We start from the raw sequence: 72,089 nt of genomic DNA, 5'->3' as shown, positions 1-72,089 counted from the left end.
ATCTCACAGCAGAAAAATGTGAAGCAGCCAGTGAACAAAAAAATAACGTGTATTTATCTAGCATCTTTAAATGGTAAAATGTTCCCCGGAAATGTCATCAAATGTGGGATTTTGAGGGGCAAGTTGATGATAACAGATTTGAAAGGGGAGAGACAGCAACTGAAGAGAGGGAACTGTTAACAATATCAGCTAACATAGAAGCTAGGCAGGGAATTTGGTGAGAATAGGGTTAAAGGAGCAGGAGGTGGGTCTTAAGGGCGAGATGAGCTCAGAGAGGATATGAGGGGAGATGGGAGAGAAAGTAAAGAAGTTTAAGGCAGGGCGAAATTTTAGAGGAAGTTTAGCTTGGTGGGCTAGGAGAAATATGAAGGAAAAGCAGGACATATAGGACTTCATTCAAATTCAAGGTTGTTCTGAAATAAGATCAATGAGTGCATTCTGTAAGTTTACTTTGTAAAAACATTCTACATTCTGATCCAAGCTTTCTAAATCGATGCCCATCTTACCCACAACTCCATTTTAAACCCTCCAATTTTGATTCCTGCACCATCGGTAGCTATGCCTTTAGCTGCCTAGGCACTAAACTCTAGCATTCTCTCTGATCCTAGCTTTAAGTAAATAAACTGATTTGACTTTACATTAACAGAAAATCCATCATGTGTCGCACTGTAATTTGAAAGAACTTGCACTTCTATAGCATCTTTAACACAGTTAAAAAGTCTCAAGGTACTTCACAGGAGCTTGATCAAACGAGATATGACATTCTGCATGCAAGGAGATATTAGGACAGGTGACAAAATTTTTTTGACAGAGGGTTAGGCTTAAGAAGCGACTTAAAAGAGGAGAGGGAGGTACAAATGGTGTTCTGGATCTATCAGATGCAACTCATATCCAAACAATACAATAAATGAGCTAAGGGATTGATTTTTTGAATCAGCCAGTTTTTGGATATTGCTCCATAGATTGACCAATCAGACTGCTTTCATTCACAATTGTAAACCAGATATTTGAGTGGTTCATTAATCAACATATATATGTTCAGCATATATATCAACATATATATGTATCCATTCTGAAGAAGTTATACAGACTCGAAACGTTAACTGTATCCCTCTCCGTAGATGCTGTCAGACCTGCTGAGTTTTTCCAGCATTTTTTGTTTTCGTTTCAGAATCCCAGCATCTGCAGTATTTTGCCTTTATATACAACAAAAACAAAATTACCAGGAAAAACTCAGCAAGTCTGACAGCATCTACGGAGAGGGATACAATTAACGTTTCGAGTCCGAATGACTCTTCATCAGATGAAGAGTCATTCGGACTCGAAACATTAACTGTATCCCTCTCCACAGATGCTGTCAGACCTGCTGAGTTTTTCCAGGTAGTTTTGTTTTTGTTCTAGATTTCCAGCATCCGCAGTATTTTGCTTTTATTTTGCCTTTATATACATGTTTCACCAGTATAATCTGTTTGCAAAAAAAATGTGTAATTGTTTAAAATGGAATTTTAAAAAAGAATAGGTTGTTTTCACAGTCTGGTGTTAACTCTGTTCTGATGAAGAGTCATATGAACTCAAAATGTTAACTCTGTCTTCCTCTCCACAGATGCTGTCAGACCTGCTGAGTTTTTCCAGCTATTTTTGTTTTTGTTTGATTTCCAGCATCCGCAGTATTTTGGTTTTATCTGATGTAAACTCTGTTTCTCTCTCCACGAAGGCTGCCTGAGCAGCTGACTCTTTTGAGTATTTTATGTTTTTCTTTCAGAGTTGCAGCAACCAAATTTGCTTTTCATTTAACTGTTTTACTCACTCACTCTTACTTGTGAGATTCTATATGGAAGAATGCATATATATTTTGGCTGGGATTTCCACACTAACTCTAGCCCTTTGAGAAAGGTATTGCTGAATCCTGTGGATCCTCGTCATCAGTTTGCTGTGAGTCGTGGCTGAGTTGGTACTATTGATAGAATTAATCAGCAGACACTTCTTAGGTGGACACTCTTAATTTATTTACAAAGGTACTCAGCAGCAACTAAACATGTGCTTTCACTTCAAACTCTATCTCTACACTACTAACTACTGTCTACCAACTACTGAGGCAGCCCACGCTGCTCTCCTATTGGATACCAAGATCATGAGATCTTCCTTAATAACATTCTTCTTAAAGGTATATTACACATCCAATAAAACCATAATTACCACAAGTGTCAAAGACGGGAGGCCGGCAAAATAGTATGTGAAGGCACAGGGAGTGCGCCCAACACCTTCCTGCCACTATGCTATTGTGTCATTGCCAGGTAAGGCGGCAGACAGCCCACCCAACCTGAGCCCACTTGAGCCACTTACCTGGCCGGTTAAGGGCCTCTTCCTGTCTCTGCTGGCATTTTATCTGCGGCTGGAGGACCTGCTGCCATATGGGGAGACTGCCTGGTAAACCCTGGCAGCCTCCCAGTGAGCTCAGAGTGGGACTCCCATCTTTTGGTCCAATCTTTAGCCCATGAAGAAACCCCCTAGGCAGCAGTGCCTGTGCTCACAGCATTAATGCTGCCTGCCTTCAGTGATACCTGCTCCTCACTTGGGCTTGCCTGACTGGCCCCAGCTTCCCCAGACCGCACTTACCTTACTCTGAGGGTCATCAATGCATCCTTGTCCTCCAGGTGCAGTCCCAGCAGTGGCCATTATTCCTGGTGGCGGTGCTGAGCTGTCGGCTCTCTGTTTGGGCCAGCAGTTCATGGGGACATGCCGCTGTCCTTAATTAGATGGCAGCCCAGGCACCAGCCATTTAATTTGCTGCCGCCCATAAAATGCAGCCCTTGGCCAGCCAACCACCAAAACGGGAACACCCTCCCCGCTTTTGGCCCCAGAGGCCCACTGCCTCTGAAAAATTCTGATCTTTGTGTCTCAAGTGGAAAATGTTTTCATTCGTTTGCACTGATGCTGTATAGAGGAATCTTGTATTTTTCCATGAGTTAGGGTCTCTGCTCATTTCTAGTCACCAAACTTGTCCTATTTTTGGACTCCATCCCATTGTTTTTCAATGTGTTTAACAGAGGGGTTTCCACAGCAATGTTGGTCTGGCCTCAGCTGCAAGGTGTGGTTTCATGGTTGTTCTAACTTGCCCTCTCTAAGCACATTCAGATGAAGTACCGGTTACATAATTGTCAAAACAAAGATCAGCCTAATGTATGTTGGGTGTACAGGTAATGCATACTGCAATTCCAAATATATATTCCACGTTCCCCAAACAAGTCTAGGCAGGCCCTACGATTCCTTGATGTTTGCAGAAGGTAATCTGATCAATTGTTTACTTCAAACACAGTGTATGACACGTTGCATCACATGTGCTTTACTTTGTTATATAAATCTTATGTTGTTTATTCTGTGATTAGCACTCAGAGTTTAAGGTGAATCTCAGACCTAAGTACCACCACACCCAGCTAACAGTAAGTCATTTGGGGGTCATTTCAACTTGTCATTGGGTGAAAAATGTGTGATAGCAAATAAGTCACCCTCACCCTCGCCCTCTCTCCACTGAAGAAAATCAAATTGGATTAGTCTGTCACTAGTCAGTCATTCACCATGCATTCACCTTGAAATAACAAAAGAAAGAAAGACTGAAAAGATTGAATTTACATATCATCTTTCACAACCTCTGGATGTCCCAGAATGTTTTACAGTCAATTAAGTACCACCCTTGAAGTTTAGTCACTTGTCTTATTTCCAAGAAATGAGGCAGCCAATTTGCACACATCAAGCTCCCACAAAAAGCAGTATGATATTAACCAGATAATCTGCTTTAGTTATGTTTGTTGAGGGACTAATTTTGGCCAGGATTCTCTTGCTCCACTTTGAGATAGAGCTGTGGAGTATTTTGCATCCACATGGGAGGGCAGGTATAGCCTCATTTTAGGATCCTGAGGGGTCTTAACAGGGTGGATGTGGAGAGGATGTTTCCTCCAATGGGAGCATCCAGAACTGGAGGTCACTGTTTAAAAATAAGGGGTCGTTCATTTAAGACAGAGATGAGATTTTTTTCTCTCAGAGGGTCATGGGTCTTTGGAACTCTCTTTCTCAAAAGGCAGTAGAAGCAGAGCCTTTGGATATTTTTAAGGCAGAGGTAGATAGATTCTTGACATCCTTTCATCCCCTTGTTTATTTGGGGTAGGCAGGAGGTTACAATCAGGTCAGCCATGAAGTTATTGAATGGTGAAGCAGGCTTGAGGGGCCAAGTGGCCCACTCCTTCTCCCAGTTCACATATGTTAACATCACATCCAAAGGATGGCACCTGCTTTCAGTGCATCAGCACTCCCTCAGTGCTGCACTGCAGCATCAACCCAGATTGAGTATTTTGGTCTCTAGTGTGGGATTTGAACCCACATCTTTCTGACTGATAGGCAAGAATGCTATCAACTGAGCCATATCTGACACCTATCAAATATCATAAAGGTATTGGTGTGAGAACTTGAACTGTCACACTGGTTTAGGCAAGTCTTCTTTTAAAGTTATAGCCAAGGCACATTCTGAAGATGCAGTGGTTTGGTGGGTGGCCATTACTTAATATCTGAGATAGTGGGAGAATATTCCAATTTTCTGATTTAACATACTCTACTCAATGTGGACAAAAGCTCACCATAATAGTCTTTTTATTAAAGGAGGCAATGAAGTAGCAGCAGCCACCTACTCAAGGATAAAGCTCTCTTGTCCCAATTCTCATTTCTTCAGCATCTGTCTTTAGTTTTGGATTGTCTGCATACAAAAGGGCAAAATTGAATCCTCTTCAGCCAGAAATGCCAAGTGGATAATCTATCGCTGCCTCCTCCTGAGGTCCCCATATCACAGATGCCAGTCTACTCTCTCTCTCTCTCTTCAGGTACCCTGCCCTCTAAAAGGGCATTGATGACCATGGACTCCATGTGTGGGTCGATGGCTATGCTTGGAAGGTGCTGCACTGGTTTTCCATTGTCCTCTACCAGGTCTGGCTGACCAGGAGATTCTTCTATTTTTATCACCTGCCATTGGCATATTGGAACGATTTACAGGTGGACAACTAACCTGATTGCCATGTTCTGAACACAACTCCCATGGTCATCAAGTCCTGGAGAAGCCCAGAGCTTCTGGTCAGGAAGCTACCATTACACCACAAGACATCACCAACCAACCCCGCCCCCCCCCAACCCCCTTGCCAGTCTTCAGCCAATTCAATTCACTTTACGTGATGTCAAGGAAAGACTGAAGGCTCTGCAGACAGCAAAGGCAATGAGCCACAATAACATCCTGGGTCTAATGCTTAAGACTTGTGCTCCTGAACTAGCTGCATCCCTAGTCAAGCTGTTCCAGCATAGTTCCATCATTGGAATCTAGCTGCCAAAGTGGAATATTGCCCAGGTATATCCTGATCACCAAAAGCAGGACAACTCCGTGCTGGCCGATTAGTGCCCTACCAGTCTACTCACAATTGTCAGCAAACTGATGGAAGGTGTCATTGACAGTGCTATCAAGCAGCACTTACTCACCAAAGTCCTGGTCACTGATGCTCAGTTTGGGTTCGATCAGGTCTATTTGGCTCCTGACATCATTACAATCTTGGCTCAAAGATAAACAAGAGAATTAAATTCCAGAGATGAGGGCAAAGTGACTGCCCTAGGCATGAAGACAGTATTTATCTGAGTGTGGCGTCAAGGAACCTTGGTAAACTTATATTCAATGGGAACAGGGAGAAAACTCTCCACTGATTGGAGTCATACATAGCAAAACGGAAGTTGGTTGTGGTTCTTGGAGACCAATCATCTCAGTCCCAGGACATCGCTGTAGGAGTTCCTTAAGGTAGTGTCCTAGGCTTAAACATCTTTAGCTGCTTTATCAGTGACCTTCCCTCCATCATAAGCCAGAAGTGATGATGTTCACTGATGATAGCACAGTGTTCAGTTCTACTTCAGATAGTGAAACAATCTGGAGCTTGCATGCTCCAGAACCTGAACAACAGTCAACCTTGGGCTGACAAGTGGCAAGTAACATTCATGCCACATAAGTTCCAGGCAATTACCATCTCCAACAAGAGAGAAACTAACGATCTCACCATGACATTCAATAGCATTACCATTACTGAATCTCCCTGAATCAAAATCCTGGGGATCACCATTGACCAGAAAATTAACTTGGCCAGCCATATACAAATACTGTGCTTGCAAGAGCAGGTCAGAGGCTAGGAATTCTGTGGCAAGTAACTCATCTTCTGACACACCAAAGCCTGTCTCCACCATCTCCAAGGAGAAAGTCAGGAGTATAACAAGATACTCTCTACTTGCCTGGATGAGTACAGCTCCAACAACACTCAAGAAGCTTGACACCATCCAGGACAAAGCAGCCTGCTTGATCAGCACCCCATTCACCACCTTAGCATTCACTTTCACTGCCACTGATGCACATTGGCAACGGTGTATACCATCTACAAGATGCACTGCAGCAACTTGCCAAGTCTCCCTCAACAGCACCTTCCAAATCTTCAACCTCTACTGCCTAGAAGGACAAGGGCAGCAGATACATGGGAACACCACCACATGCAAGTTCCCCTCCAAGTCACACACCATTTTAACTTGGAAATACATCACCATTCCTTCACTGTCACTGGGTCAAAATCCTGGAACGCCCTCCTGAACAGCACTATGCGTGTACCTACAATGCACTTACCACACCACTTCAAGAAGGTGGATCACCACCACCTTCTCAAGGACAATTAGGGACAACAATCAGTCCATGAATGAATAAAACAGAACAGATTATCAGTTATCAACATCAGTCCTCTCACCAAATCCAGTTCACTTGGACACTCCAAATCCCCAATGGACATTGTACCCCAGCAACTGTCCACATTTGCACATTGACACTCTCTTCTTCAACCTCCCACTTTATGTTGGCATTCTGCTCCCCCTCCAAAATAGTTAAGCTGGCCACTTCCAATGTACTCCATGCATGCTGGTACTCTTCCCATGCCACTATGTGCATAATGACTTGTTCCATCTCAGTTGTGCTCTCAGTTAACCTTAAGAGTTCTCCTTCCCCATCCTAAAGCACTTTCCCAGCTACTTTTCTCTTCTCCCAAAGTATTGCTGCTGCCAGCTTCTCTCCTCTTTGGCCAAGCTCTATCACCTCTTCTAATATATGTGGCTTGGTGCCTATTTTATTTCATAACCACCCCTCCAAAGTGCCTTGAAATATTTTTACCATTAAAAAGCTATATATAAATGCAAGTTGTTTGCTGTTGTCTCACTTTATGTCACATCAGCAGATTTCAGCGCATTGGGCAACTCAAGAGGTGCAGGTTAAACTGGGAGTTTCCCAGCTCTCAGTGATTGGATGAGAGTGGAGTATAAGAAGCTGCTATCTGGGTTGTTTGTTCCTTTTCACTGCTGGTGTCTCCCCTTCGAGGGGGATGATTCCTGCCATTCTATTTTCTTTCTAAGTTAAGAGCGCTGATCAACTGGGTCCTTATTACGGGAGTTTCTCTGACTCTCTCTCTCTTGTTCCTTGAGTCTCTTCCTTTATGGAGTACTTCCCATATAGTTTCCATGGGGAGGGGAGAAAGCTGATTATCAGGGTTCCAATTTCAACAAAAGCCCTGGAGAAATTGTGTCATTTATCTGGAGTTTGTGCTTCCTCTCTTTTTCCCAGTTTCCTCTCTCTCAGAGATTACAATAAAATCTAGTTGGAACAGGAATAGGCCGTTTAACACCTTGAGACTGTTCCACCATCCAGTTAGAATATTGCTGATCAGTACTCTCACTCCACTTATCCATCCTTGCCCCATATCCCTAGATACTCTTAACTCAACAAGTCTCTTCAAAGATTTTGTGTCTCACTCCCTTTCTCATCTCTCTGTCTCTTTCTCACCCTGTCTATGTCTCGCTCTCTCTCTGTGGCTCTCTGCCTCCCTCTTTTTTCTTTTTCTGACTTGGTTTCTCTCTCTCCTCTCTTTGTATCTCTCTGTTTTTCTTTTGTATCTAAGTGTTGCTAAATGTTTTAAGCAGTGTAGTCATCCTTAGCTGACCTGCTGAGTATTTCCATCATTTTCTGGTTTTATTTCAGATATCCAGCATCTACGACATTTTACTTCTGTACAGTAGTCCTCCTAGTTGTTTTGTGCCATGTTACTGAGTGTAAACAGAAATGGGACGACTGTTGTGATGATGTTATTGGCAAATTAATGATTGATCTGAAGTTCTAGTTTTACTTCTGCTCAAGCCTCCCCTTGCATCAGTGTTATGATATTTAAATAACCTGCTTCTGTGTGTGTGATGGGTGTGGCGTTTGTAGATTCATATCTCTTTATGTTGTAGACTAGTTTCCATGGCCAGGCTGTGGGTGGTAATTTATTGCAAAGTGTAGAAAGGTATCAAAGATCATCCTGGCTATACTTCCCAATTTGGAGATGTTTCATTAGTGACTGAAGGAAAGGATAAACTTTTGGATTCTTGCTCATTTCCAAAGTTGATCATATGAGCCAGAAGGTAGAATGAGAGGAGAAGCATAACAAATTGAAACGCTTTTGGATTGGAGAACTTGGGGTAATTGGGTTAGAGGTGAAGGAGCTGAAAATCCATCAAAGTTGCATTGTGTTGACCTGGGGTCTCTTAATCACCTTTACTATCCTGAGTGCCCAACCCACCAGGGAGACATCCAGGGCACCCACTGGTATAGGGTTGCCAACCCTCCAGGATTACCCTGGAGTTTCCAGAACATTTTCATTTACTTGCTATAAAACTTATTGGAGAAACGTTTTTAAAAAGAAACAAAAAGTTGTTTAATTGGGCTGGGCAGTTGGAAACTGTTGGTCATTTGGTAAAACCTCCAGGAATTTGTCGAAACCATTGGCGGGGTTGTTGGTTCCCAACTTCTGGAAACATCTTTATACGCCCCCCTTTATGGGAGAGTAAAAAAAAACTTAGGTAATTTTTTTTTTAATTTTCAGTGGTTGAGGTTGTATCCTTGGTTTGAACCCCAAGGTGGTCATGGTCATGTCAACATGTTGCATCAGGCATACCAGTCATCAATGACTTTCTGGGGACATGAGCTCCAGGCACTGAGGGGCTCTGGATTTATTAAAGGTAGGCAGTGCCTCCAGCCATTAAAAGACCTGCAGAAGTCTTGACATGAAGTCAGTGTAAGGGTTAATAAATAAACATGTACTCAGGGCTTAGCCATGTCTCAGTGGATAGCAATCTCATCTGTGTCAGGATATGGTTTCAAGTGTTAGACTTGGAATCGTTGTGCAGGTTGACCCTCCCAGTGCAGTATCAAGGGAGAACAGTGGTGTTAGGGATGCTGTATTCATGAAGGGGCTTTCATGGAATCATAGGATGGTTATAGCACAGAAGGCCATGACATGATGTCTGTGTTGGTTCTCCAAAGGAACAATTCACATTGTGCCATTCCTCTGCCTTCTCCCCATAGCCCTTCATGTTCTTCCTTTTCAGATAATAATCCAACTCCCTCTTAAATGCTTGGATTAAACCTGCCTCCACCACCTTCTCAGTGCATTCCAAATCCTAACAACTCACTGCACCGACAAAGCTTTTCTTCATGTTGCCATTGCTGCTTTTGTCAATTATCTTAAATCTGTGTCCTCTGGCTCTCAATTTTCCCACCAATGAGAATAGTTTCTCCCTATCAACTCTGTCCAGGGGGCCTCCCATGATTTTGAATACCTCCACCAAATCTCCTCTCCATGGAGAACAGTCCCAACTTCTCCAATCTATCTATGTAACTGATTATTCCTCATCCTGGAACCATTCTCGTGAATCTTTTCTGTATCCTTTCTAATTCCTTCACATCTTTCTAAAGTGTGATGCCTATAATTGAATGCAATACTTAATTTGAGGCCAAGCTAGTGTTTTATACAGGTTTAACATAACTTTATGCTTTTGTGCTCTATGCCCCTATTAATAAAGCCCAGGATACCGTATGCTTTATTACCCACTCTCTCAATCTGTCCTGCCACCTTCAATGATTTATGCACATATACACCTCTGTTTCTGCACCCCCTTAAGAATTGTACCCTTTATTTTATATTGTCACTCTGTGTTCTTCTTACCAAAATGAATCACTTCAACTTTGCTGCATTAAATTTCATCTGCCACTTGTCTGACCATTTCACCAACCTGTCTGTCCTTTTGAAGATCTACACTACTCTTCTCACGGTTCACAACACTTACCAAGTTTTGTATTGTCTATAAATTTTGAAATTGTGCCCTGTACATCAAAGTCTGGGTCACTAATATATATATCAGGAAGTGCAGTTGTCCTAATACTGACCCCTGGAGAACTCCACTATGTTTTAAATTGAGGCCCTGCCCATATGTCCTCTCAAGTGAATGTTAAAGATCCCATGGCATTATATTAAAGGAGAGCAGAAGCATTATCCCCAGTGTCCAGGCCAATATTTAACCCTCAGCCAACATCTCAAACTGGTTATCTCGCCATTTCTCTCCTTGCCGTTTGTAGGATCTTGCTGTGCACAGGTTAGCTGCTGTATTTCCTAGATAACAACAGTGACCATACTTTAAAACAATGATTCAGCATAATATCACCTAATTCATTGTAAAGTGCTTTGGGACAACCTGAGATTGTGAAAAGTATTATATAAATGCAAGTCTTTCTACTACTGACCAATTTTTTCTTACCTGGTCTTGTTTCTTCCCTTTTCCCAGGGATGCCAATCGGTGCCCCAGATGATCTTGCTTGCAGTAGTTAATTATTGTAACTCCAAGGTAAGTACTTTAATTACAACCTAGCTGGGTCTACAGTGCAATTAATAAATTATTCTAAGGGTTGGGGGAGTTATAAGCCATATAACTTTGTAATTTGGAATTGTTCCCAGATTTCCAGAAGTAATTCATTTTGGTAGGAGAATTGATGAGAGGCGATAAATACTAATTGGGGCAATTTTAAAGAGTATGGAGGAACAGGGTGTACATACATAAATCTCTGAAGGTGACAGAACAGTTGCAAAGGCTGTTAAAATGACATATGGAGTTATTGGCCTTTGTTATTTAACCTAAAATGCCAAAGGTGCTTTATCATAAGGGGTGAGAGACAGTGGGATGTTTGTGGTTAAATCACACATGGAGAGTTATTGATGATGAGTTCCATGTCCTCAGGAATTATACAACTATTTCAATACTTAAGGAATGCATGTTCTCTGTCATGTTGACATATCTCCCCATATTCCACTTAAGTCTGCTAGTAATTCAAAACCCAATCAACTCTGCATTCTTTCTTCAACTCTGTATTATTGTTTTGAGAAGTTCCATTAGTACCCGATAGAAAATTAGGTGAAAATCAAAGGTTTTGCAAGATGTTGCAATTTTTGTAGCTTGGGAAGGATGGGGCGGTAGGGTTGGGGCATGTGGACTGGAGGAGAGGGGTGTTGGGTTGACAACTGGGCATGTGGGAAATTTTCTTTGGTCTTTGTAGCTTATTAAATTCCTGACAGATGTGAGAACTATCTGATTAGAAATGAAATTAGACAATTGAGATTGTTCAGTAATGAAATTAGACTCTTCAAAGATTGGTTAGGAATGAGATTAGGATTGGTTAGGATTGAAATGGGAAACTATTGCAACTGGTTGGGTGTGAGTTGGACATTATAGGAATAGGTGCACACTAAAATGATCAAACACTCTGGAGGATACATTGGTGTCTTTGCTGACAGAGGCAGTGAACAAGTGTGGAAGGGAATAGGCCAGGTTTAAATTGTTGAGACGTAGGAATGAATGAATTATTGGCACTTTAGGCATCAGGAAGTATTAATGCAGAACTTGTTCTCATGATATCGTAGATTGTCCATGGTCTGTGGAAGGAACAAGATTAATGAGTTGAGAGGTATTTTCTCATTTCATGATATTGATGTGATTCTTTGGCAGGAGAAGAGAATTCCTGTCTAAGGCAGAGCCACTAGTGTGCCAGGGCACTTGTGTGATGAACAGATTGATCGGATATATCTGGAGAGTGAAAGTGTTGAAGCCAAGCATTTCAAGGCAATAAAAAGTTGCCTGATTATTTGGCTTTAGTGCAGCGAAGGAAAATAAGGACTGAAGGAGCAAGACTCAGTACTCAAGAGCAACACAGCTAACAACCATGCAACCAAAGCAAGGAACAAAAACAAAGAAGTTTACGTCTATGCAATTTGAAGCATAAACAAATGAAATGTATGAAATATTTTAAATTTTTTAAATTTGTTTTCTTCGCTTCAGGTTGTCTGTATTGCTTGGTTAGCTGAGATGGGGACTCAGCAGGGAAAAACTAATTCCCCCTTGCAATATTTTTACAAGGTTGTACGCATAATTTCTGTCTAACTAAAACTCAATAAAAATAGCAAAATCTTGAATAAATATCAATTGTTTTGTCCCTTTTGTGTTTCCAATATAATCATCTTCTAATAACACACATTAATCAAAAATACAATGTTCTAGTAACTTTTTCAACACCATCACCCCCATGTTAGCCCCCATGTCACTCATCACTCTGACGTAAACAGAAAATTGGCCATTCCCTCATCACTGATGGATCAAAATCTCTGAATAACCTATTTAACATCACTGTAGGTGTGCCTTCAACAGCCAAACTGAAAAGAAGCAAGGCATGAGATAGCACAGTTATACAGATATTTATCAAGTGACAAGGCCACTCAGTAGAGTGTATATCTCCATCGAGCTATGTTAACTCAATGTTATTACAATTACACAGCTCTTCCGTGAGGATTTTCCCTGCCTAGTAGATGCTCTCTAAATACAAAACAGAAAAAATAAGAATTTGGCTTCAGGCCAATCCACATCCAACGACCTGCTCTGAAAACCCCTGCTTGCATTTTGGCTGCTGTTATGATCCCAGCTGGTGTCACTACTGGACAAGTCAGATCCCTGAATGGAACCTGGCTTGATAGATCCAAACTTTTTTTTTTTGTTTAGAAACGTGGAGGGCAGCCACATGAGTCTGCTGATGAATTTTTAACAAAAGAATAAAACATTTATTAAGCAAGAAAAAAAACAATATTACACTACTCCTTCACCCAAAACCATACCTTTACAGATATGTACAGACTCGTAAGGATAACACATTATAAAATCTATCTTACACTAATGTTCACAGTAAGTATACAGTCCATGTAAACCAATAGATGGCCTGTGGTCAGACACCCCACAATATAGTGACTGATGCCACCCGAAGCAGATTCTTTGGATTCTTTAACAAAACCCCAAGGGACTCATTACACCATGGGCCAAACAATCTGACTGAACTCTGTCTTTCGCACAAAGATTTCCAATCTTCTAGCTTCTCGCAAGCCCATCTTGTTCCAAGTTTGCTCCCTGCATCTGTGTCTCTTTAATTCGGAGCGTTTTTCTCTGCTCCTCACTTAACAGGACCTTTTCCAGATTCTTATTCTTTTCCTTTGACTAGAAGGTCTTCTTGGGACCCCTTTCTGTCCCATTCCCCTGCTTTGGAACCTTTCTTCTTTGATCTGAGACCTTTCTGCCTTCATCCAGTGGTATCCACATACCAAACTGAACTAAAACTGCTTTCTGTTTTTCCCTGTGTCTCTGTGGATCTCTCCATCTGGACCGCTGTTAGTAGGCAACAGCACAGTTTTTTTACAATGTGTTTGTTTTAACCCCCTTCGGTATCCCAGCTCTTCACTTCAAGAGTCGTAAAACCTCATTAAAATGCAGGTATGCAAACAGGGCCTCAGATTTGCTCCATCTCACAGAGAAAAACTTTAAATGAAACTAGCCCCAGGTTTCACCTTTTAACACAAATTTTAAAAAGATATAAATTAAACTAAAATCTATATCTAGCTCCTAACACATCTGTGACAAATTCCAAGACAGCAACTGAGATGATCCACAACATGCTAAAACAACAATATTCTAAATAAAATGATCCACAACATTCTTAAAAAAAAAAGTCAATTCACCCCATCTCCCAATGTTAATGGATCCTTTAAAAAATTCTAGGATCAGGATCTACATTTTTACCAAAAACGAATCAGTTCTTCCTTGGGCAAAATTGGCCATATCGTATTTGTGTACCAGGTTTCATTGAAATCCGTTCGCTAGGTTTAGAGATATATTGTTTACAGAGTAATAAGGACAAAATCATTAACTCTGCACACCTTCAGTGGCTGAGATAATAACCAGAACTTTCTGGCCCTGTTGGCATCAGGTGTCATGGCGGGTGGCGGCGGGGGAGACAATATGGCAAGAAGGTCAAAAATTGGTTTCCTGCCATCATGAAACCAGTTTGCGATCATCTGCTCCACCTGTCAATGGTGGCAATGGTGGACTGTGTTTCCCGCTGCCACACATCGGGAGCCTATTTTCAATACTTTAGCATCTCATTATAAGCCCTGCTTGCCAAAATCATCCCTCCACACTAGATCATCCGGACACATTGGCATGATTGTACTTTGATATGTCCCACAATTGTACATAAGCGACCTACACCTGGCAAGCTGCACTCCACTTGGGATTTCGAGGCTTGTTTACCTTCCTTGCTTCAGGCAGTACCTGTGGTCATCAGCACCAAGTTTTTTAGGCAGCACCATATCACTTTTAGAGGGGCTCATGGAAAGGTTCTGCCTACTACACCAGCCATAAGGCAGGGGGTGGCTTTACAATGGATGCAGAGCTAGGGCTTGCTCGGAGAACTGGGAGAAGTGGCCTCAGGCAAGGGAGGAGGCTGCAGGGTGAGGGCCATACTGGGAAAGTGGGGTATCCCAGGGTGTGTGCAAAGGTACATGTTGATCTGTACAAGTGGCCTCAAGATGGTGAGGAGGCAGTCTCCAGAGGAAATGAAGCCAGATAGAAATGTCACGGTGTGTGTGAGAGAGTGAGTGGTGATGTCCCTTGAGCTGGCTGTGAGTGAGATGCCAATGAATGTGAGATGGCCTTGTGAGTATGTGAGTTTAGACTGATAAGATGGTTGCCTTACCCTGGTGGCACAGCTGAGATCATTCATCTGTCTTCTGCATTGGATGGCTGACCACTTGTGTGCAACATTGGCATCTGACCACTTCTCACCGCCTCCCAAGCCAGAGTGGTGAGGCTGATGGAACTCCTTCGACCACAACGGGGGTAGAGGACATCATGGTGGGTCTCTGCGGCATCCAGAAGAGATCCGTCACTGAATCAGGGGACTGCACTCTTCTTGGCTCATGAGGCCATATCTTCACCGGAGCAGTCCTGAGCTGCAAGCATTGATAAGAATGCGCGCGGCAGCAGTTTAAATATGATGCCCTGTGTGAGGAAGTAGCGAGGCACCGGCATGGCAGACAAATCGGAGGCCGCCTGCCAGCAAGATGGCGTGTTTCCTGTGGTCGCATAACTAATGAGGCAGAAATGGGATGATACTACGTGAAAACTCGCCATTGAGGCCGGAGGATAAAACGAATTATTTCCTGCCCGCTAACGTACTTTGTGCAAATCTGGGACGATTCTGCCCACTATTTCATTTGAAAATGGAATTGTGCAACACAACTGGCAGACAGCTAATGGGATTCCTGTGTTTAAGAAGGGTGATAGAGCAAGTCCATGAACTATAGACCAGATAGCTTAAAATCAATGTTAGGAAAGATAAAGGAAACCTTACTCAAAAATGAAATTGAGAAGCATCTAGAAACCAGAAGTATAATAAAAATGGAAAGTTCATGATCAACCTCATTGAATTCTTTGAAATAACAGAAAAAGTAGTCAAGGATGATGTAGTATATGTAGTAAGTTTAAATTTACAAAAGGTCTTCAATAAGGTACCTTTTGAAGAAAATTACTAAGATCAGAACATGGGGAGTCAGGATAGATAAGAAAATGGATAAGGAGCTGGCTAAAAAAACTGATAACAGATTTAGGAAAAAGTGGGTAATGGCATTCCACAGGGAACAGTCCTGGGACCACCATTATTCACAATTTAGATTAATGATTTGTTGGGAGTTGGAAATACAACTCAAAATTTGTAGGGGCATCAAATTTGGAGGGTTTTTAACACAAAGGAATAATACATCAAAATACAAGAGGACATTAATAATTGGCAAATTAATTTTCAATGAAGGCAAGTGTAAAGTGTTGCATTTTGGTATGAAATATAAAGAGGCCACATACTGCTTGAATAATAAGAGTAAACAGGGTAAACGAACGAAGGGATCTCAAGGTGCACATTCACAAATCACCTAAAGTAGTGCCACAAGCTATTACAACCATAAAAAAGGGGGAAGCAGGCACAGGGATTAAGTTCTAGCGGGACGGAATTGAAAAGCAGCAAAGTTATGTTCAACTAGTATCAAATCTTGGTTAGATCACACTGAAAATACTGTGAGCAGTTCTAGTCTCCATATTATAATAAGGGATACAGAGGCACTGGCAAACGTGCAGAAAAGGTCTACAAAGTTTGTACCAGAACTGAGAGCATATACCTGTCAGGACTTGGTGAACAAGCTGGGGTATTTTCTCAAGAAAAGAGAAAGCTAAGAGGTGGCTTGACAAAGATCTTTAAGGTAATGGAAGGGTTTGATAGGTTAAGCATAGAGAACATGTTTCCAAAGTGAGAGGTCATAAATATAAAATAGTCATTATTTAATCCAATAGGAATTCAGGAGAACTTTCTTTCTTCAGGGAGTGATTACAATGTGGATGCACTACAACAATAACTTATGCTTATAAAGCACCTTTAACATACCAAATAGAAGTGATCAAGGCAAATAATGCAGTTGCATTTTAGGGGAAGCTGAATAAGTGCATGTAGGGAAAAGGGTTAGATAAAGACGGGTGGGAGGTGGTTCTCTTGAACTCCCTCCTCCATCCCCACCCCCTTTCTGTTTCTTCCCCCTTCCTTTTGTTTTTTCCAATAATTTATATAGATTTTTCTTTTGTCACCTATTTCCATTATTTTTAAATCTTTTATGCCCCCCCACCCCCACTAGAGCTATACCTTGAGTGCCCTATCATCCATTCTTAATTAGCACATTTGTTTAGATAATATCACCACCTTCAACACCTCTGTGCTTTTGTTCTTTTGTCTGTGACATCTTTTGATTATCTGTTCCTATCACTGCTTGCTTGTCCCTACAACCACACCCCCCCCTTCCACTTCTCTCCCCCCACCCAACACCCGCCCCCCCAACCCCCACCTTAAACCAGCTTATATTTCACCCCTCTCCTTGGATTCACCTAGTTCTGTTGAAGGGTCATGAGGACTCGAAACGTAAACTCTTTTCTTCTCAGCCAATGCTGCCAGACCTGCTGAGTTTTTCCAGGTAATTCTGTTTTTGTTTTGGATTTCCAGCATCCGCAGTTTTTAGCTTTTTGCTTTTATCCGCAGTTTTTTTTATCTTCTCCGCCGATGCTACCAAACCTGCTGAGTTTTACCAGGTAATTCTGTTTTTGTTTTGGATTTCCAGCATCCGCAGTTTTTTGTTTTTATTTATATATATATATGGGAGGTGGTTCATGTCCAACGTAAGCACAGGCATCAGCTCGTTGGGCCAAATGGTCTTTTTATGTGCTGTAGAGCAGACATAATTGCAGTGGTTCAAGAAGATCCACCACCACTTTCAAAGGATAATGTGGATCTGCAATACCAGCCTTGATACCCATATCTTGAGGAATTAAAATTTAAAAATTAATCACCCTTCTCCTGAAGTTGCTGTTATGTCCTGTTCACAAGTCTGCTGTTGGGATCTGATCACATGGCTGCTTTCTAGTATTTCATTTGCCAGTGGTTCTCCCAATGGAGACAGTGGCCAGAATTTTCCAGCCTCCCCGCGGCTGGCTCCCCCACAGTAGGGTCGGTGAGCCATTGAAATCTCCATTCACATCGGCGGGACCAGAAGATCCTGCTGACGTAAGGGGCTGAAAAAATCCAGCCATGAGTGCATTGCTCCCCCACCACAACACCTTACATCAGTTGTAGTGACTTTAATGCAGAAAAACCTGCAAAGGTGATTCAAACAAAAATCAATGATGATCCAAAGGAGGGACTATTATGTGGGTTTGAGGCTCAGAGATGCATTTTAAGTAGGTCTGTAATGAGGAAAGGAAGGAAGAGATTCAGTGGGGTTTTACGTAGAGAGTTAGGATCTGGAATAGGCTGCATGAAAGGATGGCAGAAGCACATTTAATAACAACTTTCAAAAGCAAAGTTTATAGATGCTTGACGGAAGGAAATTACAGGGTTAGAAGGTAAGAGCAGGCGAGTGAAACTAATTGGACAGCTTCTTCAAAGAACAGGCTCATGCCTGATGGCCAAATGGCCTCCTTCTGTGCTGTATCTTTCTATCATTCTTTCCTCTTTTTGACAATAAACTTGGCTTGTCCCCAAATTATCTCCACTATCTCTGCCATTGTTCATAATTTTCTTGACCAATCTTTGCCAGTTCACTTGTGCTGAATCCCTTCTCAAACCACTGAAATTGGCTTTCTTCCAGTGGGTTATTTTCACTTTCAACATTTCTTTGTCTTTTTCCCTAACTGCCATATACACTTCTGTAAAAGTTAATCTCTTAGCAAAAGTCAACCCCAAGAGTTTTGGCATTATAGACCGTAATTTTTCATATACCTCGTGTAAAAGTCAACCCTAGTGTTTCAGGGATCAAAGCCCAAAAATTTGAGAACCAAGGTATAATGCTGGAGATGTTAATGATTCAATTTCATTCTAAATGTATAAAGACTAATGAAAATGAGAACTGGTAAGTAAATGCCTAAGTCATTTATACATTTAAGTTTTGTTTTTAGTTATTCAAATGGTTAAAGTGATCAAATTATGGATAATAATTACTGTGAATTCTTTAGTGTTGTCGCTTTTCCCTTTATTCCATTGCGGTGGTCTGTTTTGGATTTGACTTGGGCCAAATCAAACACCCATATCAATACCTTGAAAACATTACCCATGTAAACGTCAACCTCTTGACTTTTGGACAAAAGGTTGGCATCAAAAATTTGACTTTTAAATGAGTTGTTTGCAAAGCAGTGGAGTCTGTAATATGAACGGAAGTTTGCAGGCAATCCAGAACTATTGACAGATGCAGAAGGAAGAGGAGGTGAGACAAAATTAGCTTCATTAGTGAGTCTGTGTCAGCTGGTATTTCATTGCTCTCTTTAAATTAAAAAAATTGTATGGTGAGGTTTTGTGCTCATAGAGTAAAATATGTCCAGTCAGGAGACTGGAGTATTCTTCAGGGATGATATACTAGACTCGAGGGTTCAAAGGCTGAAGCTAATTGGTTAGAATTAAGAAACAGAAAAGGAGCTGTTACATTGCTAGGCTTTTGCTAAAGACCCCCAAATAATGAGGGACAAATCTGTAGGCAAATTGATCTGTGCAGATCTCTGGTTTTCCACAGGTGCAGCACGCCATTGATTGCACTCACATGGCATTTAGATCTCCAAGGCAGCAAGCAGTCAACTATGTCAACGGCAAGGGGCTCCCACTCGCTGAATGTTCAGCTGGCCTGAAACCACCACAAACACAACCTGCAGGTCTGCACACAATTCCCTGGGAGTATTCACAACTCCTACATTCTCAGTAGGTCTCAGATCCCTGATGTCATCCTGAGACCACAGAGGCTGCAGGGTTGGCTACTCAGGGACAGGGGCTACCCACAGAGGATGTGGCTGATGATAGCGATGCAGTGGCCTCAGAAAGCAACAGAGAAGGTGCAACGAGGCTCATGCTGCAACTCGCACTTTGGTGGAGCAAAGCATTGGGATGTTTGGAACGTTCCGGTGCCTGGACCAGTCTGGTGGATCCCTGCAATTGAGTGTCCACAGAGGGTGTCACACATCATCGTCGCCTGCTGCGCCCTTCACAATGGAGGGAGGAGCTGACTGAGGAGGAGGTGGAGGAGCTTCACTTCTCCTCCAAAGTGGAGTATGTCAACCGGGATCAGGGTGAGGAGGTCCTCAAAGGTGAGGATGACGGTGCTCAGACCATCGCATTGACTAGACGAGGCAGGCGTGCACAGGAGGCCCTCATAGCTGCTAGGTTCATGGAGAATGATGAAGGCATAGATCCTCACGTGCATCTGTGACTCCTATGTGGCTGGTGGCAATGCATATACCCTCTGTGATAAGGCTCCTGTCATGGAGAAGCAACAGATGCCCATAGTCTCTATATTCCGGAAGAATGGTGACAACATGCGCTGGGGACACTCCATAGATCTTCACATACCTTATTTGAATGTCTGACTCCTGCCTGGCTGATGGCAGATCACTTGCACTCTCCGAACAGGGTCATATAATGGAGATGCAGTGTGGAAATTAACTTTTCTTGATTCAATGTTATCCTTCATGAGCTGCACCCTTCAGAACCACACTGTCACCGAACATAGGTGCTGATGAGATGAAGGGCCAGCCGCATCTCGAAGGTTGCTGAGGGCACACAGAGAAGATAATGGAACTCTGTGCCATCGACCGAAGACACCCTGGCAGCAATAATAAGCCCCATTGAGGTACAGGCATGACTGATGTGTCCAGTGATTGTGAAGGCGCACCATCAGTGTGCTGGGAAGGTTCCACAAAGCACAGGAGTGAGGCCCTGGACTGAGACACCTGCCTTTATCTTGTGCAGGGACCAAGCTTTCACTTCAGACTAACACAAACATTGTTCATCATAACAAGGAGCCATATACAAGGTTACAGTGTTGGGAGTTTATTTACAATAGTCAACATTAAGCACAAGTGATTAATGGCCATACCCACATTGTAAAACTACATTTTCTTAACCTTCCGAACCCGGCCACTAGGTCTTGGTGCTCCCCGGCGTCCATAATGAAGGTAGAGGCAGCCTGCTGACTGCTACATGACTGTCTCTGGTGACCTTGAAGGGCATCCTCTGGAGGGCCAAGGCCTGGAGGGCCCCGGCTTGCTTTCAGGGTCCTGCTGGATGGCAATGGTACCCTCGTCGGCCTGTGGAGCTGGAGCTGCTGGGGTCACAAGAACAGGGGGTTCAGATGGGCTGGACACTCCCGGAGTCACCTGGGTGGGTGGCCCCGGGATGTGCACCTGCTGATCATCCTCCCTGTGGTGCCCAAGAGCCTCTGGCTAACTCCTTGAGGAGAAGGAGAAGTTGGAGTGGGATCAAGCTGCCCTGCAGCCCTCTCACATTGTCACTGTTGGAGGCCAACTATGGTGTCTCCAAATTTGCAGTTGACATAAAGCTGGGTGGGAGGATGAGCTGTGAGGAGGATGCAGAGATGCTTCAGTGAGATTTGGACAAGCTGAGTGAGTGGGAAAATGCATGGCAGATGCAGTATAATCTGGATAAATGTGAGGTTATCCACTTTGGTAGCAAAAACAAGAAGGCAGATTATTATCTGAATGGCTTTAATTTGAGAAGGGAATGTGCAATGAGACCTGGGTGTCCTTGTACACCAGTCGCTGAAGGTTAGCATGCAGGTGCAGCTGGCGGTAAAGAAGGCAAATGGTATGTTGGCCTTCATAGTGAGAGGATTCGAGTGCAGGAGCAGGGATGTCTTGCTGCAATTGTACAGGGCCTGGAATATTGTGTGCAGTTTTGGTCTCCTTATCTGAGGAAGATGTTGTTGTTATAGAGGGAGTGCAGCAAAGGTTTACCAGACTGATTCCTGGGATGGCGGAACTGACATATGAAGAAAGATTGACCTGGTTAGGATTATATTCACTGGAGATCAGAAGCATGAGGTGGGATCTCATAGATACCTATAAAATTCTAACAGGACTAAACAGGGTAGCTGCAGGAAGGATGTTCACGATGGTGAGAGAGTTCAGAACAGGGGTCACAGTCTGAGGATACTGGGTAGGCCATTTAGGACTGAGATAAGGAGAAATTTCTTCACTCAGAGGGTAGTGAGCATGTGGAATTCACTACCACAGAAAGTAGTTGAGGCCAAAACATTGTATGTTTTCAAGAAGGAGTTAGATATAGCTCTTGAGGTGAAAGGGATCAAAGGATATGGGGAGAAAGTGGGAGCAGGCTATTGAGTTGGATGATCAGCAATGATCATAATGAATGGCAGAGCAGGCTCGAAGAGCCGAATGGCCTACTCCTGCTCCTATTTTCTATGTTTCTATGTTTTTATGTGTCAGCGACGGAGTTCAGCCCACGCAGCAGCATAGGACCTATGTCCTGGACCAAGGTCTCCATGGCAGCTGCTGACCTACCAGTGTTGAGCTAGGTCCCACAGAAGTCGGTGTCTCTGCGCTGGTGGAGTGTGGGTGAGCGTTGTGATGGGTCTTCAATTAGGGTGTCATCAGATTCTTCTTCCAAGGTGTCTTCGGGACTTGAGTCGAGGACGTGGGTCGTGGACCCTCTCGGCTGCTTCCCAGATGTGCTTGTGAAGGCAAGAAGAGATAATTGGTACTTGGCAGGGGACTGCGGAACAGGGGAACTAACTCACAGCATGGTTGTCTGATGGATGTTGCAATGCTGGATCCTCACTTGGTTGAGCACCACAAACCTCACCGTCAGCACAGGAACAGTCCAGATTGTCACCAATCAGCTGGATGACTATCTTCAAAGTATGTTAGGACCTTGAAGTGAGCATTCCTCCACCACTCTGTGACCTCTCTCTTCTGTGCCAGCTTCTCCTGCATGAATACAGACGGAGAAAGTGTAAGCAGGATGCCTGCCAGGCCAGATGGTGTCATGGGCAGGCACAATCCAGATGAGGATGTGTGTGATAGAGTGAATGGTCATGTCCTTTCAACTGGCAGTGAGTGCATGTGGATGTGTGATGGGCTTGTGTGTGTGTAAGTAAAGAATGATGAGAAGAGTGACATACTCTGGCAAAACAGAATAGATCATTCATCGTCTTTTGGCACTAGGTGGCTGTCATTTATTTGCAGGGTATTGGCGCTGACCACTGCTGCCACCACCTCCCATGCTGGATTGGTGACCTTGCTTGCTGGTCTTCACCCAAGCCGGGGTAGGGAACTGCACAGCAGGCCTCCAATGCATCCAGTAAGCGCTCAAGGGAGGCGTCGCTAAATTTGGGGGAAGCATGTTTCCTGCCTTTGATAACCATCAGTTCCCAGCAGCTTCCTACACCTTGAAGAGAGCTAACTCTGTGCAGGGACAGCCTTTAAATATGGCACCCAATTTACTGAAGCCCTGAGGTGACGGCAGGTTGGGCAAATCAGAGGCCAGTGACCCAGTGTGGTTCCGGGAATGCATTATTATTGAGGCGGGATGCACCAGGAAGGTGGGATACAGCACGAAAAGCCACCATTGCGGCCGGTGGGTAAAATGTCCTTTTTCCCACCCATTACTGCATTTAGTGCAAATCTGGGACAAGTCAGCCCTCAATTTGTCCACAGGTTAATGCTAGAAAATATTAGTACATGATATACAAGTACTGACATACTGCTTGCCCTTGGCCTTATCCCTACCCTATCTCTCTAACCTCTTCCGGTTCGATAACCCACCTAGATTTCTACACTTCTCCAGTTCTGCTCCCTTGTGTATCCCCAATTTTCATTGCTCCACTATTGGCTGCTGTGCCTTTGGCTGCTTAGGCCCTAAACGGCTCACTGCCACCTTCTCAAGGGCAATTAGGAATAGGCAACAAATGCAGGCATTGCCAGCCATGCTCACATCAATAAAAGAATTTTAAAAAACGCTGAAATTCCATCTATAAAGATTTCCACTCCCATAAAGCAAATTAATACATTTTACTACATTAAAGGGGCAATGCAAGTTGTTTGCTGTTGTCCAACTTTACGTTACATCTGCAGATTTCAGCTCATGGAGCAACTCACAAAGTGCCGATTAAACAGGGAGTTTCCCAGTACTCGGTGATTGGATGAGAGTGGAGCACAAGAAACTGCTCTCTGGGTTGTTTGTTCCTTTTCACTGCAGGCGTCTCCCCTTCAGCAGGGGGATGATTCATGCCATTCTATCCTTTTTCTGAGGTAAATTCCCAGAGGAATGATGTAATTGGACACCGTTTGTCTGGTGTCTGTGTTCGTCTCTCTATTTTGTCTTTCTGGGTCTCTGTTTCTCTCTTGTATTTGAAATGCTGCTAAATGCTTAGAGCAGGGCTGTTGTTAATTGTTTCTGTGTTATGTTAGTGAGTAAAAACAGAACTGGGGCGATTGCTGTGACCTGAAATTCTGCAGAGTTTCTCCTGATCTCCCTCCTGGCAGAAGCCCTGGAGCAGGGCCTGGAATTGGGGTTCAGTTGGCGAGTTTGTGCACCCTAATATTAAACCACTGGAAGTGCCCCACACAGTAAAAACTGACACAATACAGCTGGGTCTCAGTGCAAGATTTCCCCAGGTTGTGTCATGGTGTCTCTGGAGTGGATTTTTTTTAAACACAAACTGCATCCACAATCATTTCTTTCGTTTCCGGTAGATTTCTAAAACACAGCTCTGAAGACGAGTTATATGGACTCTAAACGTTAACTCTGTTTCTCTCTCCACAAGTACTGCCAGTCTTGCTGAGTTTTTCTAGCATTTTCTGTTTTTATTTCGGATTTCCAGCATCCACAGCATTTTGCTTTTTTATTAAAATAAAAGGATGATTTGATACAGTGAATGAAGCTGCACTCCCATCATTAACCAAAACTTCCAGATCAAACAATCTGCGTAGCTCAGTAAATGCCATTCTGGCCTCCTAGTCCGAAGGGTCGGGTTTAAGTGCCACTCCAGAGGTTTGAGCATAAAATCCAGACTGACACTCCAGTGCAATAAGGGTTGTTGTATAGGCTCTGGCTACATTCTCAGGTGAATGCAAAAGATCTTGTGGCATTATTCAAACAAAGAACAATAGTTCTTACAGAACAAAAACAGAATTACCTGGAAAAACTCAGCAGGTCTGGCAGCATCGGCGGAGAAGATAAGAGTTGACGTTTCGAGTCCTCATGACCCTTCGACAGAACTTGCGTTCGAGTCCAAGAAAGAGTTGAAATATAAGCTGGTTTAAGGTGTGTGTGTGGGGGGCGGAGAGATAGAGAGACAAAGAGGTGGGGGGGGTGGGGGGGGTGGGGGGTGTGGTTGTAGGGACAAACAAGCAGTGATAGAAGCAGATCATCAAAAGATGTCAACGACAATAGTACAATAGAACACATAGGTGTTAAAATTAAAGTTGGTGATATTATCTAAACGAATGTGCTAATTAAGAATGGATGGTAGGGCACTCAAGGTATAGCTCTAGTGGGTTTTTTTTATATAATGGAAATAGGTGGGAAAAGGAAAATCTTTATAATTTATTGGGAAAAAAAAGGGAAGGGGGAAACAGAAAGGGGGTGGGGATGGGGGAGGGAGCTTACGACCTAAAGTTGTTGAATTCAATATTCAGTCCAGAAGGTCTGTCCGCAAGAATGACCCAAACCTCCCTGTCGCTTGCCATTTCAACACTCCACCCTGCTGTCTTGCCCACATGTCTGTCCTTGGCTTGCTGCATTGTTCCAGTGAAGCCCAACGCAAACTGGAGGAACAACACCTCATCTTCCGACTAGGGACTTTACAGCCTTCTGGACTGAATATTGAATTCAACAACTTTAGGTCGTAAGCTCCCTCCCCCATCCCCACCCCCTTTCTGTTTCCCCCTTCCCTTTTTTTTCCCAATAAATTATAAAGATTTTCCTTTTCCCACCTATTTCTATTATATAAAAAAAAAACCCACTAGAGCTATACCTTGAGTGCCCTACCATCCATTCTTAATTAGCACATTCGTTTAGATAGTATCACCAACTTTAATTTTAACACCTATGTGTTCTATTGTACTATTGTCGTTGACATCTTTTGATGATCTGCTTCTATCACTGCTTGTTTGTCCCTACAACCACACCCCCCCACCCCCCCCTCCACCTCTTTGTCTCTCTATCTCTCCACCCCCCACACACTCACCTTAAACCAGCTTATATTTCAACTCTTTCTTGGACTCGAACGCAAGTTCTGTCGAAGGGTCATGAGGACTCGAAACGTCAACTCTTTTCTTCTCCGCCGATGCTGCCAGACCTGCTGAGTTTTTCCAGGTAATTCTGTTTTTGTTTCGGATTTCCAGCATCTGCAGTTTTTTTGTTTTTATAATAGTTCTTACAGTGTCATGGCCAACATTTACAAATCTCTGAAGGTGTCCTGGCCTGTCCCTTCTCAGTGGAGCTTGTGATGCATTCCAGCTGAGCTTGGGTGTTGCCTTGGGGACAATTGACGTGCAGGCTAAGCTTCGGAATCCTTCCAGGCCATCGGATCCTCAAACTGGACCGAAAATCCAGTTCCTTGAGGAAATCGTGCTGGTGGTACATTGGGGTCAGTACTAAGGCAACAGTGCATTGTCGGAGGGTCAGTACTGAGGGGATGCCGCACTGTTGGAGGGTCAGTACTGAGGGAGCACAGGGCTGGCAGAGAGTCAGTACCGAGGGAGCACCGGGCCGTGGGAAGGTGAGCAACCGATGGAGCGCCAGGCGTCGGAGTGTCAGTATCGAGGGAGCACCAGGCCTTCAGAGGGAGTGTACAGAGGAAGCACCGAGCCATCAGAGGGTAAGAGCCCAAGGGAGTGCCTGGTCGTTGGAATTTGCGGATGGCACTAAAATAGATGGGAAGGCAAGTGGTGAGGATGACACAAAGAGCCTACAGAGGGATATAGACAGGTTAAGTGAGTGGTCAAAAAGATGGAAATGTGAATAGTGTTTTTCCACACGTGAGGTCATTTTGGCTTTGGCAGTATGAAGAGAGGAGCCGAATATTATTTAAATGGAGAAAGACTGCAGAAATCTACAGCACAGAGGGATTTGGGGGTCCTCATGCAAGAATCACAAAAAGCTAACATATAAGTTCAGCAGGTAATAGGGAAGGCAAATGGAATGTTGGCCTTTATTTCAAAGGGAATGGAGTATAAAAATAGGAAAGTTTTGCTAATACTCTAAAAGGTACACTTAGACCACACCTAGAATATTGGGAACAGTTTTAGTCCCCTTATCTAAGGAAAGATGTACTGGCTTTGGAGGCAGTCCAGAGAAGGTTCACTAGATTGATCCCGGGTATGGAGGGATTTTCTTATGAGGGGAGGTTGAGTAGATTGGGTCTGTACTCATTGGAGTTTAGACAAATGAGAGGTGACCTTATTGAAACATATAAGATTCTTAGGGGGGCTTGACAGGGTAGATGCTGAGAGGTTGTTTCCCCTTGTGGGAGAGTCTAGGAGCAGAGGGCATAATCTCCGAGTAAGGGGTCGCCCATTTAAGACAGAAATAAGGAGGAATTTCTTCTCTGAGGGTAGTGAATCTGTGGAATTCTTTACCACAGAGGGCTGCAGAGGCTGGGTCGTTAATTATATTCAAGGCTGAGATAGACAGGTTTTTAATCAGTAAAGGAATCAAGGGTTATGGGGAAAAGGCAGGAAAGTGGAGTTGAGGATTATCAGATCAGCCATGATCTCATTGAATGACGGAGCAGAATCTATGGGCCAAATGGCCTACTTCTTTTTTGCTCCTACATCTTTTGGTCTAATGGTGACAGGGCAGTTGCAAAGGTTGTTACAGCAACAATGAAGTCACTGGCCTTTGTTAATAAACCTAAAACTTCAAAGGTGCTTTATCATAAGGGGTAAGAGACAGTGGGATGTTTGTGGTTAACTCAAACACAAGAAGTTATCGGGAATGAGTTCCATGTCCTCGGGCATTGTACAACTATCTCAATCCTTAAAGCATATTTGTTCCCTTTGTCACACTGACAGATCTCCCCATATTCCACTTCAGTCTGTTTGTAATTAAAAACGGTTGGGGAGGGGCGGCTGTTCAAAAATCAAATCCCCACCCCCTCCAAGATGTCTGTGTTGTGTGATTAGCTCAGATGGGTGGGGGCGCAGGTTTTCAGCAGGGAAAAAACAAATCCCACTTGCAATACTTCACAAGGCTGTACAATAATTTCTGTTTAAATAAAACTGAATAAAAATGGAAAAATTTTGAACAAACATCAATTGTCTTGTCCCTTTTGTGTTTCCAATACAATTATCTCTTTCTAGTAAAATGCATTAATTAAAAATACAATGTTCTAGTCACTTTTTCAACACTATCGTCTCCGTATTGCCCTCCAAGTCACTCGCCACTCTGAGGTAAACAGATAATCGGCCATTCCCTCACCACTGTATCAAAATCTCTGAACTATTCCATAAACTATTGACCAGTTAGCTTACATTACCCGTGTAAAAGTCAGCCCCTTGACTTTTGGACTAAAAAATTGGCCTCAAAAATTCGACTTTTATATGAGTAAATACGTTACTTTTAACCTAATTATATTATGATCACTATTATCCAGATGTTCTCCCACTGCAACTCCCACCATGTGCCTTACTTGAATCCCGAGAAATAAATCCAGATCTGTTAAGCTTCAATCAGTTAGGCTAGAAACTTGTTCATTAAGTAAGTTCTTCTACACATATTTTAGGAATTCTTTACCCTTCTTTTCCTTTATACTTTTCTTCCCAATCCATTTTAAGATAATTGAACTCCCCAACAATTACTGTACTGCTTTATTATTTTAACATTTTCTGAAAATTCCCTGCAGAATGGCTCCTCGTTATTTGGAGGTCCTTAGCAAAACCCTTGCAATGTAACAGCTCCTTTTCTGTTCCTCAATTTGAACTAAATAGATTCATCTTTTGAACCCTCGAATGCACGTATGTCCAATCAGCGGCCCACAGGCCAGATTGTGGCCCACGACTCGGTCAACCAAACGTTGTTGGAAATACAATAGAGTCTATTGAATAGGCTAAGATTTGAAAAACGCTGCTTGCTGGTTTCTCCCTGCACTGATGCTGATAGGAGCGTTTCGGCAGCAAATGCAGGGAGAAACCAGTCTATGATTGGATGAGCAGCAAGCAGTGGAAAGATGAGTTTTTTTCAATTTCAGCTCCCTGCCTCCAGATCTCAGAGCACGTTGGCAAGTAAAAATATGAGATGGGGTGCCAGGGGGAGGGGGGGATGGTTTAGAAGAGTGTGAAGCCTGAGATGGTGCCAGGGTGACCCGAGACGAGAGTGGGGGTGGGAGAGCCCAAGGCGCAAACTGGTCTGGGAGGGCCTGGGGCAAGTGCAGGGCCTGGTAGGACCTGGGTGAGAGCGAGGCCCGGTAGGATCTGGGGCAAGAGCGGGATCCGGAAGGACCCAAGGTGAGAGCAGGGCCCGGTAGGAGCTGGGAATGAAAGCAGAGCGCAGTAGGACCCAGAGTGAGAGCAGGGTCCGGTAGGTCCTGGGGAAAATCGGACAGAGCCAGCATGGATTTACGAAAGGGAAATCATGCCTGACAAATTTACTGGAATTTTTCGAGGATGTAACTAGTAGAGTTGATGAGGGGGAGCCAGTGGATGTGCTTTATTTAGACTTTCAAAAGGCTTTCAACAAAGTCCCGGATAAGAGATTAGCATGTAAAATTAAAGTGCATAGGATTGGGGTAGTGTATTGAGATGGATAGAAAACTGGTTGGCAGACAGAAAACAAAGAGCAGGAATAAATGGGTCTTTTTCCGAATGGCAGGCAGTGACTAGTGGGGTACCACAGGGATCGGTGCTAGGACCTCAGCTATTCACAATATATATTAATGATTTAGATGTGGGAGCTAAATGTAACATCTCCAAATTTGCACAAAGTTGGGTGAGAGGGTGAGCTGTGAGGAGGATGCAGAGATATTTCTGTGTGATTTGGACAAGCTGAGTGAGTGGGAAAATGCATGGCAGATGCAGTATAATCTGGATAAATGTGAGGTTATCCACTTTGGTAGCAAAAACAAGGAGGCAGATTATTATCTGAATGGCTATAAATTGAGAGAGGGGAATGTGCAATGAGACCCGGGTGTCCTCGTACACCAGTCGTTGAAGGTAAGCATGCAGGTGCAGCAGGCGGTAAAGAAGGCAAATGGTATGTTGGCCTTCATAACCAGAGGATTCGAGTACAGGAGCAGGGATGTCTTGCTGCAATTGGTGAGACCACACTTGGAATGTTGTGTGCAGTTTTGGTCTCCTTATCTGAGGAAGAAGTTCTTGCTATAGAGGTAGTGCAGCGAAAGTTTACCAGACTGATTCCTGGGATGGCGGGACTGACATATGAGGTGAGATTGAGTCAGTTAAGATTATATTCACTGAAGTTCAGAAGAATGAGGGGGGCTCTCATAGAAACTTATAAAATTCTAACAGGACTAGACAGGCTAGATGCAAGATGGATGTTTCCGATGGTGGGGGAGTCCAGAACCAGGGGTCACAGTCTGAGGATATGGGGTAGACCATTTAGGACTGAGATGAGGAGAAATTTCTTCACCCAGAGAGTGGTGAGCCTGTGGAATTTGCTACCACAGAAAGTAGTTGTATGTTTTCAAGAAAGAGTTAGATATAGCTCGTGGGGCGAAAGGGATCAAAGGATATGGGGAGAAAGTGGGAGCAGGCTATTGAGTTGGATGATCAGCCATGATCATAATGAATGGCGGAGCAGGCTCGAAGGGCCGAATGGCCTACTCTAGCTTCTATTTTCTATGTTTCTATGAAAGTAAGGCCCGGTAGGCCTCAGGGAGAGTGGCCAGGATTTTCCCCTCGGCGATTTGGGGGCGGGGCCCGATCGCCAAGGGGAAAGTGATGCGGGATGATGTCGGGAGGAATCCCCAATGTCATCCCGGGCCATCTAAATTTTTAGGAAGGCGGGCGGACAGCTGATTTTGCTGTCCACCCGCTGACCTGTCAATGGCCAATTGAGGCCATTGACAGGCTAGTTAAAGTACTTAAAGACCTGCTCAGCCAACCTTAAGGCTGGTGGGCAGGCCAGGAGCCCCAGTGGGCTTCTGATTATTCAGGAAACTTCATCCACTGGCGGGATGAAGTTTCATGTCCATTTTGTACAAAAATTATAAAGTTTATGTGTTCTTTATTAACATGTCCCATCTCGTGTGACATTGTTACATGAGGGGGACATGTTAATAATTTTTTAATGTTTCTATTTTTAAAGTTTTTACCGCTGTCAGTGTTCTCCCTGTGACAGGACTTTGCCTTAGGGAGAAGTGCGCTCTTTCGTGCGCATGTGCAAAGGAGCGCACTTTGACAGTTGTGGATTCCCTCCCCCCTGGAACAGGAAGTGCATAGCGCTTCCCGTCAGGGATGCCGCTGGGTGGGCCTTAATTCGCCCGCCCACTCAAAATGGCGGCAGGCCCCGTTTCAGTGGCGGGGGTCAGCTGCCCACCTGCCGCCGAGCCAGTGGGGCCCACACGCCATCCGAGGGCAAAATTCTGCCCAGTGTGTGTGTGTGTGTGTGTATATGTGTGTGGTGGGGGGGTGGGGGTGTGGGAGGGGGAGAGAGAGAGAGAGACAAGTGTGTGTGTGTGTGAGAGAGAGAGAGAGAGAGGGAAGAAGAGTGTGTGTGTACACAGTGGGTGAGGGTGCGTGACTGAGCACCCTGAGACTCAGTGAACCAGATGCACACACTGTCACACTCTAATGACCATATTAATTTTAAACAATGAGTAAAAATAATCAATATATTGCTTTGACATTCTTTTTGTTTTTCCATATCTCAGCATTTTTTTTTTGAAAATTCACATTTAATGTTATGCCAAACCTTATTTTTCTGAAATTTGCTCATCAGCCCCTTGAGTGAGAAAAAATTGAAATGTGGCCTCCCACACAAAAAGGCTGGACATTCCTGCTCTAGTATATCGCCCCAAAGAATATTCCATTCTTCAGATTAAACTTACTTTATTCCATGAGAACAAAAACTCTCCATACAATTCTTTTTATTGAAGAGAGCAATGAAATGCAGCTGACACCTACTCACTAATGAAGCTAATTTTGTCCCACTTCCCTTTTCTTTTTCATCTGCCCTTGGTTTTGTAATATCACCACTGATCACCATTGTGTATCATGGTGTCAGTGATGTTCATTGATGAGCAGGTGTTGTGTGTTTAAACATGAACCCTTTATTTGTAATCTTTAACTATTTACAGATCCCAGGTTACTGAATTGCATGGTACTGCTCACCATACAGGCTAAGCTGTTTCGAGAGTGTTTTCCCTAGACTAATCTCTCATATATTACCATGTGACTCTCTACATCATACTGTGGGCAGTGCTGTTCTCCAGTCCCTGGTTAACCCTTGTTCTGCCAAGCACCTTTACATTACAGTGGCATGTAGGCACATACAGCCGCATACAACGTCCCCCTTTCTTCTCCAAAGGAAACTTTCCTCCCTTCCAATGGAGTATTACAATACAATCTTTATTTGCTATCCAATCTCCCCCACCTCAAGTCTCTGACCTTATAAATTCTGACGGTCTTGAGGCTTGCCAGTAATTCCACATCTGGGTCTGTGTAAAGAATGGTAGTAGTACTCTGTGTTTCTAGTACTTGGTTACCTCCATTTGATTCGCTTTTTGCGCTCCTTCATGTTGAGTTTCTCTTTATTAACAGCTCATCTGTTTTTTCTGACACTGTGACCTGACCTTTATCTTTGGCAGGTGGGCGCAATTGGTGGGCCCACAACCAGTTGGGAAACGGGCCACTACGCGCAATTGGCCCTGACTGTGACTTCATGCTGGCTGGTGTCTTCCCAATGGTCAGGAAGGGGCAGGCTGGGACCTGTCAGCAGCGGGTCCAGTGGTGATCTGGCAACCAGTTTAAAAACGGCACAAGCAGCTCCTTGAAGACTGCCAGGGAAGAACATATTTGCAACGTTCTGAACACCAAGGTTATGACATCAAATGAGGCTGGAGACACCAGGTGGGAGGGCAGTTCAAGTGGGCACTCAGCCACCCAGTTTTCAGGTGAGTGCCCCGTGGTCCTCCTGGAGGAGGTAGCTTCCAGGAGGGACACCCTCATCCCCAGAGGCACCGCAGCTAACAAAAAGAACTTGGGAGGAGATGGCAGCACAGGTCAGCAGCCACGACGTTGTGTGGCACACATGGGTGCAGTGCCGCAAAAGATTTAATGATTTGCTGCACTTGGGAACATAAGAACATAAGAAATAGGAGCAGGTGTAAGCCATTCGGTCCCTCAAGCCTGCCCCACCATTCGATAAGATCATGGCTGATCTGCCCCAAACTCCTCTTTCGTGCTAGCTCCTCATGGGCCTCAACTCCCCGATATTTCAATAATCTATCCACCTGCTCTTTAAAAACTTTCAATGATCTAACTTCCAAAGCTCTCTGAGGTAGAGAATTCCAGACATTCAATACCCTCTGAGAGAAGAAATTCCTTTGCATCTCAGTTTTAAATGAGTGTCCCCTTATTCTGTAACTATGTCCCCTAGTTTGAGATCCCCCCCCAGGTGGAAACATCTTCTCAACGTCTACCCAGTCAAACCCACTCAAAATCTTGTACGTTTCAATAAGATCACGTCTCATTCGTCTAAACTCTAATGAATAAAGGCCTAAACTATTTAGCCATTCTTGATAAATAAGAACAGGAATGAGATCAGAAAATGTAAATCCAACACTGAAATGCAAGGCAATAGAAGGAAAAGCTGAGCTGAATGAAAAGATTCATAAGCTTGCAAAAGGAGTTGAAAAGAAAACTGCTCTTCTCCGCCGATGCTGCCAGACCTGCTGAGTTTTTCCAGGAATTTCTGATTCTGTTTTTGTTTTGGCTGAAATTGTGAAACAAGTGGAAATGAAAGTTCCATTTGTCCAGCAAGAACATGGCAGATACCATAGAAAAAGAAAATTCAAGTCCACTCTAGGAATGAATGGAGTGCACATTCCCCTCGGAAGGAATGGGACAAATCCACAGGGCAGAATTTTACGCCTCACCAGCAGGCGCATGCCCGACCCAATCAGGCATAAAATAGCACAACAAGATGTTGGGCGAGCATCTCGACATCATCCCACATGAGTGCAATCTTCAAGTTGGCACGCGCGTGCAGGTGTCGGAGCCGTGCCCACCATCAATTAAGAGGCCACTTAAGACCCAATTGAACCCAATTTTACGTTAACCTTGCAATCTCATGCTCACCGCATGGGCAAAACGAGCCCACATTTTGTAAAACCTCATCCAAGGGCGGGATAAAAAGGATCAGCAAATCTTCCTTCCCTGTTCTGATGAAGGAGTAGGGACCTGGTTGTGTCACATTCTGATCTGCTGGCCACTTGTTTTACCATCAGGCTTAATTTTATTTTTATTCAAGCAGGTGATGTGTAAAAATACCAGCCAATTGGATCACATTGGCTCACCAGCTTGGTGGGAGTAATATGGGTGGTGGCGGTGGGGAGGGGAGGTGTGGCCAAGGTTAAAATAACCCTTCAATTTCTCCAGAGCTTAATGCTAGAAAATATTAGTACTAATACACTGTTTTGCCATGGCCTTACCCCCACCCTATCTCCACAACCTCCACCAACTCAACAACCATCCAAGATTTTTGCATTTCTCCAGTTCTAGTCTCTCATATGTCCCCAGTTTTCATCACTCCACTATTGGCTGCCGTGACTTTGGTTGCTAAGGCGCTAAGTGGCTCACTGCCACCTTCTGATGGGCAATTAAGGATAGGCAACAAAGGCTGGCCTTGCCAGCCATGCTTAAGTCCCATGAAAGAATATGAAAAAGCTCTGGAATTCCCCCTATAAAGATCTCTTGTCCTGTAAAGCGAATTGGTACATTTTACTACATTAAAAGGGCTATATAGATGCAAGTTGTTTGTTGTTGTCCCACTTTATGTCACATCAGCAGATTTCAGCTCATTGAGCAACTCAGGAAGTGCAGATTAAACTGGGAGTTTCCCAGCTCTCAGTGATTGGATGAGAGTGGAGTATAAAAAGCTGCTCTCTAGGTTGTTTGTTCCTTTTCACTGCGGGCGTCTCCCCTTCGAGGGGGGGTGATTCCCGCCATCCTACCTTCTTTCTAAGGTAAGAGCACTGATCAACTTATCATTTATCATAGGAGCTTCCCTGACTCTATCTCTCAGTCAATGTTTTATTTCTCAGTCTCTTACTTTTTGTGTAATTTCCACGGTGTAGAATTTCCAAGAGGTGTTTATTTCCAATCCACAAAATCCTGGAGGAATGGTGTAAATGGACACCATTGACTGGAGTTTGTGTTCCTCTCTTTATTTCATCTCGATCTGTCTCTGTTTTTCTCTTCTCTTGTATCTGAAGTGGTGCTAAATGTTTATTGCAGAGCTGTTGTTAGTTGTTTCTGTGTCATGTTAGTGAGTAAAAACGGAACTGGGGTGATTTTCTGTGACAACATTATCAGCAAATGAATGACTGACCTGAAGTTCTGCACAGTTTTTCCTGATTTCCTTCCTGGCAGAACCCACAGGGCAGGGGCTGGAGTTGGGATTCAGTTGGCAAGTTTGTATACCCTGACATTAAAACACTGGAAATGCCCCACACAGTAAAAACTGACACAAATACAGGTAGGTCTCAGTGCAAGGTCTCCCCTGGGTGTGTCTTGGTGCCTCTGCAGTGTTTTCTTTTAAACACAAACTGCACCCACAATCATCTCTTCTTTCATTTCCAGTATATTTCTAAATGAAAGGGTGATTTGATATGGTGAATGAAGACACACTCTCATCATTAACCAAAAAGTTCAGATCAAACAATCTGTGCAGCTCAGCAAATAGCATTCTGGCCTCCCGGTCAGGTGGGTTTAAGTGCCACTCCAGAGATTTGAGCAAAAAATCCAGGCTGACGTTGCAGTGCAATAAGGGCTGTTGTATAGGCTCCGCCTGCCTTCTGCATCTTTTGGCATTATTCAAACAAAGAACATTTGAGTTCTTCCAGTGTCATAGCCAAGAATTACAAATCTCTGAAGATGACAGGACAGTTGCAAAGGCTGTTACAGTAAGAATGGAGTCATTTTTCTTAATTAATCTAAACCTTTGAAGGTGCTTTATCATAAGGGGTGAGATATTGGGATGTTTATGGTTAACTCGCACATGTGGATTTATTGGGAATGAGTTCCACATCCTCAGGAACTGTGCAACTAACTCGATCTTTAAAGAATGTTTGTTCCTTCTGTCACACTGACAGATCTCACCATATTCCACTTTAGTCTGGTTTTTGAATTACAAACAATCTACTCTGCGTGCTTTCTTTCAGACCGTGTTAACTTTTAAGAAAAGGAGCCGCATTAGTATCTGGTAGGAAATGAGGTTGATATTTATGGGGTTAGGTACAGATTGAGAAAATCAAAGGTTTCACAAGATGTTGCAGTTCGTGTAGCTTGGGGAGAATGGGGAGGGGTATGGTGGGTGTGGCCTGGAGGAGGGGTGTTGGGTTGACAACTGGATTAGTGATAAATTCACTCTGATCTTAAAAGGTGGAAATGAGATTAGAAACAATTGGGATTGTACAGCAATGAAATTAGACTCTTCAAAGATTCATTAGAAATAAGATTAGAGGTAACTATGGTTGGTTAGGGATGAGATTAGTAACTCTTGGGATTGGTTAGGAATGAAATGGGAAAACTGTTGGAACTGGTTAGATGTGAGTTTGGAGATTATAGGAATAGATGCAGACTAAAATGATTAAACACTCCAGAGGATAGACTGGGGTCTTTGACGGGGGCAGTGAACAAATGTGGAAGGGAATAGACCAAGGTAAAGTAGTTGAGATGTAGGGTTGAATTATTGGAGCTTTAGGCATCTGGAGGTATTGATGCAGAACTTGTTCATATGATATGGTAGATTGTCCATGGTCTGTGGAAGGAGCAAGTTTAATGAGATGAGGGGCATTTTCTCATTCCAATGATATTGATGTGATTCTTTGGCAGGATGTGTGGCGAATTCCTCTGTCCACAGCAGGGACACTAGTGCATTTGTGCACTAGTGAACAGAACAGTGATGAATGGATCCATCTGGAAAGTGAAAGAATTGAAGCCAAACAATTCAAGGCAATGAAAAGTTGTCTGAATATTTGGTTTTAGTTCAGTGAAGGAAAAGAAGGACTGAAGAACCGAGAACTTGGTATTATGATGCAACTTACGATGAGCTATGACACAACTTACAATACGCTATGGTGCAACCTACAATCCAATCTACAGTACAACCAACAATGCAATCTACGATAAAACTACAGTGCAACATACGATACAACCTACGAAGCAAGGAGAAAAATGATTATGAACTGCAAAGAATTGAAATTAAGCATAAACGAGTGTATTTTTATTATTTCGTTTTGTCTTTTTTGCTTCAGTTTGTTTTGTTTGCTGAGATTGGGGGTGACACGGGGAGGGAGTCAAAAAACAACCCTCCCCCCCCCGCCACCCTGGCAAGATTGTCTGTATTGTGTGGTTAGCTGAGTTGAGCAGGGGGTGGTTTCAGCTTGGTAAAAACAAACCCCCCTTGCAATAAATAATTCACAAAGCTGTCTAAATAAAATTCCTAATAAAAATTGCAAAATCTTGAATATCAGTTGCCTTGTCCCTTTTGTGTTTCCAATTTAATCAATTTTGTAGTAACATACGTTAATCAAAAATACAATGTTCCAGTCGCTTTTTCAACACCGTCGCCCTGCCCTCCAAGTCTCTTGCCACTCTAACATAAACAGATAATCAGCCATTCCCCCATCAGCACTGGATAAAAATCCCTGAAAAACCTAATGAACATCACTGTGGGAGCACCTTCACCATACACACTGGCCAGAATTTTACGTGTGGTGCGCGGACCTGACATGCCCGAGTGTAATACGACACGCGCCGGCGTTGGCTGTGTGCCAGCCAATAATTGAAAGGCCTATTAAGGCCATTAACTAGCTAATTAAAATCAAATTAACGCTGCCCGTCCAACCATACGGTTGGCGGGCAGGCAAAAAGGCCGAGCAGCCTTTATTTTTTAGGAAACCTCATTCACAAGCAGGGTGATGTTTCCGAAAGCAAATAAACATTAAATGAAGACTTTATTTTTGAATTAAAAACATGTCCCAGCTCATGTGACAGAGTCAAATGAGGGGGCACGATTTTTAAAATTTTTATGATCTTTAATAATTTTTTTAAAAAGCACATCAATCTCCAAGGCAGTTCCGTGCCTCAGGGAGATAGAAGTGCTCCTTTGAGTGCATGCACGAACTGTGCGCCAGGCTCCACTCTCCCTCCTTCCCCCCGTCTGCACAGGTAGCCCTGCCGCTCATGATCCATGCAGGGCGGGCTTTAATTGGCCCACCCGTGTGAAATCGAGGAGCGCAGCAGATCGCGGGCAGCTTACTGACTGCTCCCGCCAAGTCTGCCCGACAAGGGAAAAATTCTGGCCAATGAAAAAAAACAAGGCAAGAGATAGCAGGAACACTATTACTGATAGATAAGTGAAGAGGGCGCTCAGTAGTAATGCATACCTCCATCATGCTGTTAACTTTATTATAATTTTTGCAGCTCTTCTTTGAGGCTTTTTCCTTGCCTGGTTGATGCTCTATAGCTACAAAGCTGAAATTTTTTTTTGAGAGCTTCCATCACCCTGAGGAGGCATCAGGCCAATCCACATCCAACAGTCTGCTCTGAAACATCTGCTTGCATTTTGACCACTGTGACAAAGCCCACCACAGTGGCTGAGACAATCTGCAACATGTTAAAGTAACAATATTCTAAATAAAACAATCCACAACATTCTTTAAAAAAAGTCAATTCATCCTATCTCCCAATGTTAATGGATTATTAAAAAATTCTAGGATCTGGATATGCATTTTCACCAAAAACTAATCAGTCCTTCCTTGGGCCATATGGGTCATATCCTTTCGGTGTACCAGGATTTACTGAAATCTGTCCATTAGTCTTTGAGATATATTTGCAGAGTAACAGGGATGAAAACATTATCTCTGCACAACTTCAGTGGTTGAGATAATGGGCCATAACTTCCGATGGCGTGCCAATTGAGTTGGATTGCCACTCCCGCTTGTAAGTTCTTACCTTGAAATTCAAACGATGCTATATCGCCCGACTTTCTGACCCAGGCGGGTGATATCCGGGCAGTGCAGGACGTCCCTGTAACCTAGTGCCAAGGGCTGTAGAGTTGAAGGAAAGTGAGCCACCCCCACTTGTGTACGGCGCTAGCTGCTGTAAACCAAGTAAGTATAAAAGTCCAGCCAAGTTTAAAGGTACTTGACAAGGTAAGTGTATAAGGTAAGTGAGTAGGATCTTTGGGGGGATTTTGTGGGGCATCCGGTTGGGTCGGGACAGACCTTGGAGCGGTGAGGGGGATCCCGTGGATGGGGAACTCCCAGAGGTGAGTTTCATTGTGGGGGGGGGGGGGGTGGAGAAGTAGTCGGGTGTTGGGGGGACTCCCATGAGGGCTAGTGGTTGGGGTGTGGGGGAGACTCCTGAGAGGGTAAAGGGGAAGCCCTTTGGGCAGAGCGGGAAGTCGCTGTGGGTCTGTACTAGAAGTGGTTATAATTTTGTAACAGCTTCTGGGTAAATATTGATGTAACACTGTTGAAACAATCCGATGTTTGCAATTTAAATCAATTTTTGGATGGCTCCCAGTGCGGGGCAATTGCCTATTGGAAGTTTGCACTCCCCAGGCAACTCACAGGCAATCGCTACGCGAATCTTACCTGGGAACATCCGGGGTTGGAAAGGTGGAGGCAAGTGCCCCCCAGATATGAAGCCTTGGTGCTCAGAAATTATGGCCTACTATTTCATTTCAAAATGGAATTGTGCAGTACGACTGGCAACCAGCTAATGGGATTCCTGTTTTTAAGAAGGCTGATGAAAAAAGTCCATGAACTATAGACCAGTTAGCATAAAATCAATATTAGGGAAGATAATGGAAACTTTAGTTAAAGATGGAATTGAGAAACATCTAGAAACCAGAAGTATAATAACAGCGGTCATCACAGATTTCAAAAGGTTTCATGACCAATCATACTGAATTCTTTGAAATAACAGAAAAAATAGTCAAGGATGGTGTAGTATATGTAATAAATTTAAATTTACAAAACACCTTCATTAAGATACCTTTTGAAGAAAATTACTAAGATCAGAGCATGGAGAGAGTCAGGACAGGTATCAAAACCAAAAACAAAAGTAAAAATACCTGGAAAAACTCAGCAGGTCTGACAGCATCTGCGGAGAGGAATACAATTAACGTTTCGAGTCCGTATGACTTCAACAGAACTAAAGAAAAATAGAAGAGAGGTGAAATATAAACTGGTTTAAGGGGGGGTGGGACAAGTAGAGCTGGATAGGGGGGCAGTGATAGGTGGAGATTGCCAAAAGATGTCATAGACAAAAGGACAAAGAGGTGTTGATGGTGGTGATATTAGCTAAGAAATGTGCGAATAGGTGACATTAAGGGTAGAAAGCAGGACGAGCAAGGTACAGATAGTCCTAGTGGGAGTGGGGTGGGGGGGGGAAGAGATCGAAATAGACTAAAAGGTAGAGATAAAACAATGGATGGAAATACATTTAAAAATAATGGAAATAGGTGGGAAAAGAAAAATCTATGTAAATTATTGGAAAAAGTGGGGGGGATCGGAATGGGGGTGGGGATGGAGGAGAGAGTTCATGATCTAAAGTTGTTGAACTCAATATTCAGTTTGGAAGGCTGTAAAGTGCCTAGTCGGTAGGTACTGTTCCTCCAGTCTGCGTTGAGCTTTACTGGAACATTGCAGCAGGCCAAGGACGGACATGTGGGCATGAGAGCAGTGTGGAGTGTTGAACCGCAAGCGACAGGGAGGTTTGGGTCATGCTTGCGGACAGACTGAAGGTGTTCCGCAAAGCGGTCACCCAGTCTGCGTTTGGTCTCTCCAATGTAGAGGAAACTGCATTAGGAGCAACGAATGCAATAGACTAGATTGAGGGAAGTGCAAGTGAGATGCTGCTTCACTTGAAAGGAGTGTTTGGGCCCTTGGACGGTGAGGAAAGGGGAAATAAAGGGGCAGGTGTTGCACCTTCTGCGGTTGCATGGGAAGGTGCTGTGGGAGGGGGTTGAAATGTAGGGGGTGATGGAGGAGTGGACCAGGGTGTCCCGGAGGGAGCGATCCCTGTGGAATGCTGCCGGGGGGCTGAAAGGAAGATGTGTTTGGTGGTGGCAGTATACTGGAGTTGGCGGAAATGGCGGAGAATGATCCTTTGAATGCGGAGGCTGGTGGGGTGATAAGTGAGGACATGGGGGACCCTATCATGGTTCTGGGGTTCTGGGAGGGAGAGGAAGGTGTGAGGGCGGATGCACGGGAGATGGGCCGGACACGGTTGAGCACCCTGTCAACCACTGTGGGTGGAAAACCTCAGTTAAGGAAGAAGGAAGACATGTCAGAGGAACTGTTTTTGAAAGTGGCATCATCAGAACAGATGCGACGGAGGCAAAGGAACTGAGAGAATGGGATGGAGTCCTTACAGGAATGGGATGGAGTCCTTACAGGAAGCGGGGTGTGAGGACCTGTAGTCAAGGTAGCTGTGGGCGTTGGTGGGCTTGTAATGAATATTGGTGGACAGTCTATCACCAGAAATTGAGACACAGAGGTCAAGGAAGGGAAGGGAAGTGTCAGAGATGGACCGTGTGAAAATGATGGAGGGGTCGAAATTGGAAGCAAAATTAATAAATTTTTCCAGGTCCAGACGAGAGCACGAAGCAGCATCGAAGCAGTCATCGATGTACCGGAGAAAGAATTGTGGGAGAGAGCCAGAGTAGGACTGGAACAAGGAATGTTCCACATACTCCATAAAGAGACAGGCATAACTGGGGCCCATGCAGGTACCCATAGCCACAGCTTTTATTTGGAGGAATTGAGATGAGTTTAAGGAGAAATTGTTCAGTGAGAGAACAAGTTCAGCCAGACGGAGGAGAGTAATGGTGGATGGGGATTGTTTGGGTTTCTGTTCAAGGAAGAAGAGGAGAGCCAACAGACCATCCCAGTGGGGGATGGAAATGTAGAGGGATTGGACGTCCATGGTGAAGAGGAGGCAGTTGGGGCCAGGGAACTGGAAATTGTTGATATGATGTAGGGTGTCAGAGGAATCGTGGATGTAGGTGGGAAGGGACTGGACAAGGGGAGAGAGAATGAAGTCAAGATAGCAAGATATGAGTTCCATGGGGCAGGAAGAGGCTGACACGATCGCTCTGCCGGGACAGTCCTGTTTGTGGATTTTGGGTAGGAGGTAGAAGCGGTCCAAGATTGGGAGACTATGAGATTGAAAGCTGTGGAAGGAAGATCTCCAGAGGAGATGAGGTCAGTAACAGTCCTGGAAACAATGGCTAGATGTTCAGTGCTGGGATCATGGTCCAGGGAGAGATAGGAGGAAGTGTCTGCGAGTTAACGCTCAACCTCTGTGAAGTAGAGGTCAGTGCGCCAGACAACAACAGCACCACCCTTTTCAGCAGGTTTGATGACAATGTCAGGGTTGGACCTGAGAGAATGGAGTGCAGCGAGTTCAGAGAGACACAGGTTAGAGTGGGTGAGAGGGGCAGAGAAATTGAGATGACTGATGTCACGCCAACAGTTCTCAATGAAAAGATCAAGAAAAGATAATGGATAGAAGCTGGCTAAAAGACTGATAACAGATTTGGGAAAAATTGGCAAGGATTGGTACAGGGACCACAATTATTCACAATTTACATTCATGATTTAAGCTTGGAAGTAGAAGTAAATTTCATAATTTACAGATGGCATTAAATTGGGGGGTGTATAACATAAAGGAATAACACAACAAAATACAAGTGAACATTAATACAGCACAAAAACAGAATTACCTGGAAAAACTCAGCAGGTCTGGCAGCATCGGCGGAGAAGAAAAGAGTTGACGTTTCGAGTCCTCATGACCCTTCGACAGAACTTGAGTTCGAGTCCAAGAAAGAGTTGAAATATAAGCTGGTTTAAGGTGTGTGTGTGGGGGGGCGGAGAGAGAGAGAGGTGGAGGGGGGGGTGTGGTTGTAGGGACAAACAAGTAGTGATAGAAGCAGATCATCAAAAGATGTCAACGACAATAGTACAATAGAACACATAGGTGTTAAAGTTAAAAACAAAAACAGAATTACCTAGAAAAACTCAGCAGGTCTGGCAGCATCGGCGGAGAAGAAAAGATTCGACGTTTCGAGTCCTCATGACCCTTCGACAGAACTTGAGTTCGAGTCCAAGCAAGAGTTGAAATATAAGCTGGTTTAAGGTGTGTGTGTGGGGGGGGCGGAGAGATAGAGAGACAGAGAGATGGGGGGGGGGGGTGGTTGTAGGGACAAACAAGCAGTGATAGAAGCAGATCATCAAAAGATGTCAACGACAATAGTACAATAGAACACATAGGTGTTAAAGTTAAAATTGGTGATATTATCTAAATGAATGTGCTAATTAAGAATGGATGGTAGGGCACTCAAGGTATAGCTCTAGTGGGTTTTTTTTTATATAATGGAAATAGGTGGGAAAAGGAAAATCTTTATAATTTATAGGAAAAAAAAGGAAGGGGGAAACAGAAAGGGGGTGGGGATGGGGGAGGGAGCTCACGACCTAAAGTTGAATTCAATATTCAGTCCGGAAGGCTGTAAAGTCCCTAGTCGGAAGATGAGGTGTTGTTCCTCCAGTTTGCGTTGGGCTTCACTGGAACAATGCAGCAAGCCAAGGACAGACATGTGGGCAAGAGAGCAGGATGGAGTGTTAATATGGCAAGCGACAGGGAGGTTTGGGTCATTCTTGCGGACAGACCGAAGGTGTTCTGCAAAGCGGTCGCCCAGTTTACGTTTGGTCTCTCCAATGTAGAGGAGACCACATTGGGAGCAACAAATGCAGTAGACTAAGTTGGGGGAAATGCAAGTGAAATGCTGCTTCACTTGAAAGGAGTGTTTCGGTCCTTGGACGGTGAGGAGAGAGGAAGTGAAGGGGCAGGTGTTGCATCTTTTGCGTGGGCATGGGGTGGTGCCATAGGAGGGGGTTGAGGAGTAGAGGGTGATGGAGGAGTGGACCAGGGTGTCCCGGAGGGAGCGATCCCTATGGAATGCCGATAAGGGGGGTGAAGGGAAGATGTGTTTGGTGGTGGCATCATGCTGGAGTTGGCGGAAATGGCGGAGGATGATCCTTTGAATGCGGAGGCTGGTGGGGTGATAAGTGAGGACAAGGGGGACCCTATCATGTTTCTGGGAGGGAGAAGAAGGCATGAGGGCGGATGCGCGGGAGATGGGCCGGACACGGTTGAGGGCCCTGTCAACGACCGTGGGTGAAAAACCTCGGTTAAGGAAGAAGGAGGACATGTCAGAGGAACTGTTTTTGAATGTAGCATCATCGGAACAGATGCGACGGAGGCGAAGGAACTGAGAGAATGGGATGGAGTCCTTACAGGAAGCGGGGTGTGAGGAGCTGTAGTCGAGATAGCTGTGGGAGTCGGTGGGTTTGTAATGGATATTGGTGGACAGTCTATCACCAGAGATTGAGACAGAGAGGTCAAGGAAGGGAAGGGAAGCGTCAGAGATGGACCACGTGAAAATGATGGAGGGGTGGAGATTGGAAGCAAAATTAATAAATTTTTCCAAGTCCCAACGAGAGCATGAAGCGGCACCGAAGTAATCATCGATGTACCGGAGAAAGAGTTGTGGAAGGGGGCCGGAGTAGGACTGCAACAAGGAATGCTCCACATACCCCATAAAGAGACAGGCATAGCTGGGGCCCATGTGGGTACCCATAGCCACACCTTTTATTTGGAGGAAGTGAGAGGAGTTGAAGGAGAAATTGTTCAGTGTGAGAACAAGTTCAGCCAGACGGAGGAGAGTAGTGGTGGATGGGGATTGTTCAGGCCTCTGTTCGAGGAAGAAGCTAAGGGCCCTCAGACCATTCTGGTGGGGGATGGAGGTGTAGAGGGATTGGACGTCCATGGTGAAGAGGAAGCGGTTGGGGCCAGGGAACTGGAAATTGTTGATGTGACGTAAGGTGTCAGAGGAATCACGGATGTAGGTGGGAAGGGACTGGACAAGGGGAGAGAGAAGGGATAACGAGAAATGAGTTCTGTGGGGCAGGAGCAAGCTGAGACGATCGGTCTACCGGGGCAGTTCTGTTTGTGGATTTTGGGTAGGAGATAGAAGCGGGCCGTCCGAGGTTGGGCGACTATCAGGTTGGAAGCTGTGGAAGGAAGATCCCCAGAGGAGATGAAGTCAGTGACAGTCCTGGAAACAATGGCTTGATATTCAGTGGTGGGGTCATGGTCCAGGGAGAGGTAGGAGGAAGTGTCTGCGAGTTGACGCTCAGCCTCCGCGAGGTAGAGGTCAGTGCGCCAGACAACAACAGCACCACCCTTGTCAGCGGGTTTGATGACAATGTCAGGGTTGGACCTGAGAGAATGGAGTGCAGTAAGTTCAGAGAGAGACAGGTTAGAATGGGTGAGAGGAGCAGAGAAATTGAGACGACTAATGTCGCGCCGACAGTTCTCAATGAAAAGATCAAGAGAAGGTAAGAATCCAGAGGGAGGGGTCCAGGTGGAGGGAGAATATTGGAGATGGGTAAAAGGATCCGTTGAACTGGGAGAGGACTCCTGCCCAAAGAAGTGAGCCCAGAGACGAAGACGGCGGAAGAAGAGTTCAGTATCATGCCGAGCCCGAAATTCATTGAGGTGAGGGCGTAAGGGTATGAAACTAAGTCCTTTGCTGAGCACTGAACGTTCAGCATCGGAGAGGGGAAGGTCAGGGGGTATAGTGAATACAAGGCTGGGGTTGGGATTGGAAGAAAGGGTGGGGACGGAGGGACAGGCAGGGGTGGAGGGTCCTAGATGGGTGTTGGTGTCGATGAGTTGTTGGAGCTTGCGTTCCTTAGCACTTGAGAGAAAGAGAAAAAGTTTCTTGTTGAGGCGTCGGATGAGCCGAAGGATAAAATGAAACTGGGGGCACGCGCAGCTTTGAAAAAGGGTACGGCGGTGCTGCTGGAGGGAGAGGTCGAGTGTGTTCATATGGCGGCGCATGGCACTGAGTGTGGATTTCAGAATGTGACGGGAACAGCAGTCCGAGAAACGTTTTATGTCCCGGAGATACCTGTAATCCTGGGTGGGTTCGAAACATGAGGGGTGGAATTTCAGTTGAAATCCACGTGGGGTAAGTTGGAGACGGAGACAGTCACTGAGAAAGGAGATATGGCTGTGAAAGCGGGTTTTAGTAAACACCTTGTCAAACACTAGGAGGGAAATGGAAATCAAGGAAGGTGAGCAAGACAACAGAGAGATACGGAAACCTTGTCGCAGAGAGGAACAGAACTTCTTCAAGGAGGTAGGCATTTCTTGAAGAGCAGTGGCAGTCAATTAAACACAGAGATAAAAACAAAAAAACTGTGGATGCTGTAAATCCAAAACAAAAACAGAATTACCTGGAAAAACTCAGCAGGTCTGGCAGCATCGGCGGAGAAGAAAAGAGTTGACGTTTCGAGTCCTCATGACCCTTCGACAGTAATTGGAAAATGAATTTTCAAGAAGACAAGTGTGAAATTTAAAGAGACCACACACTGCTTCAATAATAGTTGTAAACAAGGTAAATGAACGAAAGATCACAGGATACATATTCACAAATCACTTAAAGTAATGATCTAAAATCCAGATCTGCTTCAATCCTCTTAGGCTACAAGCATTCTGATTAAGCAAGTTCTTTTGCACACGTTTTAGGAATCCTCACCCAACTTGACCTTTTTACACTTTTCTTCCTAATCTATATCAGGGTAAGATAATTGAACTCTCCAGCTATTACTGTACTGCTCTTTTATCTTAACTTTTTCTGAAAATTTCCTACAGATTTGTTCCTCATTATTTGGGGGTCCTGAGCAAAAATCCAGCAACGTAACAGCTCTTTATCTGTTCCTTAATTCTAACCAAATATATTCAGCCTTTGAACCCTCTAGTATAGGCTTGTCCAACCGGCGACCCGCGGACTGGACTCTGGGCTCGGCCCACCAATCATTGTTGGACATAAAATAGACTTTGTCTAGTGGGCGGCGGTGCTCCCGGGTGCTGCCGCAAAACAGTCCGCTGCCCACGATTTCACGCTAACTGGCCAATTAACAGCCAGCCAGCGTGAAATATGTGCTCTGAGCCTCAGCGCTGTTGGGGTGGGGGCGGGAGGAGCACAAGCACTGAAGTTTGTGCATGCGCAGGGGTGCACTCACTGAAAGCTCCCTGAAGGCAGAGAGCTACCTGAAGGATTTAAAAATTAAAAATAAAGATTTGAAAAATAAGGGAAACATGTCCCCACGTGTGACTCTGTCACATGAACAGGGGCATGTTAAAAATGAGTTTAAAAAATTTTTATTGTTTTTCTATTCACTGTTGGAAACCTCATCCCGCCCATGGATGAGGTTTCACAAAAAATGCAAAGGCTGCCTCGCCTATTCGCCCACCCGCCAACTGTAAGGTTAGATCGGCAGCGAAAAATTCAACTTTATTACCAGCATAATGTCCTTAATAGGCCTCTTAATTGTTGGCTGGCACGCTGCCAACTCTCGCACGTGCCCGCCTACCGAAATATCGCACAAGTGTGCAGTGACATTGGGACGCTCGCCCAATGTCATCGAACGCTATTTCACGCTGGAGCACGTTGGGCACGCGCCCGCACACTGAGCTGAAAATCCTGCCCTTTGATTTGAAAAGTGCTGCTTGCTATTCGTCCAATCACAGAATGGTTTCTCCCTGCATTTGCTACAAATGAAAGAGCACAGAGCCTGAGACAGGGCAGGAGTGGCCCAAGGTGAGACTGGGCCAGCAGGGCCTGATGCAAGAGAGATGCCAGGAGGGGCACAAGGCAACAGCAGGGCCTGGGAGGGCCCAAGGCAAGAGCGTGGAGTGTGAGGGGAGAGTGTGTGTGTGCATGTGTGTGTGAGAGAAAGGAGTGTGTGCATGTGTGTGTGGAAGAGAGGGGAGACTGTGTATGCATGTGGGAGAGAGAAATATGGGAGAGAGTGTGTGCATGTTTGTGTGAGAGGGACAGTGTGAGTGTGGGTGTGAAAGAGGGACAGAGAGAGAAGGCAGAATCTTACTCCTTGCAGGCGTGCACACGCCCAACTCGAAACGGTCATGAAACAGCGCGAGGCGACATCAGGCGAGCATCTCAACATCATCACACACACAAGCAATCTTCAGGTCGGTGGGCGCACGCAGGTGTTGGAGCTACGCCCGCCAAAATTTAAAAGGCCACTTAAGGCCATTAAAAAGGCAATTGTTTGCGATTTTACATTGCCCATGCGTTTTCACATACGTCACATGAGCAAAACGGGTAGGCGAGCAGTCCACTTTCAACAAAACCTCATCCAAGAGCGGGATAAAAAGGGTCAGCGGCATTGTCATTGGGAGGAGTTTATGAGAGAGTTTGCTGCTGGTTGCTTATTTGAACTTGGCAATTTCATCTGTTCTGAGCTTCAGTTTAAGTATTTCTAGGCTTCATTTCAGGACTCGTTGGTGTCTCCAAGACCTGTGGAGAATTTTGACCATGTGGACCCTTCCAGCTATCAGGCAGCCTTCTGTTACCCTGGTAATGAGGATTGTGGTCTACACTGGTGGCACCTTCTCTGAGGAGGAACAGAGGGGCAGAAGGGAGAAGAGGCCAAGTGACCCCATGCAGCTTCCAAGGGAGAGACCTGTGGGAGAAGTGGTGCAGGCACAAGGGGCGCAGGGCCAGCAGGTAGTCCAAGGTGGAAAAGGCCGCAGATGACACCAATATCCTGCTGCCAGGGTTTACAGGCGGTGATACCATTACCTCAACATGTCTGAGGTGCAATGCCAAAGGAGGCTCTGCCTCTCCAGGAGACTGTGACTTCCATTTGTCAAATGATTGGGCCTGAGATCACCTCCAACTGCATGGGTGGGCACCCCATGCCAGTGGCTCTGAAGGTCACAGTGACCCTCAACCTCTATGCCTCTGGCTCTTTCCAGGGGTCAGTGGGGGATGTTTGTGGAGTGTCCCAATCAGCTGTCCACAGTTGCGTCAAGCTGGTGACAGGCACTCTGTTCAGGTGGGTAATGACATTTATTCATTTCCAAATGAACAAGGCCAGCCAGGTTGAGCGAGTCAGAGAGTTTGCAGCAATTGCTGGGTTCCCCCGCATCCCGGGTACAATCGACTGACACATGTGGCCATCAAGGCGCCAGCAGGTCAACCGGGTGCCTTTGTCAACAGGGATTCCACTCAATGAATGTCCAGATAGTTTGTGACCATGAGACGCAGATTCTTCAAGTCTGTGCAAGGTACCCTGGCAGCTCCCATGACACTTACATCCTCAGATACTCACAGGTACCAAGAATATTCAGTGCTCCAACCCGAATGGATGGCTGCTGGGTGACAAGGGCTATCCGTTGAAAAGTTGGCTTATGGCACCTCTCCACCACCCAAGAACAGAGACAAAGCAGCTTTATAGTAGGAAGCATGCCTCCACAAGGGTGGTGATAGAGAGGACCATAGTTCTTCTAAAGATGCACGTCCGATGCCTGGACAATTCAAGGGGAGCACTACAACACCCCCCAGTGTGGGTGTCATTGATAGTGGTTGCATGCTGCGCTTTCCATAATCTGACCCAGGCAAGGGGAGACCCACTGGAGGAAGAGGATTTTGAAACAGCTCCACAGGCCAGAGAGGATGAATCCTGTGGTGAGTCAGAAGAGGCTAAGGAAGACGTAGAGGCAGACCTCTGATTCCTTCAGGGAGGCAGGGGCACCAGGGACGCTTTGATCCAACACTCCTTGGCTATGCTTCCAAAGATCTGCTTCCATCTCATGCCTCCATTCCGAACGTCTGAAATGACCCTTTCATTTGAACCCAAAGTCCACTCAGTGCCTGTGCAATAAAGTTTAGAGCCGGTCACCTCCAGCATTCGATAATGGCATGTCCTGCACCTACAAAACAAGTGAAGCATACTAAGGCCATTAAGACAAAAGCAAAATTTATATATCATTTTGACACAATGTTGAACTATATATGATGTTAATGGCCGCACCAGTAAATATATTAACAAAACACGGCAGAACAGAAGATCACCTGTGATCACTCTTGTGCTCATGGTGCCTTAAACCTTACGTTTGCAAATGTTGTGTCTTGTTGCTACCCCCTCGCTGGCAGCGGCATTGGAGGCAGCCTTGCTGACTGCGCTGTCTTGTTGGCCTTGGTGACCTTGACGGTCTTCCTCTGGCCAGTGGAGCCTGTGCTGGCCCCGCCTGGGGGGAGCGGCCACTGCCATATCTGGCATCTCCCCAGTCATTGCAGCCTCATCAGATGCCACAGGCACTGGCAGAGGGGCGGAGGAGCTGCTGCCATTATCAAGAGTGCCCTGGGAAGAGCCCACAGAGATGACAAACAGCTCGTGTACCAACATGAAGTTCCTCCAGACCTCCCTGCTCACCATTGATGGACGGGCACCTAGGTGGGATACCGGGTGCTTCATCCATCTCCCACACTGGCACTGACCACCTGAGGTCATTGCCTGTGTGATGGCTTGCAGCTCCAAGTGCAACCCCGTGAACACCTGATTCTGTCCCTGGAGTTGCCTCTCCATGAGATTCGCCACTGTCTCAATGGAGGAGGCAATGTACAAGGCAATGAGGGTCATCGTGTGCTCATGCACCACATGGATTCCTCCATAACAGAGACCATGGCACACAAACCCTGATGGATCTCTGCCAGATCCTCCTGCACATGCTGCTGGACATCCAACATCTGCCGCCTAATGGGTGTCTCCAGAGGCCCATCATCTGCCTTTGGTTTAGCATAGTCCTGGTCTCCAGCAGTCCTCCAACAGCCACCGCCTGCTCCTCAAGCAAGTGCAAAGTGCCCTCACTGCTGTGCAATGACATTCTAGCCGACAATCTAATACCCACCAAGGTGCTGGTATCTGCACTGGTGCCTGGTTCAGAGAGGGGGTGTGATGCAGGTGCATCTAAAGCCCCATGGTTCTTTGGCGTCAAAGGTGGCTCTTCGGGGTCCTGTGTTCGAGTGTGTGCTGGCAAATCTCAGGGAGAAGAACAACATGTCATTAGTTTAAGTCATCACACTGTCACTGTGCGTGCCAGGTACCCTAGTAGCACAACAGAGATCTGCATCATGTGCCATCGTCTTTCAATGATCAATGGAGACTCCAGGTTTGAGGCTCCGATTAATGATGAGACTATACAAGAATGTTTGCACCATCTGACACTCTGACCTCTGTTGTCTGCACTCTTACCTTCATCAGAGAACCCTGCCTTTCCACGACCAGCTGACCGAGGTGGATGGCGGCTCTCCAGCTTCAATGCATCCATTTTGTAGCTCGTCAAGATTAGGAGGTTTGGGGGGCCTCCGCTTGTTCTTGACCTCTCGATTGTGTTATGGTTCTTCCTCTCCTGAAATGACCATTGATTAGTCCACTCTCCATCTGCAGCGCCATTGCACTTGGCCAACCCCACCTGAGGAACACCTGGCAGGTCACATCCGAGTCGGGGCCCTCAACCCGCATGTCACTGAGGCCAAGCAGCCAGTGCTCACCCCCTTGGCCATCTCCAGCATTATTGACAGTTGGCACTCAGACTCTAACATCGCTGAGCTCCATGGGGGACAGCCAGCCCTTAACACTTCTTCACACTGGTCTGTGCCAGCTCAGTATTCACCCTTACTGAGTGCAGCGGGTCGCTGAACGTTTTGCGGCACCGCACCATGTGTGCCACACAACATCATGGCCACTGACCGCGGCTGCCATCTTCTCTTAGGCTTTTTTGGTCTGGTGTGGTGGCCTCCTCCTGCCATCCCTGGGTACGAGAGTGTCCTGCTTGACACCGAACTCCTCCACGAGGACCATGAGGCACTCGTCCGAGAAATGGGGCGGGGCTGAGTGCCCATCTGACTTGCCCTCCCGCCTGATGTTTCCTGCTGCTGGTGAGGCCATTGTTCCAGGCTCCGGACCAACTCCAAAGATTCTCCTCTGGTAACCTTCAGGGAGCTGCCTTTGCCAGTTTTAAAGCACCCACCAGGTCATCATTGGACCTGGCGCCTGACAGGCCCCCGCCCTGGCCCTTCCCGACTATTCCGTACACGTGTTTCACGCTGGGCGGACCTTAACTGGTCGTCCAGCATGAAATCGCGTTTGCAATGCAACGACGGCTAGGAGGATTCCACATCTGCTTCCGCCGACCTGGCACGCAAGCCAAGTGTGAAATTCAGGCCAGAGTGTGTTTGTGAGGGAGAGGGGTTGGGAGTGTGTGTGAGAAGGGGAAGTGTGTGTGTGTGACAGAGAGAGGGGGCAAGTGTATGTGTGTGTGTGTGTGTGTGTGTGCAAGAGGGGAAAGTGTGAGCATGTGTGTGAGAGGGAGAGGCGAGTGTGTGTGGGAGAGAAGGGAGAGTGTGAGTGTGTGTGTGTGTGTGAGAGGAGTGAGTATGTATGAGAAAAGGAGGGGAGAGAGTGTGTGCGTGTGAGAGAGGTGAAAGTGTGTGTGTGAGAGAAAGAGAGGGAGAGGGGAGATTGTGTGTTTGTATCTGACTTCCTCTCAGTCTCAGGGTTCTCATTTGCCCTCACACTAACCTCCCCCCACACACACACACAAACACACACACTCACTCACACACAGTGGATGGGGGTGAGTGAGTGTGCATCCTGAGACTGGGAGTGAACCAGACACACACACTTTCACACTCTAACGGTCATCTTAATTTTTAAAAATGAGTAAAAAATAATCAATTTATTGCTTTGACGTTGCTTTTTTTTTTTGCTCAACAAGTTGTTTCTTTCCTTCCTCAGCTTTTTTTTAAAATTCATGTTTAATGTTGTGCAAAACATTGAATGCTGTCCCCCATGTGAAAATGTTGGACAAGCCTGGTCTAGTATATCATCCCTGAAGAATATTCCAGTCTTCTGATTGGACATACTTTACTTCATGAGCACAAAAGCTCGCCGTACAATATTTTTCATTTAAAGAGAGTAATAAAATACCAGCTGACACCAACTCACCAATGAAGCTAATTTTGTCTCACTGCCCCTTTCTTCTGCATCTGTCATTCGTTCTGGATTGCCTGCAAACTTCTGCCCATACTGCATATTCCACTGCACTGTAAATAACTTTTAAAACTTTCCGATCAGCAAAATTTGCCTGTTCTGTCCTGGGGAAGGAGTGGGGATCTGGTTGTATCACATTCTGATCTGCTGACCATTCGTCTTACACCATGTTCAATTTTATTTTAATTAAAGTGGGTGGTGTAAAAATACCAGCCAATTGGATTGCATTAGCTTCTCACCAGGTTTGTGGGGATAAAGGGGTAGTGGTGGTGGGAAAGGTATGGCTAAAGTTAAAATAACCTCAATTTCTCCACAGGTTAATGCTAGAAAATATTAGTAAGAGGCTTAAAAGCACTGATATACTGTTTGTCCATGGCCTTACTCCTATCCTATCTCTGTAATCTCCTCCAGCTCCACAACCCTCCTTGATTTCTGCACTTCTCCAGTTCTGGTCTCGTGTCCCCACATTTCATCCCCCATTGGCTGCTGTGTCTTTGGTTGCTGAGACCCTAAGCCGTGCACCGCCACCTTCTGAAGGGCAATTAGGAATAGGCAACAAATGATTCCCTTGCCAGTCATGCTTACAGCCCATGAAAGAATTTTTAAAAACTGTGGAATTCCCCCTATAAAGATCTCCGCTCCTGTAAAGCGAATTGGTACATTTTACCACATTAAGGGGATTTGTTTGCTGTTGTTCCACTTTATGTCACATCAGCAGATGTCAGCTCATTGAGCAACTCAGGAAGTGCAGATTAAACTGGGAGTTGCCAGCTCCCGGTGATTGGGTGAGAGTGGAGTATAAGAAGCTGCTGTTTAGGTTGTTTGTCCTTTTCCACTGAGGGCGTCTCCCCTTTGAGGGGGGATGATTCCCACCATTTTCTCATCTTTCTGAGGTAAGAACGCTGATCAACTGGGCCATTTTTACAGGAGCTTCCCGGATACACTCTCTCTGTCAGCATTTTATTTCTCAGTCTCTTTTATTTTTCTTGTAGTTTCGACAGGGTAGTTTTTTTTTCACAACAAAAACATAAATACCTGGAAAAACTCAGCAGGTCTGGCAGCATTGGCAGAGAAGAGCACAGTTGACGTTTCGAGTCCTCATGACCCTTCAACAGAACTAAATAAAAATAGGAAAGGGGTGAAATATAAGCTGGTTTAGGGAGGGGGGGGTGTTTACTTTCCTATTTTTACTTAGTTCTGTTGAAGGGTTATGAGGACTGGAAACGTCAACCGTGCTGTTCTCCGCCGATGCTACCAGACCTGCCGAGTTTTTCCAGGTATTTGTTTTTGTTTTTGTTTTGGATTTCCAGCATCTGCAGTTTTTTTTCTTTTTATCTCTATAGTTTTTTTTTTCTTTTCCGATCCCCAACTTCGACAGAAATCCCAGAAGGATGATCTAAATGGACGTTTACACCGTTTGTCCGGAGCCTGTGTTCCTCTCTCTATGTCGCCTCTCTCTTGTCTTTTTTCTCTTGCATCTTCGTGTTGCTAAAGGTTTACGACAGCGTTGTTGTTAGTTGCTTCTGCGTCATTTTAGTGAGTGAAAACTGAACTGGGGCGATTGCTGGGGCAACGTTGTCAACAAGTAAATGATTGACCTGAAATTCTGCGGAGTTTCTCCTGACCTCCCGCTTGGCAGCGCCCACGGGGCAGGGGCAGGGCCTGGCGCTGGGGCTCAGTTGGCGGGTTTGGCACCTTAACATTAAACCACTGGAGGAGCCCCAGCTACCAAATGAAATTATAGTGGGGTGCAGTTTTGTCTCAAAAACATTCCACAGGCACCATGAGGCTGTACATTTGTCAGTTTTTTTTTAATCCCGTGTGCCTGCACAGCTCAGTAGGCAGCGTTCTGATCTCCCGGGCCTGAAGTTTCCAGATGGCGCTGGCAGAGAACACATCCCGGCTACCATTTTGAGCACTTTCGTCCCTCACTCTGGCGCAGCTCTCCAAGGAAGGAGGCTCCTCCCGTCCCTCCAGCAACAGCGCTGCAGTGGCCGGAACAGGCACTACATGGAGCTGCCTGCGACCAAGTCCCGGGAACCAGAGAAAACCGTGTCCAGTGGTCCCAAAGCAGGGAAGGCTTGGGGTCACAAGGAGGGCAATTGTGGGGGTACGAGTGGGTGGTTTGACTGCAAATGACTGTAAAGTGCTTTGGGATAGATATCCTGATGTGAAAGATGCTATATAAATGCATATTACTTACCAGTTCTTATATGTTCCCTTTTCCCAGGGATGCCAGTTGGTGACCCAGATGAACTTGCTTGCAGTAGTTAACCTTTTAGTAGTTCTATGGTGAGTACTTCATTTGTAGCCTAGCTGGGTCTCTGGTGCAAATAATATTTTATACTGAAGATTTGTGGGAAAGTTTCAGCCAATTCAATCTTTCCTGTTTGGTAGAAGTTTCTAGGTGTGATTAATTTTGATAAAAATAATGAGAGATGATGTAAATTAAATGCCACAATTCTAGGGGGAGGTTCAGGAATCTGGACCTGGGGGTTTGCATATGCAAATCTTTGAAGATAGCAGGATGAGCTGAGAGTGAGTTCAGAAACAGCCAAAAATTCAGAAGATGCTTGTATCATAAGACATTGGGATGTTTATAGTAAAACAGCACAATGTAACTTATTAGTGATGAGTTGCATGTCTTGGGTAAGTGTATAACTATCTCAATTGCTAAAGGGTGTATGTTCCTTGTGTTGCACAACTCTCACCATATTCCATTATTCTGTGTAGCTTCGTACGGGTCTGGGTGCAGGAGGCAAGTGGTGGTTTAGATTGTTACCTGGAGGCAGGCAAGATTTGGTTGACAAGTGGATGTGAGATAACCTATCAAAGGTCAGGCAAATTTCCTAATGGTGTAGAGCTATCTGACTGGGAATTAGATTGGAGACTACTGGGATTATTTAGTATCAAGGTTAGAGATTTTTGCCGTAAGTACAAATTTGAGCAGACAACACCACCAGAGGGGACAATGGTGTCTTGCCCGGGGAAGAGAAGCAGGCCAGAGTAGATGTGGTGAATGGATAATTGGATCTTGAGGCTTGGAGGTTGCAGAACCTGGCCTCAGAATAAATAGTCAACTCAATGAGGCAGATACCCTGGTCTGGGTCTGCGTAGGAGTGAGTTTAATGCACTCTTTATTTTCTGTCTTGGCAGGAAAAGATAGTCCTGCTTCCAGCGGCAGGAAACATTAGTATCTTTGATGCTAGTGTGCAGAATGGAAACGTCGGAGATGATGTAGATCGGATACATCTGGAGAGTTGGTGTTGAGGCTGGGCAGTTGAAGACAATGGGAAGTTGTCTGATTGGTCAGCCTCAACAGTAGACCGGAAGATCTCTCAACAACGAAACAAATAACCGCACAACCAAAAGCAACCAAAACAACCATGACACTTTTTTTTTATTTTAGCTTGTTTTTTTAGTTTTTTTTTTTCGCTCAAGTTGTCTGCGTTGCTTGGTTCGGTGGGATGAGAGGCCCCAACCGGTAAAGTCAAATGCCTCATCTTTCTTTATAAGGCTGTACGCATAATTTCTGTCAGCATGAAACTCCCAATAAAAAGAGCAAAACAATGAATAACCAATGTCTTGTGTTTGGTGATGTACATTAATCAAAATTACAAATTTCCTGCAGTCTTCAGCTCCTTGAGTCTTGCACCATCCCAACTTGGATATATAGTTGCTCCTTCCTTCATAGTCACTGGCCCAAAATTCAGGATTTCCCTACCTGACAACCTTTCGAGAGTACCTTCTGTCCAGCACCACCCATCTCCAAAGGAGAATTGATTCCTTCGAATCTACTGTAGTCTGGTAACATGGCTATTGTTTAGTATATCAATTGGTGCTGTGTAAGGTATAAAAGGAAGGAATGGCTTGTATCTTCTCCCACCCCAGAGCAGGGCGAAGGCATAGAGTTGAGCGGGGAGGGGTGTGCTGCTGCCATTACTTGCTACTGGCATTTTTAGTTGTGGGTGATCTGCTCGTCCTTGGGCTGATTGAGACTCTGACCATTTAAGGGCCTTTTCCTGCAGTTGGTTTTTTACTGAGGTCATCCAGGAAAACATGGCAGCTTCCTTGTGGGTTCAGATTGGAGGGGGTTTCCAAATTGGGTATCCTGTGGCCAACAGGGTGCACCCACTTTTTTTTTCACCCCCCTGCCCCAGTAGCAAGAATCCTGATCTCACTTATCTGCACATTGGGCTTTGAATCTGCTGCTCCAGTCCCAGCAGTGGCTACTGCTAGGACTGAAATGTTGCAGGTCTTCTGATTGGTTGGCAGTACTTGGAGGGGTGTCCTACCTTAGAAGGCATGACTCCTCAAAAGTAAAATTTCCAAGGCTGGCAGAGGCTTATTCTGACTTTTTCACTGGTGGGCAGGGTCATCACTGCCCTGTTAAAGTCCTGACCAGTGTTTTCCCCTCCTTCACAATATGCATCAATATAGAAAGCAATGCACTTAGAAAAATATAGTATGATTGGAACAAGTCAACATGGTTTTAAGAAAGGGAAATTCTGTTTGATAAATTTACCAGAATGTTTTGAGGATGTAATTTCATGGAGGATGTTGGCCTTTACTGCAATGGGATTGGAGTACAGGAATAAAGTAGTCTTACTACAATCATATAAGATTTTGGTGAGACCACAATTGGAATATTGTATGCAGTTTTGTCTCTGCATTTAAGAAAGGATAAACTTGCATTGGAGGCAGTACAGCAAAAGTTCACTAAATTGGTCCCTGGGACCAATATCTTATGATATGAGGTTAAGTAAATTGGGCCTGTATTCTCTGGAGTTTAGAAGAAAGGTGATCTCATTGAAACCTGCAAAAATTCTGAAGGGGCTTGATGGGGTGGACGCTGAGAGATTGTTTCTGTTGGTTGGGGAATCTTAAAACACGGGCACATACTCAGGATAAGGGACCGACATTTAGGATTGAGATATGAAGAAATTACTTCAATCAAAAGTCACTAATGTATCCTTCTGTCATCATCCACTGTCTCCTACAACTAAACCCATTTTGAATCCACCTTATCAAATTACCCTGTATCCCATGTGCATTTGCCTTCTTTATAAGTCTCTCATGTGGGACCTTGTCAAAGGCTTTACTAAAATCCATATAAACTACATCAACTGCACTAACCTCATCTACACACCTGGTCACCTCAAAAAATTAAATCAAATTTGTTAGGCATGACCTCCCTCTGACAAAGTCATGGTGACTATCCCCGATCAAACCTTGCCACTCCAAGTGGAGATAGATTCTCTCCTTCAGAATTTTCTCCAATAGTTTCCCTACTACTGACGTGAGACTCACTGGCCTGTAATTCCCTGGTTTATCTCTACAACCCTGAAATAGCAGAACCACATTAGCTGTTCTCCAATCCTCTGGCACCTCCCCCGCGGCCAGAGAGGAATTAAAAATTTGGGTCAGAGCCCCTGCGATCTCCCTTTCCTCCTTCAGCAGTCTGGGACACAATCATCCGGACCTAGAGATTTGTCCACTTTTAAGCCTGCCAATACCTTGTCACTCCCTATAACAATTTGCTTAAGAACCTTGCAATCTCTCTCCCCGAGTTCGATACCTTCATTCTCCTTCTCTTGGGTGAAGACGGATGTGAAGTATTCATTCAACACACTAGCGATGTCCTCTGGCTCCACCCATAGATTGCCCCCTTGGTCCCTTATGGGCCCTACTCTTTCCCTGGGTATCCTCTTCCCATTGATATACTTATAGAATTTCTTGGGATTTTTCCTGCTTTTACCAGCCAGAGCTTTCTCATATCCCCTCTTTGCTCTCCTAATTGCTTTCTTAAGCTCCACCCTGCACTTTCTGTACTCCACTAATACCTCTGCTGATTTGTTTCCCTTGTACCTGCTAAAAGCCTCTCTTTTCCTTCTTATCGTAACCTGAATATCTCTGGTCACCCATGGTTCTCTGGGCTTATTACTCCTTCCTATCACCCTAGAGGGAACATGCTGAGCCTGTACCCTCCCCACTTCCTTTTTGAATGCCTTCACCACTGCTCCTCTGTAGATTTCCCCACAAGTAGCTGTTCCCAGTCTACCTTGGCCAGATCCTGCCTTATTTTACTAAAATCCACTCTCCCCCAATCCAAAACATTTTTTGCAACTTGTCGATTTCTTTGTCCATAACAAACTTAAACTGTACCATGTTGTGGTCGCTATTGCTAAAATGCTCACCCACCACCACCTTAGCCACCTGTCCGGTTTCATTCCCCAGAATTAGGTCCAGCACTGCACCATCCCTTGTTGGACCCTCTGCATATTGACCTAAAAAGTTCTCCTGTACACATTTCAAGAAATCCACTCCATCCAAGCACTTAACACTATGTCTATCCCAATTAATGTTGGGAAAGTTGAAATTAGCTAATATAATTATCCTATTGTTATTGTTTTTACAGACCTCCGCAAATTATGCACATATTTGCTCCTCAATTTCCCACTGACTATCTGGGGGTCCATAATAAACACCTAACAATGTGGCTGCCCCTTTTTTATTCCTAAGCTCTACCCACAAAGCTTCATTCAATGCCCCCTCCAAGATATCATCTCTCCTTTCTGCAGTAACTGACTCCTTAACTAATAATGCAATGCCTCCTCCTCTTTTACCCCTTCCCCTGTCTCGCCTGAAGATTCTATATCCCGGAATGTTGAGCTGCCAATCCCGCCCTTCCCTCAACTACATCTCAGTGATGGCTACTATATCACAATTCCACATGTCAATCCTCACCCTTAACTCATCCGTTTTACCTGTAATACTCCTGGCATTAAAGTAGAGGCCATCCAGCCTTGCTTTACTCCCTTGAAACTTAATGCAGCTGTACTCCCTCTGACTTGATTGTTTTACTGTATTATGATGTGTTCCTATTCTGCTAACATTCTGTGTCCCCTTCCCCTGTTGAATTAGTTTAAACTCCTCCCAACAGCACTAGCAAACCCACCCTCAAGGATAAAAACAAAAAACTGCGGATGCTGGAAATCCAAAACAAAAACAGAATTACCTGGAAAAACTCAGCAGGTCTGGCAGCAGCGGCGGAGAAGAAAAGAGTTGACGTTTCGAGTCCTCATGACCCTTAAACAGAACTAGGTGAATCCAAGGAGAGGGGTGAAATATAAGCTGGTTTAAGGTGGGGGGGGGTGGAATAAATACAAATCCTTCGCCTAGCTTACTTCGAGATTGACGATCTCTCTGACATTGGATCTTTTACAGATCTTCGGAGACCAATAGTCAAAGAATCGTTTCACAGAGACCACCCGCAGAGATATCACAAGACCCAAGATGAAGGCCCCCCCCACCCCCCCATCCCCCCACCTTAAACCAGCTTATATTTCACCCCTCTCCTTGGATTCACCTAGTTCTGTTGAAGGGTCATGAGGACTCGAAACGTCAACTCTTTTCTTCTCCGCCGATGCTGCCAGACCTGCTGAGTTTTTCCAGGTAATTCTGTTTCCACCCGCAAGGATGTTAGACCCGCTCTGGTTCAGATGTAGACCGTCCCATTTGTACAGGTCCCACCTTCCCCAGAAATGGTCCCTCCCTCCTGCACAAACTCTTAAGACACGTATTCATCTGCGCTATTCTCCTATTTCTGAGTTCGCTAGCATGGGGCACTAGGAGTAATCCAGAGATTACAAGCCAAGAGGTCTTGCTTTTTAGTCGACTGCCTAACTCCCCAAATTCTTGATGCAAGACTTCATCCCTCTTTCAACCTATGTCATTGGTACCAACATGTACTATGACCTCTGCCTTTTCACCTTCCCCTTTCAGGATACCCTACAGCCGTTCAATGACATCCCGGACCCCGGCACCAGGGAGGCAACACACCATCCTGGAGTCACGTTGACGGCCACAGTAGTGCCTATCTGTTCCCCTGACTATAGAATCCCCTATTACTATTGCTCTTCCTCCCCTCCTGTACAGACAGGCTGTTTGTGGCGACAGAAGCTTGGCTCTGTCTGCACTCCTGGAGGAACCAGCGCCCTCATCAGCCTCCAAAATGGAATACTGATTTGCAAGCAGGACCCCAGGGGACTCCTGAACTACCTGCCTGTTTCTCTTGGACTGCCTGGTGGTCACCCATTCCTTTCCTTTCTCAAGCCCCTTCATCTGCGGTGTGGCTACCTCTCTAAATGTGCTATCCATGATGCTCTTAGACTCACGGATGCTCCACAGTGTCCCCAGCCACCGTTCCAGCTCTGAAACCTGAGCTTCCGGGAACTGCAGCTGGACACACTTCCTGCACACGTGCTGGTCCCGGGCACTGGAAATGTCCCCAGCTTCCCACATGGAGCATGAGGAGCACACCACGGCTTTCAGCGCTCCTGCCATGACTTATCCATTTAAATTAAACCTTTTAAAATCAATTACTCTAGGGCCCTTCTTTCTTGATCCTCATTAATATAGAATATACAAACTATAAACCACAAAAATACCTTAAACTATAAGCGATTAAAGTAGTAAATACTTACCCAACCTTACCCACTACTTACCAGTCATTCCTTTCCTTTGTAGCCTCTACTGTTACAGCAGGGCAAGACCACGCTCTGAAGATTTATGAAGTTGAATAGCAAGGAAAAAATGCAAAGAGCACCTCGTCCCCTATGCACTGAATTCCCACTGTGCACCAAATTGCCAATACCCACTCTGGCTGTGTCTCACTCAGGATGAGCTCTCTCCCCTGTTCATCCAATACTGGATGGACTGAAAGTTTCTTTTAAGTAGTTTCCTGCTACAGATTCCATTCCCTAGCCACTGATTCTATCCCTCCCACTGCCAATACCTTTTTGTTATATTTGACCCCAAGATGAGTTTACGACCACATGCCCACACCATTACAAAGAAAGCTTATCTCCACTACGTAACATCGTCCAGCTCTTCCCATGACTCAACTCATTCTTTGCTGAAATCCTTATACGCGCCTTTATTACGTCTAGACTTGACTATACAATGTATTCCTGGCTAGCCTCCCACATTCTACCCTCTGTAAACTTAACATTCAAAATTCTGCTGCCCATGTCCTAACCCCCACTAGTCTCGTCCTGTACTTGCTGACCTACATTGGCTCCTGGTTAAGCAATGCCTTGATTTAAAAATTCTCATCGTTGTTTTCAAATCTCTCTTGGTTTTGCCCCCTCCCCGTCTCTGTAATCTCCTCCAGCCCCTCAATTCTCTGAGAGATCTGTGCTCTGCTAATTCTCTTGAACATTCCCAGTTTTTATCACTCCACTATTGACAGTTGTGCCTTCAACTGTCTAGGCCCTAAAGTTTTGGAATTCCCTGCCTAAACCACTCCACCTCTCTTTCCTCCTTTTAAGAAGCTCCTTTAGACCTACCTCTTTGACCCAAGCTTTTGATCATCTAACCTAATATTTTCTTAGTTGGGTTGGTGCCAAATTTTGTTTATAATGTTTCTGTGATGTACCTTGGGGTGTTTTACTGGGCAGGATTTTCCTGTCGGCAAGCCAGGGGGTGGGGCCCATTCGCCAATGTGTAAAATGAGGCGTGGTGACATCAGAGGGAACTCCCGAAGTCACCACGCCCCATTTAAACTTGCTGGTAGGTGGAGGCGCAGCAAAATCAGCTGTGCGCCCGCCGACCTGTCAACAGCCAATTGAGACCATTGACAGAGTAATTAAACTAATTAGTGGACCTGCCTGTCCAACCTTAAGGACCCTCGGCAGGAATGAGATAAAGCATGAAACCTCATCCACGGGCGGGATGAGGTTTCATGTAGGTTTCAAAAAATTTTAATAAAGCTTTTGTAAAAATTATGGACATGTGCCGACTCATGTGACAGTGTCACATGAGGGGACATGTTAGGGAAATTTTATTATTCTAATTTTAGCTTTTTTACATTTAGAGCCGATCTCCCTGAGGCATCACTTAGCCTCAGGGAGATGAGTGCGTTCTTTAGTGCTCATGCATGAAAGAGCGCACTCTCGATATTTTGGGAGTACCCCCCCCACCCCAGCCCACACAGGGAGCGCATAGTGCTTCTGTGTGGACGTCACGCTGGGCAGGCCTTAACTGGCCCGCCCACGTAAAATGGCGCCATGCCCCCAATCAGGGGCGTCAATCGGAAGTGCCCGTGTGCGCCCGCCCTTCAACTTTGCCCCCAATTGGGGGAAAATCCTGCCCACTATGTTAGATATACCATATAATACAGGTACATTATCCAAACCAGCTGTCTAAAAACTGGAACAAAAACAGAATTACCTGGAAAAACTCAGCAGGTCTGGCAGCATCGGCGGAGAAGAAAAGAGTTGACGTTTCGAGTCCTCATGAACCTTCTGTTGAAGGGTCATGAGGACTCGAAACGTCAACTCTTTTCTTCTCCGCCGATGCTGCCAGACCTGCTAAGTTTTTCCAGGTAATTCTGTTTTTGTTTTGGATTTCCAGCATCCGCAGTTTTTTTGTTTTTATCTCTGTGTCTAAAAACCAGAATTGTCCAAAAACCAAACATTTTTGATATTCAGGTCCTGGAGGGAATGATCCCTATGGAATGCCGCCGGGGGGGTGAAGGGGAGGGGTGAAGTGACAGTCAGGTTAACAAATACGATGGGGGCAAAGGGGAGGGGTGGTGGTGGAATGGCAGTGAGAGGGAAGGGTGAACACGATGGGGGCCTTTCTGGGGTCACCCTCTAATCTCTTGTTGCTGCAGGAGTGAACAGGAATCTGCTTAGAAAGAAAGGAGGAATTCTTCCTTGCAATGAAAGGAATTGGTGATGGCCTGCCCAATTTGCAGGTGTCCAATGTGGCAGGCAGTGCATGCACATTCTGAGGCAGACATCATCCTCAAAAGAGGCACCCAGTTCCTCAAAGAGATATTAGTGTCTTTGCATCTACCAATAAGAGGCCCAATGCCTATTTTATGCTCTGCCCTCCCTCTTTGCAATTGGTTTGCCCTGAATGCAGCCGCCAAGGACAACACACAGCTTAAGCAAAGTCTTTAAAGGAACCATACCAGCCTCCACCAGAAAAAGTTAAAAATACTTGCCTGAATACAAAGCCAGAACATGAAGGAGTGCATTTAGAATATGGACTGCTATTGGCCAATGGTCACCCCCATTTCTGCTCACTACCTTCTCCTTCCTGGTCACTGATCGCCATTTCCAGGCCACCTCTTTCTTTCTTCCAACACCTATCTGAGAGCCACAGTGGCCTGAAATTAAAATACTCTTCACCAAGCTGCATGAGGATACCCAGCAGACATGCAATTTGCTGGTCTGATGTCCGGGTCTGATTACAGGTCCAATGTCCAAAATCTGGGACAACCTGAAATCTGGCACAGTTTTGGTCCCAAGGGTGCCAGACATAGAATCACAGAATTGTTACGGAGTAGAAGGAGGCCATTCGGCCCATCGTTGCCGCACAGGCTGTCTGAGCATTTTAACTTAGTGCCAATCTCCTGTGTTTTTCCCATAACCCTGCACATTATTTCCATTTAAATAATCATCCAATGTCTTCTTGAATGCTTCATTTCAACCTGCCTCCACCACACTTCCAGGCAGTGCATTCCAAAACAAAAACAGAAGTACCTGGAAAAACTCAGCAGATCTGGCAGCATCGGCGGAGAAGAAAAGAGTTGACGTTTCGAGTCCTCAAGACCCTTCAACAGAACTAAGTGAATATAAGGAGAGGGGTGAAATATAAGCTGGATTAAGGTGGGTGGGGGGGGGGGTTGGCGGGCGGGGTGGGGGGGGGTGGGAGAGAAGTGGGGTGGGGGGGGTGGTGTGGTTGTAGGGACAAGCAAGCAGTGATAGGAGCAGATAATCAAAAGATGTTACAGACAAAAGAACAAAAGAACACTGAGGTGTTGAAGGTGGTGATATTATCTAAAAGAATGTGCTAATTAAAAATGGATGGTAGGGCACTCAAGGTACAGCTCTAGTGGGGGTGGGGTGGAAAGACTAGCAGGGCATAAAAGATTTAAAAATAATGGATATAGGTGTGAAAAGAAAAATCTATATAAATTATTGGAAAAAACAAAAGGAAGGGGGAAGAAACAGAAGGGGGAAGAAACAGAAGGGGGGTGGGGATGGAGGAGGGAGTTCAAGATCTAAAGTTGTTGAATTCAATATTCAGTCCGGAAGGCTGTAAAGTGCCTAGTCGGAAGATGAGGTGCTGTTCCTCCAGTTTGCGTTGGGCTTCACTAGAACAATGCAGCAAGGCAAGAACAGACATGTGGGCAAACGAGCAAGGTGGAATGTTAAAATGGCAAGCGACAGGGAGGTTTGGGTCATTCTTGCGGACAGACCGCAGGTGTTCTGCAAAGCGGTTGTCCAGTTTACATTTGGTCTCTCCAATGTAGAGGAGACCGCATTGGGGGCAACAAATGCAGTAGACTAAGTTGGGGGAAATGCAAGTGAAATGCTGCTTCACTTGAAAGGAGTGTTTGGGCCCTTGGACGGTGAGGAGAGAGGAAGTGAAGGGGGAGGTGTTGCATCTTTTGCGTGGGCATGGGGAGGTGCCATAGGTGGGGGTTGAGGAGTAGGGGTGATGGAGGAGTGGATCAGGGTGTCCTGGAGGGAACGATCCCTATGGAATGCCGCCGGGGGCGTGAAGGGGAGGGGTGAAGTGACAGTCAGATTAACGAATACGATGGGGGCAAAGCAGAGGGGTGGTGGTGGAATGGCAGTGAGAGGGAAGGGTGAACACAATGGGGGCCTTTCTGGGGTCACCCTCTAATCTCTTGTTGCTGCAGGAGTGAACAGGAATCTGCTTAGAAAGAAAGGAGGAATTCTTCCTTGCGATGAAAGCCACTTAAAGCCAATGACTTCATTAGCACCGTTAAAGGGCTACTCAGAACTCAGTGAGGGCAATAATGTCGGTCGTCCCTCCCATGCCTGTGTTCTCTCAAGCCTGTTGTGCACCAGCTTGGCCTGTATGAGAAAGAAAGAAAGGCATGTGATGAGAAGGGATAGAGCAGAGGTTGGGTGAGATGCATGTTCCCTGTGTGTGGTGAACACCCTTCAGAAGGGCCAGAGAATGGAGTGTGAGCAACATGATAAATGGGATGGTGGTGATATGAAAGTATTGGTGATAGAACGGGTGTTGATATGTATCACCTGCTAATGGTTGCATGAGACCCTTGAAGAGAGTAGCCATTTGAGTGCATGATGCCATGATGACAATTTGATATTGGAGGGTGTTGAAGGATGACTTACCCTGATGGAGCGGATGAGATCATTCATCCTTTTCCTGCACTGGGTGGCACTTCAGGCGCGGGTGCCAGCAGCACTGACCTGCTCCGCAATGGCCTCCCAGGCCAAAGAGGTGAAGCTGCTGAACTTCCAGCAGCTATACCTGGGATAGAGCACTTGCCTGTGCACCTACACTCCTCTGATCAATGCCTGGAGGACCTGCTGCGTGAAGCGGGGTGCTGCTTTGTTCTTCAGGCTCTTGGCCTTCCTCTTCTGGCTGCCAGACATCTCTGGTGGGCTGGAGAGAGTGATATTGTGTATTGGGTTGGCCTTTAAAAATGGCGCCCTGACATGTGAACCCGCCAGCTGACAGCATCTGCATGAATCAACTCCTGACAGGTGATTCAGAATGACATGTGCCTCTGCATAATTAATGAAGCTCCAAGTGTAGAATCGGGCACGTATTCCCGCCATTCTGATCAGCGGGGTGGGCGCTGCTGAAACCGCCGGCCACTCCACTTAGTCTCATCTACAGAGAATTCCACCCGGTGAGTGAGTACGGCTCAGGCTCCAACCAAGAACTGCAACTGGGAACCTCTATATGTCACAGGATCCAAATCTCCATATTAAAAGGCCCTGTTGCCTGAAACAGGCAGACACCTTGGCTTTGTACGTTTGCACAGGTCATTCCTGACATTGTCTCTTGTCCAGGAGCATAACACTGAGCCCTATCACTATCAGATCCAGAATATTTTACAGAATTCAGTGATTGGCTTATCAAACTGGTTTAAACAGCCTGTAGCAGCTTTACTAAGAGCAAATAGGGGCAGATTAAAAGAAGATTAAATATCCAAGAAGTATTGTCCAATGTATAATGTGCTGTACCAGGTTAAAATATTCAATGCATATTTTCAATGGCACAGAAACAACGCTCTAACGAGAGCAGGCATTTATATTCTGCTTGTGTGGTGCCAGTCATTCTGACATGTTCACTCTTTTTTTTTGCATGATCTGTTGTGCATTGAGGCACAGTTGTATTATCGCTACTTAGCCTTAGAGGAGATCCTGAGGACCTCGTCATCATTGTCATTTGGGTTGATCAGTTCAGCCACAGTACCTTCAACTTGTCCTGCAGCGACAGATTTTGTGGAGTGATGGCAGGAAGAGCAAGTGGTGGTGGGGGGGGGGGGGGGGGGGGGGGGGTGTCAGGGAGTGGGGGGGGGGGAGAGAGAGAAGGGGTCGGGGGGGTGATTGGCGGGGGAGGACGTGGGGAGTAGAATTCATCTGGGTTCAGTTTTAGAATTTATTCGGCTTTTAATTATTTTTACGTAAAACTTTACAGCACAGAAACAGGCCATTTGGCCCAACCCATCCAATCAGGTATTTATGTTGCACATCTCCTGCCACCTACCTAATTCATCTCACCTTGACAGCATATCCTATTATTTGAAAGGTTCCACAGACAGACTTTTTACAATTATTACTATCTCCCATTGAGACTGCTAACTTTTAAAAAGAGATTCAAACTTCCAATTGATAGTTGAAAGAATGACACAACAAAAGTTCACGTTTTAAAACTTTTACTGTAACTAATGACTTAAAAATACTACTCATTAAACACTGTTTCTTTTTGTGGAAAACTTATACTTTCAACAACAGCAAATGACATTCCCCATGTACACTTATCTCCCCTTGCACTCTCTCCTGAATTAGTCCTTTTAGCAAACAGTTCACAGTTGTTCCCACATTTCCATTTCACCGGCTAGTAAATTTGAGTAACAGTCTCCAGGCACTTTCATCCATTTTTGGGGAGTGTCCTAAATCTACCACGAGTAGTAAAACCTGTTCCAATGATTCTTCTCCCCCTGGCCATGCCAGAACAAATCTGCTGGAATCATTAGATGACTGCAGGTTGCAATTCATTGACTAGAGACCATTTCCCTCCTGCATCTGGCTGTGATAGCTCCGACCCAGACAGAACTTCTGCTGTTTGTCTGTGACATTCACTGATTTTTAGGGTAGCCTGTAACCTAATCTCAAAAATGGCTTCCATTGCCCTCTTTCCCATGGCAACGTGAAACACATTAATATTGCATTCAGGTAACCACGACCACTACAATCTAGAAGGACAAGGGCAGCAGATAGATGGGAACACCACCACCTGGAAGTTCCATCCAAGTCACTCACCACCCTGACTTCGAATTATATCAGCAGTCCTTCACTGTCACTGGGCCAAAATTCTGGAACTCCCTTCCTAACAGCACTGTGGATGGACTGCACATGGACTGCAATGGCTCAAGAAGGCAGCTGACCACCACCTTCTCAAGGGCAAATAGGAATGGGCAATAAATGCTAGACCAGCCAGCAAAGACCACATCCCATGAATGAATAATTTAAAAAAATTAAGCACCCAGGAGGGTAAAAGAATCCAGCAAGATTCCCATGCGTATGTTTCTATCAGGGGCCCCTCTGTCAACATTGACATGTCCCAGCAGACCAGCTGCAAATATTGACACACGCTTAAAGAACAAACTTTCCAAGGACAGTTACAGCAACATTTGATATCAGTGCATTAATGTTTTCTTTAGAAGTTATAGAGATGTTCAGCTTTTTAAGGGGTTTTGATAAAGTAAGATAAACAGAAACAGCAGAGGGTTGGTAACCACAGCTTTAAAATAATTGACAAAAGAACCAGAAGAGGGATATTTTTGACGCAGCAAGCAGATTCAATAGTAACTCGAATTTCATTAACATGCCTGTGGTGAGTTGCGCATACCAAACATACCCCTGTTCCCGTTCACCGGTTTTCAAAAGGCAAAGAACCGGCAGCTCCCATACCTGGGAAATGATGATGGGGGAGGCAAAACCCAGAATGCGGCCTCACTTCACAGAGTGCCGGAAAGAGGTTTGATTTGTGGGCCCTGAAGGGTGAGCACTCCCACTTGGCTCCACCAAAAGAAAAATGTATAAAACACATCCTGGGCCATTTAATGTGCAGCCTCCAGCAGTCTAATTAAGAACCAACTAGTAACGCTGCACAATCCAAGATGGGGTTGCGTCAGGACTAAGACAATCACTCGCCTGATTGATCATTGAGAAATACTACACCCACCTTGGCAATGACTTCCATACCAACAAAAGCGTCTGCGAGGAGATTGCCATCATCCCCAGCAAGAAAATTTGCAATGAAATTGCAAAATATGTGACACACTTAATGAAGCGTGGGCCATTTGAAAGGCATCTCTATCAAACTGCAGGAAGAAGAGCGGGAGAGGAGGGATAACTATATCCCAGAGGTTTCCTCTCTGGATCAGGAGATGATTGAGGTGGACTCAGATGCCAAGGAGATGCTGAAGTTGCTGGACTTTGGCAGCTTGTCCAATCTGTAGGTCACACAGCCTTCAGTAGGAATGGCTTTCAGGGCTCCAAGGATTTAAAATTATTTGTATCACAGTGCTCTACAATTGAAAAAGACAAAAGCAAAAAAAAAAAGACACCCAGTACAAATGAGACATTAGGAGACCCCACCCAGTTGGATAGCACAACTAGCATCCACTCTGAGGCAGGGATTTTCCATGCCCGCCAGCATCAGGAGTGTTTGGTGGCGTGAGCGGACAATATGGCGCAATCGGTTGCACAACAGCATGAAACCAGTTTGCAATCGTCCACTCAAGTTTCCTGCCATCGGGCGTCGGGAACCTCATTGATATCTGCATATCATTATTAGGCCAGCCAGCTGGAATCGTCCACCCACGTCGGCAGGAAAACACGCCAATGTGATTCACAACAGCACATACGCGATGTGCACCTGGCGAGCTGCACTTTGCTCGCAACTTCAAGGTATGTTTGCCTACCTTGCTTTGGTCAGCACCCTCAGTCATCGGCGCTAGGCTTCACAGACAGCACCACATCACCTTTAGAGCGACTCACAGCAGATCTCTACCTACCAGATCATCCATATGTGGGTGGCTTTTTGAGGGCTAGGGCTTGCTTGGCAAAGGGGGGAGAAGTGGCCTCAGGCATGGGAAGAGGCTGCAGGACGAGGGCTGTACTGGGGAAGGAGGGTAACCCAGGGTGTGTGGGGGCACATGCTGATCTGTGCGAGTGGCCTCAAGATGTTGAAGGCTGAAGAGGCATTCTCCAGAGGGGATATGAGGCTAGATGGGAAAGTGATAGCGTAGTGATATTGTTGCTGGACTAGTGATCCAGAGACCCAGGGTAATGCTCTGGGGACCCAGGTTCAAATCACGCCACGGTAGACGGTGGAACTTGAATTCGATAAAAAAATCTGGAATTAAAAGTCTAACGATGACCATGATACCATTGTTGCAGAAATCCATCTGGTTCACTAATACCCTTTAGGGAAGGAAATCTGCTGTCCTTACCTGGTCTTGCCTACATGTGACTCCTGGCCCACAGCAATGCGGTTGATTCTTAAATGCCTTCTTACAAGCCACTAAGTTGTAACAAACATCTACAAAGTTCCAAAAAAGGATTGAAACCGGACAGACCAACTGGCATCGACTTAGGCACCAGAAACGACAACAGCAAATTCAGCCTGTCGACCCTGCAAAGTCCTCCTTACTAACATCTGGGGCTAGCGCCAAAATTGGGAGAGCTGTCTCACAGACTAGTCAAGCAACCTAGTCATCCTCAAGGAATCATACCTTACAGATGATGTCCCAGACACCACCATCACCATCCCTGGGTATGTCCCACTGGCAGGACAGGCCCAGCAGAGGTGGCGGCACAGTGGAAGACAATCGGGAAGGAGTTGCCCTGGGGGTCCTCAACATTGACTCCGGACCCCATGAAGTCTCATGGCATCAGGTCAAACATAGGCAAGGAAACCTCCTGCTGATTACCACGTACCGCCCTCCCTCAGCTGATGAATCAGTGCTCCTCCATGTTGAACACCATTTGGAGGAAGCAGTGAGGATGGCAAGGGCACAGAATGTACTCTGGGTGGGGGAACTTCAATGTCCATCACCAAGAGTGGCTTGTAGCACCACCACTGACCAAGCTGGCCGAGTCCTAAAGGACTTAGCTGTTAAACTGGGTCTGCGGCAAGTGGTGAAGTAACCAACAAGAGGGAAAAAAATACTCGACCTCATTCTCACCAATCTGCCAGCTGCAGATGCATCTGTCCATGACAGTATCAGTAGGAGTGACCACCACAGAGTCTTTGTGGAGACGAAGTTCCACCTTCACATAGAGGATACCCAACTGTGTTGTGTACACTGCCACTGTGCTAAATGGGATAGATTTCTAACAGATTTAGCAACTCAAGACTGGGCATCCATGAGGCACTATGGGCTATCAGAAACAGCAGAATTGTGCTCAAATACAATCTGTAACCTCGCGGCCCGGCATATCCCCCAACCTACCATTACCATCAAGCCAGGGGATCAACCCTGGTTCAGTGTAGAGTGCAGGAGAGCATTGCCAGGAGCAGCACCAGGCATACCTAAAAATGAGGCGGCAACCTGGTGAAGCTATATTTCAGCAATAGTACTGAAGACTTTTGCTCCAGAGCTTGCCATGCCCCTAGTCAAGCTGTTCCATTACAGCTACAACACTGGCATCTACCCGGCTATGTGGTAAATTGCCCAGGTATGTTCTGCACACAAAAAGCAGGACAAATCCAATCCGGCCAGTTACCACCCCATCAGTCTACTCTCGATCATCTGTAAAGTAAAAGGGATCATCAACAGTGCTATCAAGCGGCACTTGCTTAGCAATAACCTGCTCACTGGCGCCCAGCTTCGGTTCTGCCAGGGCCGCTCAGCTCCTGATGCCGTTATAGCCTTGGTTCAAACATGGACAAGAGAGCTGAACTCCAGAGGTGAGGTGCGAGTGTCTCCCTTGACATCAAGGCTGTACTTGACCGTGTGGCATCAAGGAGCCCTAGCTCCTTGGAGTCAATGAGAATCAGGGAGAAAACTCGCCATTAGTTGGAGTCATACCTAACACAAAGGAAGATGGTTGTGGTCGTTGGAGGTCAGTCAACTCAGCTGCAGGAGTTCCTCAGGGTAGTGTCCTCGGCCCAGCCACTTTCAACTTTTTCATCAATGATCTTCCTTCCATCACAAGGTCAGTAGGGATGTTCGCTGATGATTGCACAATG

At 45.4% G+C, this 72,089-nt stretch overlaps 3 long non-coding RNA genes and 1 pseudogene across 3 annotated transcripts; all 4 read left to right on the top strand.

The window, feature by feature from the left end:
- The first annotated feature begins 2,212 nt into the window (after nt 1-2,212).
- Nucleotides 2,213-12,350, top strand: LOC121285523. Its single transcript, XR_005944706.1, has 3 exons — nt 2,213-2,294; nt 10,702-10,761; nt 11,917-12,350. It is a non-coding gene; the product is annotated as an uncharacterized LOC121285523 (long non-coding RNA).
- A 22,342-nt stretch (nt 12,351-34,692) lies between these two features.
- LOC121285522 lies at nt 34,693-37,328 on the top strand. The gene is made up of 2 exons (XR_005944705.1): nt 34,693-34,823; nt 36,694-37,328. It is a non-coding gene; the product is annotated as an uncharacterized LOC121285522 (long non-coding RNA).
- A 16,228-nt stretch (nt 37,329-53,556) lies between these two features.
- LOC121286501 lies at nt 53,557-56,376 on the top strand. Its single transcript, XR_005944942.1, has 3 exons — nt 53,557-53,695; nt 55,033-55,094; nt 55,959-56,376. It is a non-coding gene; the product is annotated as an uncharacterized LOC121286501 (long non-coding RNA).
- A 4,172-nt stretch (nt 56,377-60,548) lies between these two features.
- On the top strand, nt 60,549-69,399 carry LOC121286150 (annotated as a pseudogene).
- Nucleotides 69,400-72,089: the final 2,690 nt, after the last annotated feature.

This window comes from Carcharodon carcharias, chromosome 13, assembly GCF_017639515.1.
Source record: "Carcharodon carcharias isolate sCarCar2 chromosome 13, sCarCar2.pri, whole genome shotgun sequence".
Lineage (NCBI taxonomy): Eukaryota > Metazoa > Chordata > Chondrichthyes > Lamniformes > Lamnidae > Carcharodon > Carcharodon carcharias.
Note: the sequence above shows the minus strand (reverse complement) of the source record. Positions and strands in the feature narration are given on the sequence as shown.